Here is a 61643-nt window from a genome sequence, read left to right as displayed (position 1 = left end):
CCAAGAGCAGATGTCTTATTATTATATTTTGTATGGGTAATCATCCAGGCCGTATAGACCTCACCAAATAGGGGGAGTTACAGAGATTAAAGTGCTAAGAATGGTAGTACTTAAAACACAACCTCGTTAAAATAGGTAGCAGACCACATGTCTTATTATTATAATTTTTCAGGGTAATCTGGCAGGCCATATAGAACTCCCCCGATAGGGGGGGGGGGGAACAGGGATTAAAGTGCTATGAAAAGTACTAATTGACACAAGCTAGTTGGGTCCAAGAACGCATGTTTGATTATTAGAATTTATTAGGGTAATTATATATCTAACAAATCTATCTATTTCTCTTCTATCGATTCTATCTAACTATCAATCTATGTATATCTATCTATCCTATCTATCACTATCAATCTATCTTCTGTCCGGGATGTTTTGAGACAGCCACTTTGGGAATGTTAGTTGATTTAGACCCATTATGGCTTAAAAGCAGACTCTGCATCAACTATGTAATTTTCCATGGGATCCCCCTCCAGCATGCAACAGTCCAGGTGTTAGTACCCTTGAAACAACTTTTCCATCACTATTGTGGCCAGAAAGAGTCCTTGTAGGTTTTAAAGTTCGCCTGCCTATAAAATTCAATGGTGGTTCGCGCGTTCGCGAACAATACCGGAAGTTCGAGTCTGCGGTTCGCGAACCAAAAATTTTAGGTTCGCGACATCACTATTCACCATCAACATTGCGTGCAGAAGCAAGCACAGCCTCCCAGACACTGTTCAGAGAGGTATACTGTTTTCCCTCCTTGTAAATCTCACATTTGATGATGGACCACAGGTTCTCAATGGGGTTCAGATCAGGTGAACAAGGAGGCCATGTCATTAGATTTTCTTCTTTTATACCCTTTCTTGCCAGCCACGCTGTGGAGTACTTGGACGCGTGTGATGGAGCATTTTCCTGCATGAAAATCATGTTTTTCTTGAAGGATGCAGACTTCTTCCTCTACCACTGCTTGAAGAAGGTGTCTTCCAGAAACTGGCAGTAGGACTGGGAGTTGAGCTTGACTCCATCCTCAACCCGAAAAGGTCCCACAAGCTCATCTTTGACGATACCAGCCCAAACCAGTACTCCACCTCCACCTTGCTGGCGTCTGAGTTGGACTTGAGCTCTCTGCCCTTTACCAATCCAGCCACGGGCCCATCCATCTGGCCCATCAAGACTCACTCTCATTTCATCAGTCCATAAAACCTTAGAAAAATCAGTCTTGAGATATTTCTTGGCCCAGTCTTGACGTTTCAGCTTGTGTGTATTGTTCAGTGGTGGTCGTCTTTCAGCCTTTCTTACCTTGGCCATGTCTCTGAGTATTGCACACCTTGTGCTTTTGGGCACTCCAGTGATGTTGCAGCTCTGAAATATGGCCAAACTGGTGGCAAGTGGCATCTTGGCAGCTGCACGCTTGACTTTTCTCAGTTCATGGGCAGTTATTTTGCGCCTTGGTTTTTCCACACGCTTCTTGCGACCCTGTTGACTATTTTGAATGAAACGCTTGATTGTTCGATGATCACGCTTCAGAAGCTTTGCAATTTTAAGAGTGCTGCATCCCTCTGCAAGATATCTCACTATTTTTGACTTTTCTGAGCCTGTCAAGTCCTTCTTTTGACCCATTTTACCAAAGGAAAGGAAGTTGCCTAATAATTATGCACACCTGATATAGGGTGTTGATGTCATTAGACCACACCCCTTCTCATTACAGAGATGCACATCACCTAATATGCTTAATTGGTAGTAGGCTTTCAAGCCTATACCGCTTGGAGTAAGACAACATGCATAAAGAGGATGATGTGGTCAAAATACTAATTTGCCTAATAATTCTGCACTCCCTGTATATATATATATATATATATTAAGCATATATAGATAGCTATCTAGATATCTCTCTCTCTCTCTCTCTCTCTCTCTCTCTCTAAATATATGTACATATATATATATTTTTTTTTTTAATTAATTTATTTTTTTAAAATTTGTTTTCATCAGAAAGAATAAAGATTACATGCACTGATGCTGCAGATACATTACTCACCAATAATATATAACCTGTATCTAATGTATACATATAACTTTATATTTTCACAGATCGCAGGCATCCAAGAGAAAGAATCCCCCGGTACATGAGGCTGGTTTGTATGGCAATGCCAAGGAGCAACCGCTTCTCACCCCCATTGCCAGTGCACCTCCTTGCGGGTGGTCAGGATTCAGGGACAGAAGAGGATGTCCCTGATATCCAAGGTAATTTTTAATTCTCATACTATGTTGTTATTATTTAACTTTACAATTTGTTTCTTTTTCAAAGTTCGACAGGGTGCATGTTGAAGGGACACTAAACACAAACATTTTCTTTCATGATTAAGATAGAGATTATAATATTCCAAAAGCTTACAATTTTGTTATAATATTCAATGTACTTCATTCTATATATATCCTTTGTTGAAGTTATAACAATGTATATGTGTGAGACAATTATACAAGGCCTCTATGATCCTTAAAAAAATCTGCAACTACGGAGAATATCTAGATATGCTTTTCATCAAAGTATAATAGAAGAATGAGACAATTTATTAAAAAAAAAGGTATAAAGATTGAAAACATTATAGTCTCTTTATAAAAGCTGATAGAAAAATTGTGGTGTGCTTGTCCATTTTATGTATTTATTTTAAAATATAATTTATAGAGGACATTTTTAATAGTTTTTAATGAAATATTGGTTGTATAATATTGGAGTTGTCATCGATCATACTAACATTTGTTCATTATTGTGCTTCATCTCTGACAGACGACCAAGTACCGGGGGATTATCACGAACCGGCTTTGTCACCGCCAGGATTTCAAGAGGAGGTGGCAAGAGTGCAATGTAAGTAAAAAGAATATGTTTTACAAATTGTATCTTGATAAAGAATTTATCTAACATATGTTCTTTTGGTATTCGTTTTATAGATCAAGATCAGGGCACCCAAACTGGGTCCTTCATGGAGGAAATTTTTCGAGAGCTAGCCAAGAGCTGGATATTGTGTCCAGGGCTGTGCGGGCCCTGCAGGAGGCCATGAATCAAATGTAATTGTTATTGCTATTTTTTACTTGTTTTTGATATTTTTCTGAAAAATATATATTAAAATTTATTAAGTTTATCTTTTTTTAGGTTTAATAATTATCTATTTAATCTTAATTATTGTGTTGCTGTATTCATTTAAATATTTATTTCAAGTGTCCAACTGCTCTGATGAGGCGGACAGGAATCTCAAGAATTCAAAACGATCGAGTACGATCGGGTTCATTGGCCAATTGTCCTCAAGTCTGCAGGGGGCGGCGTTGAGAATACAGATAGCATTTTGCTCTCCGCTTTCAGCGAGGTCTGTCAGACCTGATGCTTACTGTCGGATCAGGTCCGGAAGATATTTGTTAAATCAGAATCATTATATGATTGGCTTTCACATGTGCATTGCTATTTAAATTAGAAAAGTTTATCTGAGGATTAAAGTGAAAATGAACATCAATTTTATTGTTCATGCTTCAGATAGAGCATACAATTTAAATAAACTTTGTAAGATAGTCCCATTCTCAAATTGTCATCAGTCTATTTGTATCTGTATTTTAAATCAAACATTTCAATTTAATCAAAACATGAGTTGACCTTGCTGATTAAACATCACCAATGAAATAGTGCTTTTCCATGGGTGTTCAATTGAATTTATCTTGATCCTCAGCCTAGATGCATTATTTTTAAAATAAAGATAACAAAATAAATAATTAAAATGGTTAATAGTAGTAATTTTGAAAATGGATTTCAATTGAATGTTCAATCAGAATTCTGAAAGTACCTAAAATGTGCTTAGTGTTCCTTTAGTAAAAGTTAAAGGTTTGTATTGTCGCTTGAAATTATATTCTATGATATTGGTGTCCCATGAATTAATAACAAATATATGTAAAAATTACATTAAAAAAAAAGATATATACATAAATAAATCTATCATATTATTTACAATTACATAGATCAATATGTACATACATACATACAGATAGAGATATCAAGGAATATATATATATATATATATATATATATATATATATATATATATATATATATATATATATATACTGTATATATATATATATATATATATATATATATATATATATATATATATATATATATATATATATATATATATGTTTGATGCTGCAAGACAATGAAACATATAACCTAAAAAGTCAATTACAAACTATTAAATAAAAAAAAACTTTAAAAAAAAAAGCAAATATATTATTGATCTACATTTAATGCATTATTAGATATAAATATAAAAAAAGTGCTTTGAATGGATTATGCTCCAAATTTGTCTCTCTTTAAAAATCAGGGATTACGTATTTTGTGCACAGTTTTGCACCTAACTTGTCTCAATAATAAATATACAAAGACAAGAAAAGAACTACATAACAGGCTCAATTAGCAGCTAGCTCCAACTATTGTAAATTAAATATTTTATCTCCTATCCCTTTCAAATAGTGATAGATCTCAAATAAATACATATACTCTGATTATGTTATATTTGCAACTTCTATGTGTCTGTATATACATAGTAAAATATGTACAGTATATACAATTTTGAAGAAAAAATTTTCCCTCTACATTTTGCTAACATTATGTCGCTACTTGCTATCTTTAAAATTCGATTTAAAAAATAAAAAATGACATCTATATACAATAATGTACTGACAAGGTATGTGCTATGTTCGTGGACTGTACTGCAATGATATAAATAAAGTTGGGAAAAGCCCGAATAGCTGCAACATCGATGACTGTTAGTTAACACCAGTCCAATCCTCTTTGCACATTTTTTTTAATAATTATGGAGAGTGTATTAAGGTCCGCGGCAGCGATGTATGGCGAGCGTATTGATGCCCGCGAATGCACCATAGTTGACGCTTTGATAAATAGAGGCCATAGTCTCACTTGATAGAACAAGATGTGTCTCAGAAACTTTGCAGATATATGTATTGGGTACTTGTAAAGCGCGGCTAATCACCCGTAAGGATCTCAAGGCACTGCTCATTTTATAAACCTCGGAAGGATGAAAGGCTGAGTGGACCTCGCCGGTGATCGAACCTGCCACCCTTGGGTTGCTACAGAACTCAGCCACAGTGCCTTAGCATGCTGAGCTATCTGTCACAATGTATCCTTCCTGGTAAAATATTTTATAAATAAATAAATAGTATTGCCCTTTGAAGTATCTTATCTCATGGCTGAGTATCGCTATTTTAAAACTGATACAGTTGTTTTGTTTTTATTTTACTTTTTTCAATGCTTTCTTTAGTGCATATGTTTGCGTTTTCTGCATTTCTTTTTCCATTTTTATTTGAAGTTAATGGTTGCAAGATAAAGTGTTTCACAATTTATGGAATTGACAAAGTAAGGTCACTGAGATATTTCTGCAAATTTTTTCCATTAAATATTATGTTAATGAATATGTTTATTTAATCTAGGTCACTGTTGTTGTTTTTTTACAATAAATACATATATAAATACACCTTATAACAAATCTAGGCCTCTCCACAATTATGATGATAGGAGGCCTGAAATAAATAATGATGCATCTATGACAAAATGAGTCCTGCAATAAATAAATACACAAATGCAAGTGGTTTCCAGACCATGACACTGGCCTATATACATGTATGACAAAATGAGTCCTGCAATAAATAAATACATAAATGCCAGTGGTTTCCAGACCATGACACCAGCCTCTATACATGTATGACAGAATGAGGCCTGGAATCAACAAATGCATACATACCAGTGGTTTCCAGACCTTGGCACAATTATACCTCTATAAATGCATGACAGAAGGAGTCCTGGGAGGAATAAATATATACATGCCAATGATTTCCAGACCCTGACATGGGCCTCTTTGCATTTATGACAGAATGAGGCTTTCAATAAATAAATACATACATGCCAGTGGTTTCCAGACCATGACATGGGCCTCTATGCATCTATGACAGAATGAGGCCTGGAATAAACAATTTCATGCATGCCAGTGGTTTCCAGACCTTGACACAATTATGCCTCTATAAATGCATGACAGAAGGACTCCTGGGATGAATAAATGTATACATGCCAATGATTTCCAGACCTTGACATGGGCCTCTATGCATCTATGACATAATGAGGCCTACACTAAATAAATACCCCAAGAGGTTCTTATACAACCCAGCCAAGACCAACTCACAATTAGGACTCATGGATAAGAAAAGGAGGTAGGCATTAAATTCTTTGAGAGATTCCTAAAACTTGATACTATTAGGTCTCTCCACATATAAGATGGTAGATGTCCAGCAATAAATAAATGCACTCTGGAGTTTTCTAGTCTCTTTAGACATATTTTGGAAGGTGACATTCAATAAATAAATACACATCAGATCTTCCCAGACCTCACCCACGAATTAAGTATCTCCAAACATATATTGCAATAAATTATTTATAACAGAGATTCCCAAATCCCAACACGAATAGACCTTTCCTCAGATGTAGGGGCCTATTTATTATTGTGCTAGCGGACATGATCAAATATTGCGGATCATGTCCACTGCACAACGATAAATGCAGACAGTATATGCTCTCAGCATTTATCATTGCACCAGCAGTTCTTGTGAACTGCTGGTGCAATACCACCCCCTGCAGATTCATGGCTAATCGGCCGCTAGCAGGGGGTGTCAATCAACCTGATCGTATTCAATCGGGTTGATTTCTGGCGATGTCTCTCCGCTGCCTCAGAGCAGGCGAACAGGTTATGGAGCAGCAGTCTTTAAACACGGGGCATCAAGCTTCATACGGAGCTTGATAAATATGCCCCATGATGTATAGTGTCCTGTAATTATTAAATATTTGTAACTATTTATTACATTTATATGATAATTTCTTATCATAAAACAGATCAGATCTCTTTCATGTTACAAATCTAAATAAAAAGAAAACTACTGCATTTAAAGGAACAACAAAGTGTAAACATTTGTGTTTAACCTCTTTGTGTGGCTAAATGACAAACTTTGGAGAACTTCTGGTTCTGAACAGGAGACAGCTAGTGAGCTCATTTCCATTGGCAGTTGCCCAACCTCGCCAATCACCGGCTTTGTTTTGCTTACCAGATGCAGAGCTCATGGCTCAGAGTGGATCTTTAAGTATATGTTTAACCCTTGCCAGGGTTAAATAAATTAAGCTTGATTACAAGTGGTATGCTATTTTGCGCTCCCACTTGAGCTTAAACATCGCTAGAAGTAATATTTTTGCACGTACGGGTTAGCACACGTTTTAAAGTTGAAAGTACAAGTTTTGTGTGCAAGTGAAACCTGACGCGCTAGCTTTAGGACTTCGGATATCGAAACCGTACTAACACATTCACCCCATAGACTTCAATGGAGAAAAAAACTAACACTTATAAATTGCACGCTAACCCGACAGCAATATGTTATTTTATTGTAAATACATATATATATCTCGAGCCTCTGATGAAGCGCATGTGCGCATGCGCAAAATGCGTCAGGTGTCATTTGTCTATCTACCTGATACTTGGCAACTTTGCTGAATAAATTACAAGCGTACAAGTTTGTTGACTCCGGTTTTTGCTACCTTTCCTTCTGGAAATCCTTTGAGATATATATATATATATATATATATATATATATATATATATATATATATATAAACTGTATACTGTATATGTATGTACCTATACCAGTCTATATATATATATATACCTGTATATATGTATGTATGTATTCCTATAGATATATAGGTATAGATATCTATTTTACATCAGAAATATATATTTAATAATAAAAAAATAAAAAAATTCTATGTGAAGAACAAAGGAATGTAAAATATGCGTAACACACATTTGATTGTGCTCAAGTGAACGCGTGTACTTTCAACTTGTAATACGCATGCAAATTAATGTTAATGTAGCCAATAGAATTGGAGCCTCAATAGTGAAAAATGGTTCCCTTTAAGAATTTAAGCAATAGAATATCAGATATGCAAATTAATAATGTGGATACTGCTTAGCATTGAACAGGTAGGGAAAGTTTGTGTTATAAAACTTTTTTTATTAATTCATTAAATAAATACATAATAAATTGGCTTGTATTAAAGAAACTACATATACTGACTACACATTACATAATAATAATGTTCATATTCTATAGCAAAATACCGGCATTTCGTGATCTCATATTTCTTTGTCTACCTGTTACCTTAAACCATGGGAAAGGAGGTCTGCAATGAATTTGTAGAAAAGCTCATGTTTAAAGTCTTTCTAATCCCATTGCACAAAATGCTTCAATTCTTAAAGCATATTATACATTATTTTTAAAAAAAACAAAAAACAGAGAAACATTTTTGTTATGTAAACATGGAAAAAGGTGCTGACAAAGTTGTTCTGACTTAAAGCAAAATAAGTTTGTAAAAAATATAAAATAAATACATTTCAGAAGATGTAAAAGAGATTAATATTTAGGTTTGCAAAGGATTAGTGTTATAATTCCCAAATCTACTGGAACTCCTTGTACTAGTGATATTGTATATCAGATTATTTTTCTTGTGTATTATATTTCAATGCATAGTTTTACAATATGGTGCACTTGAGCCTTTGGGTAAATAGTGTAACAAACAAACTTAAATGAATTATATAATTTACTTAAATATCTTCAAGATAATCCGTTTAGAAGATTTGTATAAATAACCCCACAGTGATATATGAAATGGATTTTTGAAGTTTCTACAAAGGAATCATGGATATAACATTAACTGGAACCCTTCTATTAACTGTGCTGATCTCTTGTCTATTGATATACTCAACATGGAATAAAATGTATAGGAAACGTAATCTACCCCCAGGGCCAACACCAATTCCTTTGATTGGAAACCTACTGCAAATTAAGATGGGTGAGATGGTAAAGTCTTTAATGCAGGTCAGAAATTCTCTTATTATTTCTTAGATGAGGATGTTACTTAAAAGAATATGGGGCAAATCATTGTATTTCAGGAAAGTCCAAAATAAAAAATGGTTTCTTGTAAATTGGGTCTACCTTTTTTAAAAAAAGATAGATAATCCCTTTATTACCCATTCCCCAGTTTTGCATAACCAATATGGTTATAGTTATACACTTTTACCTCTGTGATAACCTTGTAACTAAGCCTCTGCAAACTGCCCCCTTATTTCAATTCTTTTGACAGACTTGTATTTTAGCCAATCAGTGCTCACTCCTAGGTAACTTCACGTGCATGAGCTCAATGTTATCTATATGAAACACATGAACTAACTCCCTCTAGTGGTGAAAAACTATCAAAATGCATTCAGATTAGAGGCAGCCTTCAAGGTCTAAAAAATTAGCATATGAACCTCCTAGGTTTAGCTTTCAACTAGAAATACCAAGAGAACAAAGCAAAATTGATGAGAAAAGTAAATTGGAAAGTTGTTTAAAATGCGTCAGGTGATGCAAGAGGAGGGTCAGAGGTATTTCTCTTTCTTACTGAAAGTACTGCAAATTCCAGGTCTGTAACTGATTTAATTGTATTTTATCTGTATACGGAATAAATGCTATGTTTTATTTGTACTTTTGAAGACTTTGGACTTTATGTATATGAGTCAGTACTTGTCTCCAACTTATGCACGATTAAGTATTTTTATACGATTCACCATATGAGGATTTGTCACCGCTAACACCACTAACAAGTCTTTATCGTCTTTATCGTTTGGGGTTTACAGCGGTATTTTAACCCTTTGTGTTCCTTTTAATTTACATGCCCTATTTGAATCATGAAAGTTTATTTTGGACTTAACTGTCCCTTTAAGATCAGTATATACAAACATATTTTTAAAAAATAATTACATGAAAATGTCTGTCAAGAAACCGATTTTATTTATATTTTATATGAAATAATAAGATGATACATTATTGAGAAGATCCTAATTAATTTTAAGAGGGCAGACAATATTATATGTATGAAATAACCTAAGAAGTCTAGAAATTTACTGTAGAAGAATCCAAAGCTACTTCCTTATAACAAAATATTTATTGTAGAGATGTCCTTTGAACGTCTTTGGTGATCAGTTTTTGTAGAGGTAAATCATTTATTGTAGAAAGTTCCCACAAACGTATATGAGGAATACAATTTTCTCTGGGGAGAGGATTTTTTTTCTTGTAAAGTGGTGCCATGAAAGTTTTTGGGGACAAGTCATTTTTTGTAGTTGTGACCAGTTATTTCTTGTATAGAAATGCATGAAAGTCTATAAGGATACGTAACTTGTTTTAAAGAGTCCTATGAATTTAATGAGGGGAAAAATATTCTTGTAGAAGGGTCCCATGAAAAAGTAAGTGGAGTATTATTTCTTGTGATGGAGTCCACTGAGAGTTTATTTAGCAATAAAATCATGTAGAGGAGTGATCTTCTTATATTTCTCTAAACTTACATTCCCTGTTACATGAAACTAAGTAAAGGATTTCTCATTCACCCTTTGAATACAAAAAAGGTCTAAGGGCTTTATGTACTAAGCAGTGAAAGCTGCTCTGTAGCCCTTACGGGGCAGGTTCCCATATGCAAGCCTGCTTCCCGCAAAGTAAGAAGCAGCGGTCAATAAAGGGTAAATCACTAAGCGCTCGCTCACTCTCTGTGATTGACAATCCCTTCTCTCACATGATTAGTCACGTATTACACGCTCACTTGAGCATGTAATGATACTATAGACAGATCCTGTTTCATCCACTGCCCGTATGTAGCAAAGGTGAGCGAACAACTTCTCGAGTTGAGAAGCTTGTCCCCTCGTACCTTCGTACATGGGGGCCAAATTCATACCAGTTTCTCAGTTTCTCTTATCATATTGTAGAAAATACCTCATTTCTAAACATACAGTATATGCAGTATAGATAAGCATACACTATTTAACAAAAAAGGTTGATTTTCATAAGAGTTTATAGAAAAAATTATTTCTTGTAGATGTGTCATAGGAAATTATATAAGGAATACAATTTCTTATAGAGGGGTCCATTCAACATCTGGGGGGAACTCATTTATTTTCAATAATATTTTCAAGAATCCAATAAAAATACTATAGGAATAAGCAATTTTCATTAGAGGAATCTTCATATAAAAGACTCTATGAAAGCCTGTATTTTATTCTAGAGGTATTTTTTGAGGTTGACAAATACTTTCTTTTTTTAGGTTTCCATAAATGCCTATGTTTTATTTCTTGGCTTTAACAAACCTATAAAAACAAATATATATTTTATCAAACAAATTATTTGTTTGTGATTTAGATTACAACCATTTATCCTGGGGCCAGACGTATTGCAGGTGAACAATATAAGAACAAATGTGCTCAAATAATATATCATTTCAGCTAAAGTGAAGCTGTGAGGGTGCATTTTTACTTTCTTTATTGTATAGCAAGAAATGTACAGCTCTTCCTATATTATAAAATAAATTCTAATAAAACATGTAAAACAATTATATTTTATAGATTGCTTTCATATTTGTTTCCTCTTAACACATCACAAGAGACTTGGAGGCCGGTTTATTAAGATGTGGGCGGATATCGCTAAATGCTGACAGCATACACTGTCGGCATTTATCATTGCACAAGCATTCCTTGTGAAATGCTTGGGCAATGCTGCCCCCTGGCACATTTGGGGCCAATCGGCCGCTAGCAGGGAGAGTCAATCATACTGATCGTATCTGATCGTGATGAATGCTGTCTGCCGCCTCAGAGGTGGCGAACGAGTTATGGAGCAGTGGTCTTAAGACTGCTGCTTCTTAATTTATGTTTCCAGCCATCTGGAAACTATGGGGGTAGATTGTAGCATCCGCTGCTTGTAAAATCTACCCTTGAGGTCCAGAGTTTTAAAAGCCTGGCCAACTTCAAATTTTTCATAAATCATAATTTTTTAATAATTAAATGTACATGAATGAACTGTAATTGATACACCATTAATGGTTTCTCTTTTCTCTGGGTTCTTTATATAGCTTGCTGACAAGTATGGCTCTGTTTACACAGTATACTTTGGATCACGCCCTGTAGTTGTTATTAGTGGCTACCAGGCTGTGAAAGAAGCTTTAGTTGATCAAGGAGAGGAGTTCAGTGGGAGAGGAAACTTGCCATCAGTGGACAAAATTTTTAAAGGTTTTGGTAAGAAAAATTCTGATGTTTCTTACTTGTAATTCAGGTAGGAAGACAGCACACCTTGCATATGGGGCACGGGAAGGGGTTTGCCAAATCCCAGTAATGCTTCAAAATTCACACAATTTCTAGTCTCCAAAAGTTTTCTTAAAATACCTTTATTTTGCAACTGGGTCCATAGGAGCAAACAAACGAACAACGTTTCAGGCCTGCAATAGGCCCTTAGTCATGACTAAGGACCTATTGCAGGCCTGAAACTTTTTAGGCTGGAAATTGTGTGAATTTTGAGTTTGATTATGCAACATACACATTCAGGCTATATTTTGTAATACAATATGAAAGTCAAAGCCCAGTATTCAATAATGAAAATTAGAAGCATAAAGGAACTGTAAGAGGTAAATATTATCCTCTTACAGTTCCAAATTTGCACTAATTGTGTGTATCACTCATCATTGTAAGGGAAACTCTAGGTTAATGCATAAATATGGCAAATTATAGATAATTTGCCAATCACAATCCAGAAACTTTATTTTTAGTATCTATGTCCCAAACAAATGGTCCCTTAAAGACCAACTTAGGCCTCGCTTCCATTGAGTCGTAATTCAGTTTGCGTGCACTCGCAAACCGTTAAATATGCTGTCGAAAGCAATAGCGTTTAACGACTGTTTCCAATGGCGCGTTATACCTCAATATCGGCTGCCGGACTTCGGCTGCCGAAAAGATTTTCGCGTCCCATAGAAAGTAATAGAAGCCGTTAATCGATAAATTATACCAGGTTTCCATTGAAAGCGCTAACCGTTAATACACTGTCGGAGGCTGTCGATACATTGAGAAATATTACCCCCAGCTCAACTAGGTGTAAAGGAGGAAAAAAGAGCTTTTTGAGGCCTGTTTCTCATTGAAATAGCAAATCACAAAAATATTATGAGTGTTTCAATGTACAAATAACATTATATATGCTACATTTATTGGTCCTATGTATAGGAATATTTGCACCCATGTTGTCATAGAAATTTCAATATGTATGTGCATATAAAAATATATGCAAGCACCACAATTATGGAACGACCTCCCGCACACTTTCAAACCTTCCCCATGCCTAATATCCTTTAAGAGATCCCTCTCTACATATCTCAAAACAGAATGCACCTGTCATTGTTGATTATATATTTCCTACCGGTTCTATGTTAAATTTTTGTGCATATATGGTGTATTATTATTTTTTTTTATTTTATTGTACCCATTGTATCAATGCAATGTTTTGTGGACCCAGGACATACTTGAAAACCATAGAAATCTCAATGTATCTTTCCTGGTAAAATATTTTAAAAATAAATAAAATATCTACCTATTCAAAATGAAACCTTTGCCCAGGGATGCTATATATAATCTCAATACATATAGAAAAATAATTCAAAGGAAATAAGTTGTTTATCATGAAGATGAGTTTTATTATTACAGATTTACCCTCATTCAAATGTAATTTTCAATGTGAAAATCATATTTATTCAATACAAAACGATGACACATTAAAGTTATAATGTGTCATAGTACTAATATTTATAAAATATATGTAATGTCATGTCTGCTAAAGCAGATAATACATTTGCAATATTTAGACTATTAACCAAAATACATAAGTGCTTAATATTACATACTTCAAGAGATATGAAGTATTGTCTTTAACATGGAGTTATTGAAACATTTTAAAAGTGCATTGTGCATTGGTCCCAGGGAGAGTCTGTGTCTGTTCATATGATGTCAATTAAAATGTATTAATCACCTCTATATCATGGCAATCACATATATGTTGTATATACATCAGTGCATAAATATCCTAAAGATACATTTATCTAATTATTCTAAATATTGAATAATAATCTTGACAAAAAGGAGTGCATTAGTCATGATAGGTATTAGTCATGATAGGTATATATTTCAGATATTACATTCCACATAGGACTATAAGAATGAATGCAAGGTATTTGGCCATATCAACAGGAAGGAGTATTTACTTTTCAACTCTTCTATAACTGTATAACCCTTATTAGCTTCATCTGAAGGAGCAAACAACATATGCTTGTGGAATATAAATCATAACATTTACACATGTCACGTTGACTTATGTTAGATAGCATATACTGTATAAATTTCAGACACGTATCCCCAAGTATTCTTAAACGGCATAATATGATATCCTCAATAAAAGGACACATAAATTTATCAACAATGTACACCTGCATATTAATTGACATCATGTGAAATAAAAATGAATAAAGCTGTTAATTTTTAGCAGATAAACAGCTATTAGAATAATATTAAGATATATGTTCAAATTTGGATTAGAAAAATGGATGCATATTTATGAGATGAAAATCGCACTTAAAAAAGTGCTTTAGTGCAAAAATTAGATATGATATATCTTGGGTTGAAAAAAAAGAATATTAATTAATTCTTGCGGCGGGATTTTGCCTTTGGAGGAGAGGTACTTAGGGGGGCAGTGTGGCGTCTTGTGCGACGCCCACCAGCTGAATGTGAGGCTAATAACCGCGATTCAGGGTCCTGCAGGGAGATGACAGAGGATGCAAGGGAGGATGGAGTTTGGGGCCTATCCGCGAGCCTCTCCACTGCCTCTGCCAGGCGGACGAGTGAGGCATTATGGATGTCCATTTGGCTCTGTATCCTTCTCAAATCCTGCTGCTGTTGGAGCCTGGACAGCCTAAGCTCTCTATGTATGAGCCTCAGTAGATCATCCTGCTGGGACTGTGCCGGACCCTGTTGTACATTTGGTGTCTCAGGAACTAATAATTGGCTGGTTCCAGGGCTGTCTCTCCGTATTGGTGACTGTGAGGTTGTCTGTGATGGCACTGTTGGCAATACATTGGTGGGTGCAGTGGGTGGTGGTGTGGATTCCTGTTGTGCCATAGGAGTGGGAGGCATATAGTACAGATGATGCAGATCTGTATGCTGCTGTGGTGGGTGCATCATCTGCTGCTGAGGATAATGATGTCGTGGGGGGTGCATCATCTGCTGCTGAGGAGGATGTTGTGGGGGGTGCATCATCTGCTGCTGAGGAGGATGTTGTGGGGGGTGCATCATCTGCTGCTGAGGAGGATGTTGTGGGGGGTGCATCATCTGCTGCGGTGGGTGCAGCTGTGGGGGCTGTGCCATTTGTTGCTGCGAAGTATGCATGAACTGCCATTGTTGAGGAGGATGAGTCTGCTGGGGTTCAGAACCCAAAACATGAAATGTTGTCTCCGAAGTAGATGGAGAAGGGCATGATACATCCTCCACCTCATATGCCCTAGGCTGCTGCATATCATCTTCTAAGAGGCTGATATAGGAGGTAGTGTCACCATAGATATCCTCATCCTCCTCAGTGAATGTAGGAACATCCTGCTGTGGTGTTGGTGCAGCTTCATACTCCTCCTGTTCGGAACCTACAAATAAATATACGGTATGTTTACATTATCTATCTAATAGAATATATTACTTTGTAGCATAACAATACAGACTATTATATTCCATATTTATGTGTATATATGTACACACACACACATACACACACACACACACACACATACACACACACACACACACACACATACACACATACATACATACATACACATACACACACACACACATACATACATATAGTGTGTTTGGGATAAAATCAAAGCATATATGACCATAACTGAGGAATCTTTATAGACTGTGTCTTAAAGGAACATTGTTAAAGGGACACTGTACCCAAATATTTTCTTTTGTTCAGATAGAGCATGCAATTTTATTCAACTTTCGGATTTACTCCTATTTTCAAATGTTCTTTATTCTCTTGGTATCTTTATTTGAAATGCAAGAATGTAAGTTTAGATGGTGGCCCATTTTTGGTGAACAACCTAGGTTGTCCTTGCTGATTGGTGGATAAATGCATCCACCAATCAAAAACTGCTGTCCAGAGTTCTGAACCTAGAAAAAAAGCTTACATGTCTTATTTTTCATGTAAAGATAGCAAGAGAATGAAGAGAAATTCATAATAGGAGTAAATTAGAAAGTTGCTTAAAATTGCATGCTGTATCTGAATCACAAAATAAATATTTTGGGTACAGTGTCCCTTTAAGGACAATGACACATGATTTATATGAAATGCTTAATATTCTTGGATATTATATTATCAATATTCTTGCTTGTCGGAGCAGATATACAATACAGAGTGCTTGCTGAACATATTAAATACAACTATGTAAATTTAGATTCATAGCTAAACACAGATGGGTATTTATGATATACAACATATATACATCACATATATGGTTATATTTAATATTGAATATTCACCTTCATACACCTCTTCAGGTGGCACAGAGGTGTCCATTGTCCCCTTACATCCGTAAACAGATTCATCCGAGATGACATTGGACAGCATCTCCTCCCATGACCTTAGGTGTATCCTCTTGCTAGGACCACCACCTGTCCCACGTGCATATTTGGCCTGCTGTGCCAGCTTAGCTTTGGTTTCCCTCCTGCAGTCATGATAGCGGTGTTTAATGCTGGCAGTAGAACGATTACGTCCTAAGCAGCTGACTGCCACTCGAATCTCCTCCCACAGCTTATTCCGGACAGCCGGCCTCAGGTTAGGGTTCTCCAGCTGAGCTGCCCTCTCCAAGTATGCCTCAACAAGAGCCTCCTTTTCCTCCTCAGAGTACCTCTCCTCTCTTAGCCTGCCCTTCACACCTGAAGGGCCAGCAGACACAGACTCTCCCTCCTGTGACTGGGGACCAGCCCTCTCTACCTCCTCTGTCCCTGCAGGCTGTGACAGGCTACCACCAGCCCCACCCCCAGTTGCCACAGTCTGCCCCACTTTCCCTTTTCTTTTTGTGCCTAGCTGAGGCTGACTCCTCCTCACTCCTCCCACCTCCATTCCTCTTCCACCCTCTCTCCTTCCCTCCTCTGCCAGGGTTTGAGGAAGGACAAATCCTCCACCCAAACCTCGGCCCCTATTCCTGCCCATACTACTCCCTACTTCCCCCCTCCCCCTCCCTCTATCCACCCTCACCACTGCCCTCCCCCTAGCCACCCCCTTCCCAACTCCACTAGGCCTATCCATCCCTTTCTCCTTCCTCCCTAACTCTAACCTAACACTAAAGTCCCTAGCTTACCTAACTACACTAATTCACCTAACTAAACCCTAAATTAAATAGCCCCAAAACTAACTACCTAACCTATCTAGACCCTAACTATCTCTATTCTATATCCCTCAAAATAAAAATAAAATGTGGGGGTGAAAATAAACAAAGGGATGTAAATGAAAAAGGAAAAACTAAGGAGGATTAGAACAAAATTATAGAAAAATAATAAGGGATGCAAATTAAGAAAGGGGTGAGCTATATAGTCAAATGAAACAAAAAATATGGGATGTTAAAAAAAAAAAAAAATAGGATGGGCAAAATGTATATATAAAAAAACAAGTTATATAGTGAGGAAGGGAAGGGTAGTCAAAGGGGGGATGGGAAGTGGAATAAGGGGATTAATGAAAGGAGTAATAAAGGAAGATGGGGATATGGGGGTTAATGAAAAAAAAAATGTGAATGTGTTTGTATCAAATAAAAGTGTGTATGTGTGTGTGTGTGTATTTGTGTGTATAAACTAATGTGTGTTAATTAACTAATGTATGGATGTGTGTGTGTGTGTTCCTAATATTATATGAGGCCTACAATAAGAATATATGGAAATCAAATATCAAACTCTCCACTAACTCTCAAACAACTCTCAAAAACCCAAAACTCCTACCAACGCAACTAGCTCCCGTGTCTTTCTCTCTAGAGGCGATCACAGGTAAAGAGCGCAGGCGCAAACCGTTATTCTTATAGACAGAGGTCGGGTTACCATGGCAATGCACTTGTTATGGCGCGCTTTTCGACAAATCCGACATCGGTTGGCAACGCAAACTTACGTACGGCCGAAAAGAGCGACTGCGCGCAACACGCTAATCTTTTCAATGGAAACCTGGTACTAAAATGGAGCCGTAAATTACCTTTAGCTGTCGTCCGCTTCGGTAGCTTACGGCTCCATTTTTAACGACTCAATGGAAGCGAGCTCATAGTTGGATGCCCTTTGCAAATATACTGTTTTAATATCTTATGTTTAGTATAAAGGAGTAAGGGCAATTTTTGTTGTTTTAGGTGTTGTTTTTAGCAATGGAGAACGCTGGAAGCAGCTTCGTCGTTTCTCGCTTACAACCCTGAGGAATTTTGGGATGGGAAAAAGGAGCATCGAAGAAAGGATCCAAGAAGAAGCACAGTTTCTGGTAGAAGAGCTAAGAACATATAAACGTATGTACATGTTCTACATTGAATATTTTAATATTCGAAAAAATTCTAGTGAAAAAAAAAAGTTTTAGTTGGTTTTACTGTGGAGAAGACTAATAGAAATTTTATAAAAAGTACATTTTTTTTAAATACCTTTTTTTTCTTTAAATATTCAATCTGCTTTGGATTTGGTAGCTGTTGGGATGTCTCAATTAGTTAATTGGTTATTAGTGGTGCTTGTTAAATCCTTGGGTAATAAGGTTCAAAGCCCCACCTGGCCAACTCAGAAATGTTTCATTCTAGGGGGTCCATTTATTAAGCATGCTGCTTCGAAGCCCCATCGTTTCAGCTCCGTCTGAAACGGAAGTTAAGAAGCAGCGGTCGTAAGACTGCTGCTCCTTAACTTCTCTGCCACCTTTTAGGTGTAGGACTGAAATCATCCCAAACTGATTAGATCAGGATGATTGACGGCCCCTACTCAATGAGCAGGGGCGGCATTGCACAAGCATTTAATCAGAAATGCTTGTGCAATGTTAAATGCCGACAGTGTATGCTGTCTGCATTAGGCGAGGTCGAGTGGACATGATTCGCTACAGCAAATGATGCCCGCTTGACCTTTGTTAAATCTACCCCTATGTTTGATAAATTGCCTATCCATATTTATGTCAAATTTTGTTAAATCTAGAGGGGCATGAGAATATTAATATTAAAATACAACCTCCCTTTAAATAGGATGGCAAAGAAACTGAGTTATATATTTGTTTGTTTTTTGGGCGGGGGGTTTAAACACTTTTAAGGTTAAGAAACCACTCTGTTTTATCTCTTATATCAAGAAGATCCTATTGAACCGAGAAACATCCTCTCACAAGCTGTCTCTAATGTTATCTGCTCTGTGGTATTTGGAAAGAGATTTAAATATGAAGATGTGGAGTTTTTGAAGATTCTCAACATGTTCAATGAGACATTTCAACTTATGAACACCACTTGGGGCCAGGTAAAGAGATTTTTTTAAGAATATGGTTAACATCTACATTATCAGTCAATTAGTGATATGATCTATCATTCATTAAAATGTCCAATTTTGAAAATATTAATGGAATAGAAAAGTTAAAATTAAACTTTCATGATTCAGAGCATGTAATTTAAGTATTTTTTTCAATTTACTTCTATCATCAAATGTGCTTTGTTCTATTGGTATCCTTTGTTAAAGAGTAAATTTAAATAGTCTCATAGAATCTCAGGAGCATGCACGTTTCGTTAATACTCTAATACGCAGCAGTGTTCTCAACATTGTTTGAGGCAGTGTTATACAATGTTGCAAACGCTACTGCCAGAGAGTACTAAATATACATAAATGCTTCTGATCTAGTTTGAGACTATGGCCTCTAGTTATCAAGCCGTCAACCTCAAATATGCTGGAATTCCGCAGCGTATTTGTGGCGAGGCTGATTCGCCTTAGTTATCAAGCCCTTTACACTGGCAAAAGTAGAATTTTGTGACGTAAGCTTCGATCCGCCGGACTCAGTCCGACACAGATCGATTCTTACGTCACTCCAGATGTTCCGCACACAAGTTCGGCACAATCTGACTACTTTTGCTAGTTATCAAAAAACTAGCAGGTACGCTCGTCACTTTGCCCCTCTAGCGTACCTGGTTTTCAAACCGCCGCCCTGGAGGCGGCGGATCCCATAGGAATCAATGGGAGTCTGACCATAGCGAAAGCTCATGTTCGCTGCTGCCAGATATCCCATTGATTCCTATGGGAGCTGTCTACACCTAACACCCTAACTTGTACCCCGAGTCTAAACACCCCTAATCTGTCCCCCCCTACACCGCCGCAACTAAATAAATGTATTACCCCCAAAACCGCCGCTCCCGGAGCCCACCGCAAGCTACATTATACATATTAACCCCTAATCTGTCCCCCCTTACACCGTCGCAACTAAATAAAGTTATTAACCGCTAAACCGCCGCTCCCGGAAACCGTCGCAACTATAATAAATGTATTAACCCCTAAACCGCCGCTCCCGGAGCCCACCGCCACCTACATTATACCTAGTAACCCCTATCCTGCCCCCCCTATACCGTCGCCACCTATAATAAATTTATTAACCCCTATCCTGCCGATCCCAGACCCCGACACAACTAAATAAATTGTTTAACCCCTAAATCGCCGCTCCCGGACCCCGCCGCCACCTATATTAAACTTATTAACCCCTATCCTGCCCCCCCTACACCGTCGCCACCTATAATAAATTTATTAACCCCTAAGTCTAACCCTAACCCTAACACCCCCCTAACTTAAATATTAATTAAATACATCTAAATAAATTTAACTCTTATTAAATTAATTATTCCTATTTAAAACTAAATACTTACCTTTAAAATAAACCCTAATATAGCTATAATATAAATAATAATTTTATTGTAGCTATCTTAGGATTTATTTTTATTTTACAGGCAAATTTCAATTTATTTTAACTAGGTACAATAGCTATTAAATAGTTATTAACTATTTAATAGCTACCTAGTTAAAATAAAGAGAAATTAACCTGTAAAATAAAAACTAACGTAAGTTACAATTACACCTGACACTACACTATACTTAAATAAATTATTCCTATTTAAAACTAAATACTTACCTGTAAAATAAACCCTAAGATAGCTACAATGTAATTAATAATTACATTTTAGCTATTTTAGGATTTATATTTATTTTACAGGTAACTTTGTATTTATTTTAGCTAGTTAGAATAGTTATTAAATAGTTATGAACTATTTAATAACTACCTAGCTAAAAGAAATACAAAATTACCTGTAAAATAAATCCTAACCTAAGTTACAATTAAACCTAACACTACACTATCATTAAATTATTTAAATAAATTACCTACAAATAACCACAATTAAATACAATTAAATAAACTAACTAAAGTACAAAAAAAAAGCTAAGTTACAAAAAATAAAAAATATAAATTACAAACATTTCAAAAATATTACAACAATTTTAAGCTATTTACACCTAATCTAAGCCCCCTAATAAAATAACAAAGCCCCCCAAAATAAAAAAATGCCCTACCCTATTCTACATTAAAATGTTACCAGCTCTATTACCTTACCAGCCCTTAAAAGGGTCTTTTGCGGGGCATGCCCCAAAGAAAACAGCTCTTTTGCCTGTAAAATAAAAATACAACCCCCCCAACATTACAACCCACCACCTTCATACCCCTAATCTAACCCAAACCCCCCTTAAATAAACCTAACACTACCCCCCTGAAGATCATCCTATCTTTAGCCGTCTTCAGCCAGCCGACTACCGATGGAACAGAAGAGGAGATCTGGAGCGGCAGAAGTCATCATCCAAGGGGCGCTGAAGAAGTCTTCCATCCGATTGAAGTCATCATCCAGGCGGCGTCTTCAATCTTCATCCATCCGGAGCGGAGCCATCCTCAGACGAGCCTACGCAGAGCCATCTTCTTCCACCGACGACTGAACGACGAATGACGGTTCCTTTAAGTGACGTCATCCAAGATGGCGTCCCTCGAATTCCAATTGGCTGATAGGATGCTATCAGCCAATCGGAATTAAGGTAGGAAAAATCTGATTGGCTGATCCAATCAGCCAATCAGATTGAGCTCGCATTCTACTAGGTAACTATTTAATAGCTACCTAGTTAAAATAAAGAGAAATTAACCTGTAAAATAAAAACTAACCTTCAATTACACCTAACACTACACTATACTTAAATAAATTATTCCTATTTAAAACTAAATACTTACCTGTAAAATAAACCCTAAGATAGCTACAATGTAATTAATAATTACATTGTAGCTATTTTAGGATTTATGTTTATTTTACAGGTAACTTTGTATTTATTTTAGCTAGTTAGAATAGTTATTAAATAGTTATGAACTATTTAATAACTACCTAGCTAAAAGAAATACAAAATTACCAGTAAAATAAATCCTAACCTAAGTTACAATTAAACCTAACACTACACTATCATTAAATTAATTAAATAAATTACCTACAAATAACTACAGAATTAAATACAATTAAATAAACTAACTAAAGTACAAAAAAAAAAGCCAAGTTACAAAAAATAAAAAAAATAAGTTACAAACATTTCAAAAATATTACAACAATGATAAATAAATTTAACTCTTATTAAATTAATTATTCCTATTTATATTGTAGCTATATTAGGGTTTATTTTAAAGGTAATTATTTAGTTTTAAATAGGAATAATTAATTTAATAAGAGTTACATTTATTTAGATGTATTTAATTAATATTTAAGTTAGGGGGGTGTTAGGGTTAGGGTTAGACTTAGGTTTAGGGGTTAATAATTTTATTATAGTGGCGGCGGTGTAGGGAGGGGCAGGATAGGGGTTAATAAATTTATTATAGGTGGTGACGGTGTAGGGTGGGCAGGATAGGGGTTAAAACGTTTAATATAGGTGGCGGCGGGGTCCGGGAGCGGCGGTTTAGGGGTTTAACAATTTATTTAGTTGCGGCGGGGTCCGGGATCGGCAGGATAGGGGTTAATAAATTTATTATAGGTGGCGGCGGTATAGGGGGGGCAGGATAGGGGTTACTAGGTATAATGTAAGTGGCGGTGGGCTCCGGGAGCGGCGGTTTAGGGGTTAATACATTTATTATAGTTGCGGCGGTGTCCGGGAGCGGCGGTTTAGGGGTTAATAACTTTATTTAGTTGCGGGGGGCTCCGGGGGCGCTGGTATAGGGGGTAGAAAAGTGTAGTTAGTGTGGGTGCTTAGTGACAGCTTGTCAATAAAGCTGTCAAATAGCCGAAGAGCAGCGAGATCGGATGAGTGATAACTATCACAGTCCGCTGCTCATCGCCCCGTACTTAGTGCGTGGCTTTTTGACAGATTTATTGATAACTTTGGCGAGATTTTTCAGGTCCGCGGAGGCGATGGTAGACGAGCTTAGGAGGGCGTATTGGGCCGGCGAAGGCAGGTAAGTAGACACGTTGATAACTAGAGGCCTATAGATTAAAGGGACAGACAACACCAGAATTTTTGTTGTTTAAAAAGATAATCGCTTTATTGCACTTTCCCCAGTTTTGCATAACCAACATTGTTATATTAATACACTTTTTACTTCTGTGACTAACTTGTACCTAAGCTTCTTCTGACTGCCCCTAATCACATGACTTTTAGTTATTATCTATTAACTTGCATTTTAGTCAATTAGTGCAGTGTCTGCCACTAGCCACAGGTGTGATAACAATGTTATCTATATGGCTCATATGAGCTAGCTCTCCCCTCCTGTGAAAAGCAAATAAAAAAGAGGCTGCCTTCAAGGGCTTAGAAATTATCATATGAGCCTTCCTAGGTTTACTTTCAACTAGAATACTAAGAGAACAAAGCAAAATTGTTGATAAAAGTAAATTGGAAAGTTGTTTAAAATGACATGCCCTATTTAAAAAATGAAAGTTTTTTTTTGGACTTGACTGTTCCTTTTAGGGCCAGATTACAAGTGGAGTAGTATTTAGCGCATAAGCAAGAGCTCTAATTGTGCTAGAAGTAAACTTTTCGCGCATGTCAGGTTGCGCTGGTATTACAAGTTGAAAGTAAAAAGTTATCGCTCTCGGGCACCAAAAAACGAATTTAGGATATTGCATGCGCAATAACTTATTCCCCCATAGAAGTCAATCCAGCAAAAAAAGTTGAAAAAAAACCCGAATACTCCACTCTTGCGCAAACCTGATAGCATATTCTCATGCGTGCTAACCCACAAAGAAAATATGAATATTTCACATTCCAATGTTCTGCAGATAGCAGACTTTGTTCTTTTTATTCATAAATACATATTTCTATATCTGTGAAGATGGTATTTTGAAACAATATTTATCTATACCTGTATGAGTGTGTGTATATATACTGTATATATATATATATATATATATATATATATATATATATATATATATATATATATATATATATATATATATATATATATAAATATATATATATATGTAAAACAAAGAGTAACATGGGAACAAAGAACATTTGATAACCAACCAACTACGCGTTTCTCTGCAGATTTCTTTAACAATGATTTTTAATTTCTATGTATTTAACCCTTTCAAAATAGCTCAATAAATAATTAGAAGTTCTGCTGTTCCCCTACAGATGAGTATAAATTGTATCTGCTAAGATGTTTGTGATGATGGTCAAAGTACAACCTGATCTCCCTATGGTGAAACAGAAATATTATCTAGGTCCAGTTCAAGGGAATATTATTCCATCATTTTAGTTCCAAATGCTTTTGTTAGTGATTTGTTTCAATTCAAATTTATAATTTATACTATTCAATTACTTATTTCCTTTTTGCAGCTTCAAGATATAATTCCAATGATTATGAATCACATACCAGGTCCTCATCAGAAAATAAATGATTTATTAAAAGTACTGCTACAATTTATAGGAAAGAGAGTCAAGAAGAATCAAGAAACATTGGACCCAAATTCTCCAAGAGACTATATTGATTGTTTCATCATTAAAATGCAACAGGTGACTTAAACTTAGATATTTATTTTGTCTAGATGTACATTTTATGAGTGCGGTAAATTAAATGCATAGTAAACACCCTCTTGTCTTGCTATTGAATAACATATCGGTAAAGTCTAAACGTTTTTTTAAATAAATTAGTATCTTGTTTGCTGAAATTGTTTTTCAATAGTCTAACTCCAACCACCATTTTCCTTATTTAAGGAACCAATCAGGGCTTGAGTCTGCAGAAAACAAGGCTAGACAAAGTCATAATGTTAGTATAATGTGAACTGTTTTACAGTTCTTAACTGTTAAAGGGACATTAAACACTAAAGAAATGCTAGATAGAATGATGCATTCTAAGAAAAGATTAGTCTGAGAATAACACGTAGATGTATTTTTTAAAGTTACATTAGCTGTTTAAATATTGACAAAATAAGTGTAAAGTTTTAGTGTCTATAAAGCAATGGGAGCTGCCATGTTGTAACTTAGGTTACCTTCTCTGCTGTGGCCAATTTTTATATATATTGCACTCGTGAAAGTGCAATTTTGTGCTCCTCTAGTAATCTAGGTCTATATGTCCTATCTGTTGCTACCTAGAATATTTTACAGTGTCAAAAAAAGAAAGAAAAGCAATGAGAGAGAAAAATATAATAATATCTAACTTATATACAAAACCTTCAGCAAGAATAAATAGTATCTGATTGCTACTTAGAAGAATTTTTCTGCCTATGATGTATTTCTGCTGTTATGTTCTTTTGCTTATTTTAATACATTTTTCCCCCTCCTGGGGGTTTTCGCTTCAACAAAATGTTCCCCCTCCTTGGAGTATTTTAACTCATGTCTGTGATTGTGGTCTTTACTCTGTTAAGGTAGTTTAGCTGCTAAACAAAGAGGCTAGGGCATTTAAAGGGAAATGAAACCCCCAAAAATTATTTTATTATTCCGATAGAGAATGCAATTTTAAAAAAAGTTCCAATTTACTTTTATGATCTAATTTGCATATTTTTCTTGGAATCCTGTGCTGAAAAGAATACCTAGGTAGGCACTGTAGCTGGGTGCTAGCTGCTTATTGGTGGCTGGCTGCACATATATGCCTCTTGTCATTGGCTTACTGATGTACAGAGTGAGCTACCAGTAGTGCATTGTGCTTCCTCAATAAAAGATACCAAGAGAATGAGGCAAAATGTGTAATAGAAATAAATAGCAAAGTTGTTTAAAAATGTATAATCTATCTGAATCATAAAAGTTTCATATTTCTTTAATCCCTTATGACAATTTCAAACGTGTGCAAAATCTTCAGCAAGGATACACTTTATTTTTTAAATTGATTTATTATTTATATTATTTTTATTTTAGTTACTTATTTATTGGTAGTTTGCGTAAAATATTTAGGTGCTCCGTTATATAATTAGTACTTTGACACAGCTATTTCAGTTTTTATTTATATCTTCTTACTTTCTATTGTCGCTTTTTTTTAAAATTTTATTATGAACTATAGGCTAGATTATAAGTGGTGCGCAATATTGCGCTTACGCGAGTGCAATATTTGAGCTCCACTCATTATTACAAGCACATTGCCTGTAAGCCAAGTGCTCATGAGAGTGCGCTTATATAGACTCCAATAGGAGCCTTGTTTTCATCCCGGCAGCCGGCAGCAAACCCCCTAGCGCAGTGCAGGGGGCAATTTGCGCATCGTTGGGAAGCAATAAATAAATATATATGTATATGAATATATACATATATATTTATGTGTTTATATGTGTGAATACACTTCAACTATAGTAAGTCAATAACATGAAATACAAAACAATTCTACATCTTGAATAAGGACAGAATACAATAGAACAGGACTTTTGTATCCTTTTTGTTATACTTTATTTATTTGATCTTTGTCCCAGAATTCGTTTTTATGCAATGATTTTAGTTGTCATTTGTATATTATCTATTCTTATTTATTTTTGTTTCAACACTTTATCACAAAGATTTTATATATCTGTACCACCTCCTGGACTTTGCACCTAGGCTTGTCTAGGTAAACTGCTTGAGTCACTGGATGTAACGCTAACGTTCTGAGAGTGCATGGTGAGCAGTCAGAGCTGGGAGTTTTGCTAGTGTCAAGGAATGTGTAACCCATTCCGGTTTTTGGCTGCAGTCCATCTCCATGTTTTTAAATAAATATGTGTGTGTGTATAGAAAGAGAGACAATGTTAGAGATATAGTTATTAAAAATTAATTTGAGAAGTTGTCCGATCGCCTTTGCAACATATGAACAGCAGATGAACAGGATCTGCTGCCCGTATGTATCATTACACACTTAAGTGAGAGTGTAATGCCCACCCCTTCTCTCTTGCGACCAATCACGTGAGAGAAGGGACTGTCAATCACCAAGAACCAGTGAGCTCTCTGTGATTTTCCCTCATCACCTCAGAGGTGGAATAGAGTGTAAGAAACAGCGATCTAATGACTGCTGCTTCTTACATTGCGGGAAGCATGCGCATATATGCTAATCTGCCCCACAAGGGCTCCGGTGCAGTGTTTGCTGTTTCATGGAATACATGGAGCCCATAGAGTTATACTGTGTTAAAATACCTACCTATTGTTGTGCCAGCAGATCCAGAACAAAAAATAATAATTTGCTTTCCTTTTTTTCTTCTCAAGTGGCAAATATATGGCAAGTTAATTAACACTCTTATATACAGGATGTTCTCATGTCTGTAACTTAGTATACAAGCTCTCATATTATGGGCATAAGCTGCTTTGGAGCCCTTGTGGGGCAGGTTCGCACATGCAAGTCTGCTTTCAGCAAAGTAATAAGCCGAGGTCATCAGACCATTGCCTCTTACGCTCTCTGCCACTGGAGAGAAATCCCCCCAAACTCACTCATTCTGGATGATTGACAGGCCCTTCTCTCACTTGATTGGTTGCGTGAGGGAAGGGGGCAGCATTACGCACTCACTTGAGTGTGTAATGGTATATATGAGCAATGGACATACGCCATGAAGCTGTGCGGACAGGTTCTCAAGTTGAGAACCTTGTCCTCAAGCCTTTTGATACATCTGGCCCTATATCTGGTGTACATACAACGAGAGACTGTCAAAGAACAGCGATAGCATGCTTGAGATTGCTTGTCCCCCTGCTGATGTAAAAACAAGATTAGTACATTTTAGATACATGTTTGGCAATTCCTTTGTATCGATGGCATAAAAGAACAAACACCCTGTTTTCTAAGATCATTGTTTTGTTTCTTGCTGATTAAAAATATAAGAGAAACGGAATTACATTTGTGTGCTGTGGCTGTGTCTGCATACACAATAGCAAGCTAAGTATTGTATAATAAAGAATAACTGTTAGTATTGTTTTTCTTTAAAGGGACACTAAACATAATTTTTTTCTTTCATGATTCAGATAAAGCAGCAATTTTAAGCAACTTTCTAATTTACTCCTTTTATCAATTTTTCTTCGTTCTCTTACTATCTTTATTTAAAAAGCAGGAATGTGATGCATAGGAGCCGGCCCATTTTTGGTTGAGAACCTGGGTTATGCCTGCTTATTGGTGGGTAAATGTCAGCCTCCAATAAGCAAGCGCTATCCATGGTGCTGAACCTAAGATGCGCTGGCTGCTAAGATTTACATTCCTGCTTTTAAAATAAAGATAGCAAGAGAACGAAGAAAAATTGATAATAAAAGAAAATTAATTAGAAAGTTGCTTAAAATGTCATGCTCTATCTGAATCAAAAAAGAAAAAAATGTGGGTTCAGTGTCCCTTTAATGTTTAAAGTGTCATTAAAGTCAAAATTAAACTTTTATGGTTTACATATTGAATATAATTTGAAACAATTTTCCAATTTAAAGACTGAAGAGTAAATCTGGGCATTTAGAAGCTCAGGGGCGGGGACATTTTTTTAGCACTCTATTGCAACAATGTTTGCAACAATGAATGTTATACTTTGTTGCAAATACTACTGCCATAAAATGCTATAGACATGTGCACAACTTCCTATTTTTTTATTTTATATTTATTGTGTAATTTTGTCACAGTTGTGTCCTCAGCTTAACAATAACCTATATCATGTTTTACTTTTATTTTTCAGGAGAACCAAAACCCAATTTCAGAATTCAGTATTGAGAACTTGTTATTTACTGTTCTAAATTTGTTCTTTGCCGGCACCGAGACTGTCAGCTCAACCCTAAAACAAGGATTTCTCATTCTTCTGAAGTATCCAGAAATCCAAAGTAAAGTATCATAATTTACTGTGCCTTTTCTGTACTTGAGAGAAAAATATCAAGTCAATAGAATCTCTTAGATAATGTTTGTTAGTTGGCTGCAAAATATAAATAGTTTGGGAAAAAGTGATGATGTCGATTTCTATATTGGCAAATTAATGTCTTAATTTAAATTCTTATTTCCTCCCATATAAGTTTAAAAATATTTTGTAATCATTTTTTTAATTACAAAAAAAGTGCAATTTTTGCTGCTGATATTGGGCTTTTAATCCTGGACCCTGGTTCTGCAGCCTCAATGTCACCCACTTACCCACATCAGACCTCAGATTAGATGCTGGTCCTGCATCCTCAATGTCACCCACTTACCCACACAGACCTCAGATCAGATGCTGGTCTTGCAACCTCTCTGTTACCCACTTACCCACACAGACCTGAGATCAGATACTGTCCTGTAGCCTCTATGTCACCCATTTACCCACACAGACCTCAGATCAGATGCTGTCCTGTAGCCTCTATGTCACCCATTTACCCACACAGACCTGAGATCAGATACTGTCCTGTAGCCTCTATGTCACCCATTTATCCACACAGACCTGAGATCAGATACTGTCCTGTAGCCTCTATGTCAGCCATTTACCCACAAAGACCTCAGATCAGATACTGTCCTGCAGCCTCCATATCCCCCACTAACCCACACAGACCTCAGATCAGATGCTGGTCCAGCAGTCTCTCTGTCATCCATTTACCCACATAAGACCTCAGATTAGATGCTGGTCCTGCAGCATCTCTGTCATCCATTTACCCACATAAGACCTCAGATCAGATCCTGGTCTTGCAGCCTCTCTGTTACCCACTTACCCACACAGACCTCAGATCAGATGCTGGTCCAGCAGCCTCTCTGTCATCCATTTACCCACATTAGACCTGAGATCAGATACTGTCCTGCAGCCTCCATGTCCCCCACTTACCCACACATACCTCAGATCAGATGCTGGTCCAGCAGTCTCTCTGTCATCCATTTACCCACATAAGACCTCAGATCAGATGCTGGTCCTGCAGCCTCTCTGTCACTCATGTCCCTACATCAGACGAAGGCCTTTAAACTCCTCTGTCCCCTATTAACCCACATCAGACCTCAGATCCAGTTCAGGAAGTCCCTTTATAAGCCTTATACCCACTTCTGACAGCAGGTCAGATCTGAGAGATAGTACAATGATCATCCAAAGAAAACAAATCAGTAACTGACAAAACATAATCACCTAAACTACTCATCACTTGTTTTTTTTGTTTTTTTTATAATAGACAAGTTGCACAAAGAAATTGACAGTGTGATTGGACGAAACCGAAGCCCAAATATTGAAGACCGGAGCAAGATGCCGTATATGGATGCTGTGATCCATGAGATCCAGAGATTTAGTGACATTATTCCTTTAAATGTACCACACACTGTTATTAAGGACACTAACTTCAGAGGCTATACAATACCCAAGGTGCCATTCCCCATTCCTTCATTAAATATATCTATATCTATATATCTATATTATGGATAGACTGTGATAATCTCAATTAATATAGTACAATATTATACTTTACATTAAAATAATTGGTTTACATTGTTACAGTCTAGTGATTTAACCTAAGGTAGTTAATCGTCTTCACAGTTTTGCATAAGCAGAGAAAAAGTTTGAATTCATTAGAGCATGCCATTTTTGCACTACCAGCCCGCAAGTCTATATGTTTAACCCCCTGGGAAGGAATTTGGGAGTAGTAATAGATAACAAGCTAAAGATGGGTGCACAATGCAGGGCATATAAATCCCTGGTAAGACCTCACCTTGAGTATGGAGTGCAGTTCTGGTGACCGATTTAAAAAAAAAAAGACATTGCAGACTTATAAAACATTTAGAGAAGGGCCACAAAGCTAATAAGGGGAATGGAGAATTTAAGCTTTGAGGAGAGGCTAGCCAAACTGGGTCTGTTTTATCTAGAAAAGAGGCGCTTGAGATGTGACATGATTACTTTATTTAAATATATTCAAGGCCCATATACAGAGATGGCAGAAGCTCTGTTTATTCTAGGAAAATTGTTTGTGACAAGAGGTCGAGGTCACAATTTAAGGCTGGAGGAAAAGGGATTTAATCTCCATCAACATAAACGCTTTTTCACTGTAAGAGCAATAAAATTGTGGAACTCATTACCTAAGGAGGTAGTAAATGCTAATACCTTAGATACATTTAAAAATGGTTTAGCTACATTTCTGTCTAGAAACAAAATTCAGGGATATGATTGATTGGGGTAACCTTTTTTATGGGATTAATTTGAGTTTAACTGGAGCTTTTATTGTAACTATATTAGATTTGTATAGGTTACATTTTTTTTAATCGCATCTACTTATGTTACTATGTAAGTATAGAGTCACCGAAAACTGGCTGATGCATTTTAGTTTCAAGCTGTATTCATAGCCTTTTTCATCTATAAAATGATAAAATGGGATCCATGATGGAATTAACCAAATGGACAAATAAGAAACATGATTTTGTAAAATGTAAGAGAGATACTAGTCCATTTACTTTTCTTTTGCTGTATTCCTTAAATCTAGGGTACTGATGTCTACCCCCTGCTCTGCACTGTTCATAGAGATCCAAAACAATTCTCAACACCATATAAATTCAATCCTGGTCACTTTCTGGATGGCACCGGTTGCTTTAAGAAAAGTGATGCATTCATGCCATTTTCCATAGGTAAAATCTATACTGTTTTAATGAGAATGCATAATTCAAGGCTTTTTGAAATTTATATACAGGTAGCCCTCAGTTTACGCTGGGGTTAGGTTCCAGGAGGAATGGTTGTAAATCAAAACCGTTGTAAATTGAAACCCAGTTTATAATGTAAGTCAATGGGAAGTGAGGGAGTTAGGTTCTAGGCCCCTCTCAAAATTGTCATAAGTAACACCTAATACATTATTTTTAAAGGTTTGAAATGAAGACTTTAAATGCTAAACAGCATTATAAACCTAATAATATAGATTGTATCATCATCAAACTAAGTTTAATGAACAAAAACATCTGCTAAACATTACCTAATAAAATAATTACACAACAGATTACATCATCATCAAACTAAGTTTAATGAACAAAAACGTTTTTTTACTTGCCATCAGTTCTCTGCATTGTTAGCATGTTAGATAATATTGGTTCTGCACCTATTCTATGCATTTCAATCTGCAGTGATTAAGCAGTTAGGCACCCTCACCTCAAGCTGCTGGACAGGAAGATAATAGAGAAGTGCCTGCTAGAACATGTTGCTCGATAGCTCTGGTCTGATCTGTGATCAATTTCAGGCTGTTAAACTAGCTTAACTTTGCTGAAACACAAGCGGACAGCTCCACCTACTGGCTATTTTAATTAGTGCACTGATTTTTAATGCATTTCAATAGCAGTTCCATGACTGAAAAAAAAGGTTGTTCTGAAATGGCGCAAATTGAACCGACGTAAACCGAGGGCCACCGGTATATATATATATATATATATATATATATATACTCCTTGCTCAGTGTACTTAGAGAAATGTAGCTACACCTCACTGACGAGGCCCAATGAAGGCCGAAACGATCGTCTGGGGTTGCTTAGTTTCTTGATCAGAGAGGAATTGCCTGGTATTTCGGCGCTGGACTGACCATAATAGGCGGGATCAGACTGATATACTACAGGAAAGTTCTACTCCGTGAAAAGCATTACTGGGCTAAAAAGATGCACCCAGGTGGTAAATCGCCATAGAACAGGCTAACAATGTTATTGAGCCAGTTGTTCGTTCCTGTGAGTGCACTTCTCTCTCTCTCTCTCTCTCTCTCTTAACATATATTTCCACTCTAGCTTTCTTTTACATGTCACAATATATGATCAGTCTGTCTCTCCTGACCAGGATCTCAAAGAAATTTGGGAGAACTGAGAATTAAAAACAGAATCTGAGTGTTATTAATAAAATAAGTATTGGATTAGGCTTCTACATTACTAAGATTCATTTTTTTAAAGGCACATGAAACATTTTTCTCTCATCATTCAGATGGAGCATACAATTTTAATCAACTTTATAATTTAATTTTATTATCAACATTTTTAAAATGATATTAATCAAATGATATTAAAGGGACAATATACTGTAAAATTGTTTTTCTCTGTTTGTGTTTCCAATTACTTTTTTTACCAACTGCAGAGTATAAATTGTATTAGAATTTGCCTTTTAGGTTTATTTGTGTATATGAAATAATTAACTTTGACCAAGATTACAAGTTGTGCGCCAAACCGGGTACGTAAATAACGCAAAAAAATGAGCTGTACAAAACCCAAGGCCTGACTTGAGGTGCTCGTGCACGTTTTCCCCCATAGACATCAATGGAGAGAAAGTGTTAGAAAAAAACTAACAACTGCGATTGCGGAATGGTGATCGCCATAACGCAATCCCCATTAATGTCTATGGGGAAAAGAAAGTTATGTTAAAACCTAACACCCTAACACAAACCCCAAGTCTAAATACCCCCCCCCCCCATTGCCAACACTAAATAAACCTATTAACCCTTAAACTGGCAGCCCCCCACATCGCTACTACTATAATAAACCTATAAACCTCTAAACCGCCGGCCCCCACATCGCTACTAATAAAATAAAACTATTAACCCCTAAATTGCCGACCCCTCACATCGCTACTAATAAAATAAACCTATTAACCCCTAAACCACCATCTCCCACAACAAAATAAACCTAATTAAACTATTAAACCCTAAACCACCACCCCCCACAACGCAAATAACTAATGTAATCACTAAGCCCCTCTAACCTAACACCCCCTAAATTAACCCCAATTACATAAATACATAGCTTAGGTTTTTTTAGTGTTAATTTTTTTTATTTTGGGGGTTTGGGGATTGTAGGGCAATGCCCTACAAAAGACCCTTTTAAGAGCTATGGGTAGCTTAGTGTTAGATTAGGGGGTGTTTTTATTTTTGGGGGCTTTTTTATTTTTATAGGGGTATTAGATTAGGTTTAATTTTTTTTATTTTTGATAATTTGGTTTATATTTTTGTGTAATTTTAGACATTTATTTTTTGTAATTTTAGATTTATTTATTTAATTTTAGCTTTTTTTTAAGTAATGTTAGGATTTTTTATTTTTATTTTAACTTAGTATTTATTTATTTTATATACTTGAGGTTAATTTAGGGGGTGTTAGGTTAGGGGGCTTAGTGATTAAATTAGTTATTTGCATTGTGGGGATGGCGGTTTAGGGGTTAATAGTTTAATTAGGTTTATTGTGTTGTGGGGGGTGGTGATATAGGGGTTAATAGGTTTATTTTATTAGTAGCGATGTGAGGGGTCTGCGATTTGGGGGTTAATAGTTTTATTTAATTAGTAGTGATGTGGGGCCGGCGGTTTAGGGGTTTATAGGTTTATTATAGTAGTAGCGATTTGGGGGACCGCCGGTTTAAGGGTTAATAGGTTTATTTAGTGTTGGCGATGTGGAGGGGCAGCAGATTAGGGATATTTAGACTAGGGGTTTATGTTAGAGTGTTAGGTTAATAGTGTAATTAGGTTTATTGCGTTGTGGTGGATGGTGGTTTAGGGGTTAATAATTTTAGTTTAGTAGTAGCGATGTGGGGGCCGACGGTTTAGGGGTTAATAGGTTTATTTCAGTAGTAGTGATGTTGGGGGCCGGCAGTTAAGGGTTAATAGTTTTTTTTAAGTGTTGGCGATGTGGGGGGTTGGTAGTTTAGTGGTTAATAGGTTTAATATAGTATTTGCGATGCGTGGGTTGGCGGTTTAGGGGTTTATAGGTAGTTTATGGGTGTTAGTGTACTTTGTAACATTTTAGTTATGAGTTTTGTGAAACATTTTTGTTTTGCAAAATCCATACCTACTGGTCTCAGATAGTGGAATGCATTGTGGCGGTATAGACTATAACGCTAGCGTTATAGCTGGACCGCATAACCTGTAATACAGGAGCAATGAAAATCCCGCACTCAGAAGTAATTTTTTGCGTGCGAAATGGAGATTTGCGTAAAGGCTAAAATGCTTGCGGTATAACTGTACTGCCGCAACTTGTAATACGGGAGACCTGCATATTCCGTGCTCAATAGACAATTTTTCAACGGTATAGCCGTACCGCAAAACTTGTAGTTTTGCTGTTTGTGTTTTTGAAGCCACAACCTAAAAAAAGTGTTGAGCTTGTAGGTATAATCAGATCTCATTACTTTATCCCATTGTGTACATATACATACAGGGAGTGCAGAATTATTAGGCAAGTTGTATTTTTGAGGATTAATTTTATTATTGAACAACAACCATGTTCTCAATGAACCCAAAAAACTCATTAATATCAAAGCTGAATATTTTTGGAAGTAGTTTTTAGTTTGTTTTTAGTTTTAGCTATTTTAGGGGGATATCTGTGTGTGCAGGTGACTATTATTGTGCATAATTATTAGGCAACTTAACAAAAACCAAATATATACCCATTTCAATTATTTATTTTTACCAGTGAAACCAATATAACATCTCAACATTCACAAATATACATTTCTGACATTCAAAAACAAAACAAAAACAAATCAGTGACCAATATAGCCACCTTTCTTTGCAAGGACACTCAAAAGCCTGCCATCCATGGATTCTGTCAGTGTTTTGATCTGTTCACCATCAACATTGCATGCAGCAGCAACCACAGCCTCCCAGACACTGTTCAGAGAGGTGTACTGTTTTCCCTCCTTGTAAATCTCACATTTGATGATGGACCACAGGTTCTCAATGGGGTTCAGATCAGGTGAACAAGGAGGCCATGTCATTAGATTTTCTTCTTTTATAACCTTTCTTGCCAGCCACGCTGTGGAGTACTTGGACGCGTGTGATGGAGCATTGTCCTGCATGAAAATCATGTTTTTCTTGAAGGATGCAGACTTCTTCCTGTACCACTGCTTGAAGAAGGTGTCTTCCAGAAACTGGCAGTAGGACTGGGAGTTGAGCTTGACTCCATCCTCAACCCGAAAAGGCCCCACAAGCTCATCTTTGATGATACCAGCCCAAACCAGTACTCCACCTCCACCTTGCTGGCGTCTGAGTCGGACTGGAGCTCTCTGCCCTTTACCAATCCAGCCACGGGCCCATCCATCTGGCCCATCAAGACTCACTCTCATTTCATCAGTCCATAAAACCTTAGAAAAATCAGTCTTGAGATATTTCTTGGCCCAGTCTTGACGTTTCAGCTTGTGTGTCTTGTTCAGTGGTGGTCGTCTTTCAGCCTTTCTTACCTTGGCCATGTCTCTGAGTATTGCACACCTTGTGCTTTTGGGCACTCCAGTGATGTTGCAGCTCTGAAATATGGCCAAACTGGTGGCAAGTGGCATCTTGGCAGCTGCACGCATGACTTTTCTCAGTTCATGGGCAGTTATTTTGCGCCTTGGTTTTTCCACACGCTTCTTGCGACCCTGTTGACTATTTTGAATGAAACGCTTGATTGTTCGATGATCACGCTTCAGAAGCTTTGCAATTTTAAGAGTGCTGCATCCCTCTGCAAGATATCTCACTATTTTTGACTTTTCTGAGCCTATCAAGTCCTTCTTTTGACCCATTTTGCCAAAGGAAAGGAAGTTGCCTAATAATTATGCACACCTGATATAGGGTGTTGATGTCATTAGACCACACCCCTTCTCATTACAGAGATGCACATCACCTAATATGCTTAATTGGTAGTAGGCTTTCGAGCCTATACAGCTTGGAGTAAGACAACATGCATAAAGAGGATGATGTGGTCAAAATACTCATTTGCCTAATAATTCTGCACTCCCTGTACTTATTTATCTTATATCTGTCCATAAACCAAAGACCAATACTTAGAGAGAACATTGGAAAATTATAATTTTATTACCTTAATCTCTTCTATACCCCACTGGGAGTGTAATTTCTTCTGCTGGCTGTGTTTACACAGCTTATCTATCTTGGACCTAAGGCCAGAAAATTTCAGAATAGGTGAGGATTTAAAATGCCAATATAAGGGTAAAGGAAATACTTGTAAACAACTTAATACATTCCAGTGGGTAAAGTGAATCATTGGGAACAAATTAAACGGGAAAACTGTCCCTTTAAGAGAACAAAAAAAATTAGATAAGAGCAAATTGGAAAATTGTTTAAATTGCATGCCCTATCTGGTTCATAAAATAAATATCTTGGGTTTAATTTTCATTTAATGACATTGGAAGTCTAAATTAGACTTTCATTATTCAGATAGAGCCTTCATTTTTAAAATACTTCCTTATATTTATTTTATAAAAATGACTTTTTTTTGTTGGTCCCATAGACCAGTGATTTTTAACCTTTTTTTGCCGTGGCACACTTTTTTACATTAAAAAATCCTGTGGCACACCACCATCCCAAAATTTAAAAAAAAATCACACATTGTAGCCTAATACAGCATATATATATATACACATACACACAAACACACACATACTATATGTATTGTGCTGTTATGCCATGCCTCCTACAAACTACCCCTGCACTGGGAGTAAAAAACAAGCAAAGTTTAAAAAATATGTCACACTGTTGTCAGTTTGCCGTGGCACACCTGAGGATCTCTCACGGCACACTAGTGTGCCACGGCACACTGGTTGAAAAACACTGCCATAGACTTCCCAACTGTCCCAATTGCTACAGGACAATCCTGGATTCTTAGCTGTGTTCCACTGAGACAGCCATATTGTCTAAATTGTATGATTTCCTCTGCTGTTTTAATGGACTATACTGACCATGCCCACTGACCACCAGGCACTCCAACAGACTATCCAGATATGCCCACTGACCACACAGACATGCCCACTATCCACTTGCAACATCACCCCGCTTGTCATGTTTCAGAGATACAGCCATAAATGTTGGGAGTTTTACTCACATGAAAGCATACTGAGCACTATTTCATGCCATGAAGTGTTCAAAACACCTACCCAAGTATCTATTCAACAAAGAATACTACAGGGATTAAGTTAATTTGATAAAATAAGCAAATTGGAAACTTTTTTAAAAATTGTATTCTCTGTCTGAATCACAAAAGAAAATGTTTGGGTTTCATATCCCTTTAATAATAAAAATGTAAATAGTTCTATTTATTTCCTCTTTCCAGCATAGTACAGTAGAAATGTTGTCCAAATATGAATGATTAACCTATCAAAAAAGAGAAAGTTCCCCTTGCAATAATTTTATAATGATCTATCAATGTATTTCTAATGTTATATAACCACATGAGAAATTATCTGATAAAATTGAAAACCTAATCGAAAGTTATTATTCTAACAATTCATTCTTTATCTGGTTGTAAATATTAAGATTTGGACAACCAGCAAGAATGAGACTTTATGTAGACAACCATGATTTATATTGAGTCTTACTGATTTAGTGATTTCAATTGTAATTTAAATTATGTGATTAAAAGGGACAGTCAACTCCAAAATTTCTATTGTTTATAAAGATCGATAATCCCTTTATTACACATTCCCTGATTTTGCACAACCAACATGTTTATATTTATATACGGCTAGATCACGAGTTTGGCGTTAGGGTAAAAAAAGCAGCGTTAAGGGGTCCTAACGCTGCTTTTTACCGCCCACTGGTATTACGAGTCTGGCAGGTACAGGTGTACCGCTCAATTTTCTTCCGTGACTCGAGGCTATCGCAAATCCCCTTACGTCAATTGCGTAACCTATCTTTTTAATGGGATTTGCCTAACGCTGGTATAACGAGTCTTGGAAGAAGTGAGCGGTACAGCCTCTACCTCCAAGACTCCTACCGCATTTAAAAGTCAGTAGTTTTATGGGCTAACGCCGGAACATAAAGCTCTTAACTAAAGTGCTAAAAAGTACACTAACACCCATAAACTACCTATTAACCCCTAAACCGAGGCCCCCCACATCGCAAACACTACAATAATTTTTTTTAACCCCTAATCTGCCGACTGGACATCGCCGCCACCTACATTATACCTATGAACCCCTAATCTGCTGCCCCTAACTTCGCCAACACCTACATTATATTTATTAACCCCTAATCTGCCCCCCCCAACGTCGCCGCCACCTACCTACCATTATTAACCCCTAATCTGCTGACCGGACATCGCCGCCACTTTAATAAATGTATTAACCCCTAAACCGCCGCACTCCCACCTCGCAAACACTAGTTAAATTTTATTAACCCCTAATCTGCCGTCCCTAACATCGCCGACACCTATCTACATTTATTAACCCCTAATCTGCCGACCCCAACGTCGCCGCTTCTATAATAAATTTATTAACCCCTAAACCTAAGTTTAACCCTAAGTCTAACCCCCCCTAACTTAAATATAATTTAAATTAAACAAAATAAATTTACTACAATTAAATAGATTATTCCTATTTAAAACTAAATACTTACCGATAAAATAAACCCTAAGATAGCTACAATATAACTAATAATTACATTGTAGCTAGCTTAGGATTTATATTTATTTTACAGGCAACTTTGTATTTATTTTAACTAGGTAGAATAGTTATTAAATAGTTATTAACTATTTAATAACTACCTAGATAAAATAAGTACAAAATTACCTGTAAAATAAATCCTAACCTAAGTTACAATTACACCTAACACCACACTATCATTAAACTAATTACCTAAACTACCTACAATTAATTACAATTAAATAAAATAAACTAAATTACGAAAAAAACAAACACTAAATTCCAGAAAATAAAAAAAGAATTAAAAGAATTTTAAACTAATTACACCTAATCTAATCCCCCTAATAAAGTAAAAATCCCCTCAAAATAATAAAATTCCCTACCCTATACTAAATTACAAATAGCCCTTAAAAGGGCCTTTTGCGGGGCATTGCCCCAAAGTAATCAGCTCTTTTACCTGAAAAAAAAATACAATCCCCCCCAACATTACAATCCACCACCCACACACCCCTACTCTAAAACCCACCCAATCCCCCCTTAAAAAAAAACCCTGAACGCTAACCCCCTGAAGATCACCCTACCTTGAGCCGTCTTCACCCAGCCAGGCACAAGTGGTCCTCCAGAGGGTCCGAAGTCTTCATCCGATCGGGGCAGAAGACGTCCTCCAGACAGCAGAAATCTTCATCCAGACGGCATCTTCTATCTTCATCCTTCCGGAGCAGAGCGGGTCCATCTTCAATCCAGCCGATGCGGAGCATCCTCTTCAAACAAAGTCCTAACGAAGAATGAAGGTCCCTTTAAATGACATCATCCAAGATGGTGTCCCTTGAATTAAGGTAGCAAAATCCTATTGGCTGATGCAATCAGCCAATAGGATTGACCTCGCATTCTATTGGCTGTTCCAATTATTATTTTTGGGGGCTTTTTTTATTTTATTAGGTGGATTAGATTAGGTGTAATTAGTTTAAAATTCTTGTAATTCTTTTTTTATTTTCTGTAATTTAGTGTTTGTTTTTTTCGTAATTTAGTTTATTTAATTTAATTGTAATTAATTGTAGGTAGTTTAGGTAATTAGTTTAATGATAGTGTAGTGTTAGGTGTAATTGTAACTTAGGTTAGTATTTATTTTACAGGTAATTTTGTACTTATTTTATCTAGGTAGTTATTACATAGTTAATAACTATTTAATAACTATTGTACCTAGTTAAAATAAATACAAAGTTGCCTGTAAAATAAAAATAAACCCTAAGCTAGCTACAATGTAACTATTAGTTATATTATAGCTAGCTTAGGGTTTATTTTATTGGTAAGTATTTAGTTTTAAATAGGATTAATTTATTTAATTATGTTAAATTAATTTTGTTTAATTTAAAATATATTTAAGTTAGGGGGGGTTAGGGTTAGGCTTAGGTTTACAGGTTAATAAATTTATTATAGTTGCAGCGATGTTGGGGGGGCAGATTAGGGGTTAATAAATATAATGTAGGTGTCGGCGATGTTAGGGGCAGCAGATTAGGGGTTCATTAGTATAATGTAGGTGGCGGCGGTGTCCGGAGCGGCAGATTAGGGGTTAATAATTATAATGCAGGTCTCAGCGATGTCGAGGGAGACAGATTAGGGGTTAATAAGTGGAAGATTAGGGGTGTTTAGACTCGGGGTTCATGTTAGGGTGTTAGGTGCAGACGAAAATTTTCTTTCCCCATAGGAAACAATGGGGCTGCGTTAGGAGCTGAATGCTGCTTTTTTGCAGGTGTTAGTAGGTTTTTTTTCACCCAGCTCAGACCCATTGTTTCCTATGGGGAAATTGTGCACGAGCACGTTTAGCCAGCTTACCGCTACCGTAAGCAACGCTGGTATCGAGGTGAGATGTGGAGCTAAATTTTGCTCAACGCTCACTTTTCTGAGGCTAACGCCGGCTTGCAGAAAACTTGTAATACCAGCGTTGTTTAAAGGGAGCGGTAAGAAAAAAAGGCTCGTTAGCACCGCACAGCCTTACCGACAAAACTCATGATCTAGGCGATAATGTTTACCTCTGTGATTAACTTATATCTAAGCCTCTTCTGACTGCCCCCTGATCACATGACTTTTTATTTATTATCTATTGACTTGTATTTTAGCCAATTAGTGCAGTGTCTGCCACAATCCTCGGGCGTAATCACAATGTTATCTATATGGTTTATATGGACTAGCTCTCCCCTGTTGTGAAAAGCAAATAAAAAGCATGTGATAAAAGGCTGTCTATAGTGGCTGAGAAACAGGCAGAAATGTAGAGGTTTAAATGTTATAAAGTTTATTAATATATCAATGTTGGTTGTGCAAAGCTGGGGAATGGGTAGTAAACGTGATATCTATCTTTTTAAATGCTAATAATTTTGGTGTTGACTGTCCCTTTAAATCAAATCCACAATGGCTCATAGCAAAGGAGACTATGACCATGGATTTCAGCGGAAATTTCAAGATGTATGTCCTGAACAGCTCTTGATTTGCAAAACGTTGTGACCTGTGCTAACAAAAAGACAGTGTTAAATGAGTTTCACACATTTTTTTTCTACACAGTGCATAGTTACTGATATATACTATGAGTTTAATGTCCCTTTAATATTGTTTTCTATTATTCCAGGTAAGCGGATTTGTCTGGGCGAGGGCTTGGCGCGCATGGAACTCTTTTTGTTCCTTACCAGTATCCTACAGAACTTCAAACTGACATCACAGACACACTTTACAGAAGATGACATTGCCCCTAAAATGACTGGATTTGCAAATGTCCCCATAAATTATCAGCTCTCATTTTTGCCCCATTAAAGGGACATTGCCCACTAGATTTTACTTTCCATAAATGTTTTGTAGAAGATCCATTTATATAGCCCATCTGGATGTGTTTTTGTAAAAATGTATAGTTTTGCTTATTTTTAAATAACATTGTGCTGATTTTCAGACTCCTAACCAAGCCCCAAAGTTTTAGATGTATACTGATGTATACAGAGTTCAGATTGCTGCTATTTGTATAATGGGTCTTTTCATATGCAGGGGAGGGGTTTGTTCTGCTCTCAGCCCCTTTCAGTTGGTGTCCCAGGCTAATTTTATCAACAGTGCTAAACTGGGAGCTTCTAAGTAAGTTTTTAAAAGGTTTTATATTGGATTTTTAGATCAGTATCTGTGCATATTCTTCTTTATAGTATTGTCTATTACATGCAGTATAAAATTGATGTATAGTGTCCCTTTAAAGCTTTATCTTATTGCAAAGTCTATGTTTTGTTTTAACAATATCTTTATTTCAATTATCTTATCTGAACAATTGTTTCTGATAGTTTGAGCCTACAATGCCATTGTTTCTCAACATATAATTGATAAATTGAGTTCAGCTTATATCCCAATATCTACATATGCTTCTATTGCAGATAACATGATTTTGGTCTCTTGATTCTAGCTGCTACTGTTCTCCTGTGTAATGATTTGCATAATGTGGCAAACAACATATAAACAATAACATTTCTAAGGAATTGGAACTTCCATTTGAAATTCTATGGCTCATGTTGTTTATATAATTTGCCATCTTTAAAGGGACATTAAAGGGACAGTCAACACCAGAATTGTTGTTGTTTTAAAAGATAGATAATCCCTTAATTACTAATTCCCCAGTTTTGCATAACCAACACAGTTATAATTATACACGTTTTACCTCTGTAATTACCTTGTATCTAAGCCTCAGCAGACTTCCCCCCTTATTTCAGTTCTTTTGACAGACTTGCATTTTAGCCAATCAGAGCTGTCTCCATGGTAAATTCACGTGCATGAGCTCAATGTTATCTATATGAAACATGTGAACTAATGCCCTCTAGTGGTGAAAAACTACCAAAATGCATTTAGATTAGAGGTGGCCTTCAAGGTCTAAGAAATTAGCATATGAACCTCCTAGGTTTAGCTTTAAACTAAGAATACCAAGAAAACAAAGCAAAATTGGTTCTAAAAGTAAATTGGAAAGTTGTTTAAAATTACATGCCCTATTTGAAACATGAAAGGTTTTTTTTTTACTTGACTGTCCCTTTAAACACTAAATAAATGCTAGATAGAATAATGCATTCTAAGAAAAGATTAGTCTGAGAATAACATGTAGATGTATTTTTTAAAGTTTCATTAGCTGTTGAAATATTAACAAAATAAGTTCAAAGTTTTAGTGTCTATAAAACAATGGTAGCTGCCATGTTGTAACTTAGGTTACCTTCACTGCTGTGGCCAATTAGAGACAGTTATAAATAGGTCACTAGAGTGTGCAGCCAATGGCTGTGTGGAATATAACAGTGTTCAGCACTTCCATTTCTAACAGGAGGTGAAAAGCTCACAATTTCAGAATGGAATTACAGGAAAAGGGGACAAAATAAATAATGAAAGTATACTGCAGAGTGGTTTTTATATACACAGTTTATCATTTTATATTTCCATCTCAAAGTGTTTAATGTCCCTTTAATAACTTGTTTGAAAGATGTTTAATATTAAATCAGTTAACCAATTTCTTGCAGAGATCTATTCAAAGAGAAACAAAAAACATAATAGAAGACTGCTGCTCCATAACCCTGTCTGCCTGCTCTTATGAGGTGGACAGAGATCACCACAATTCAACCCGATCGAGTACGATCGGGTTGATTGACACCCCCCTGCTGGCGGACGATTGGCCGCCAGTCTGCAGTGGGCGGCTTTGCACCAGCAGCTTACAAGAGCTGCTGGTGCAATGCTGAATACGGAGAGTGTATTGCTCTCCGCATTCAACAATATCTGTCAGACCTGATCCGCACTGTCGGATCAGGTCCAACAGACATTTGATAAATAGGCCTCTTTATCTGAATCATGGAAGGACATTTTTGGGTTTCATGGTTAGGAGGAAAAAGATATTCTTGAAAAGTTGTTAGGTGTAAAAGAGAAACTTTTTCTTATACACGGGTCACTCAAAACTGCAATGAAATAAACCACGTATTGCAGATAGATCACATGAATGCTTAGTGGAACAATAAATATTCTACAGAGCTAAAATGAACTGTTAGAAACAGAGAAGGAATCCCATGATAATCTCCTTGCAGAGAAGATCCTTGATCTTTTATGGAGCTTGTGGGCTGCTAGTCAGGAGGTCCTCAAGGCTGGGTTGGCCTAGAAGGATACCAGGAGATTTCCCAGTGGGTTGCAGCAATTTAAAGGGGTGATTAATGGAGGCAATGGGGTTTTAGAGTGCATATAGCAACATTCTGGAACTTTTTTTTTTAATACAAAAGAATATAATATCATTTTGAAACAAAATATTTGGGGATAGAGTATCCCAGTAATCCTCTTTAAGAAAAATAGGGTGTGCGCATTATACTGAGTGAACGGAAAATAGGGCTGGTCTCCAAATTTTCCAGGGTTACTTTTTATTCCCAGTCTGGCCCTGGAGGTCCTACAAACCCATAAAAAGATAATTGATTTCTTGTAGAAATATTCAGCAAACCATTAGGAAGATCACATCTTTGCTATGCACAGGCTTCATGAACATTGAGGAATATAATACATTTCTCGTAGAGAGAAAGCATGAATATTTAGGAAAAAAACAATGTCTACAACTGAATCAATTATGGATTAATACTACAAATTTAAAGAAGGCAAACCATTCTTTGCAAAGAGTTCATGTGAATATTGTTGGTAAAATGATTTCTTGTACAATGTCCCCATGCATATTGAGAAAGGGAAACCATGGCTTTCAGCAAATGTGATGTAATTTCCCTCTCCTGAGATCCAGAATGTGTTTCATTGTTCAGCATTGGGAGCAGAACCTCTCAATGGTCCGCTATACCATCTATATAAGCTATATAAAACTGTGTTTTACTTTATTCTAATGCATCAATGTCCATCTATGACATAACTGTAATGTTCTATCCATTACAACTTGGTCAAAATAAAAAAATAAAAAAACCCTACTAAGCTCAATTTCCAATGGCTGTAAAGATTCCCATTGTTTTTAAATATCTTGCATGGAATATCTTTTCCAGTTGTAGATTATGATAAATCTTTGAGATTATTCAGATGCTGTTACAGAATGTAGAAATAATTGACTATTTACTAAAGCCATTTCTGTATAAATAAAAAATGTGTGTTTCTTTTGATTTATGACCTGGGTATGTTCTTCAGAATGAGCACTCAGGGAAATGTGTTAGAGATCAGAGTTAGCATTGTGGAGGTACAAGTTGGGTAGTGAGCCTGTGGCAGATAGGAGTATATAAATAAAAAGTTTGTTTATTTTGATTCATAACCTTGGAGATGGTTTGCTCTTCGGAATGGGTACTGAGGGTAATGTGTTTGGGGTTGCAGCTAGCATTGTGGTGCTGCAAGTTGCGTAGTGAGGGCTGTTAGGAATATTTGCACTTGGATGTCAGATAAGTTTAGGTTAAATAATATATAAATAACAAAACATACCCATGCACACAGCTATTATAAATAAAATAATCTATAAACAAGAAGGTGTAGCAGAGTGGCGTAGCAAAATGGTGAGAGAGCTCTGAAGCTCGGATGACTCTAGCCCGGTATAAAAGTCAGTAAATTGCAAGTGCCTCCAAACATAAGAGGCCATCAAAGTGAAAAGTGGGGACCCTACAGTATCAGCCGAGCGCTGCAGTTAAAAACACAAAGAACCACGGCCTGCACGGCCCCACGTGGACCTAGTGCATAAATGGATCTGACACAAAAATACAACTCCCAAAAGTTCATCCAGGACAACAACTCGGTAAATGGATTCTGGATCCACACTGAGGAGGAACCCAGCTAATCAGGATTGCTGTAAATGGGGGCTTTACTTTTTATTAATTATTTTTTTTGAACGTCCAATTTTTTATTAAGTGCTTAGACAATACAGAAACATGTTGCAAAGTAAACAATATTTTAGCAGTTTACAATATGTCAAAGTTTTTCAATTATATGGTAAAATGGGAATGGGGGGCTAAAAACGGGAGGGGGAAGGGAATAGTTCAATATATATACCATAAAAACCAGAAAAAATGGCACTGAATTATAAGCTCAAGATATGTATCATTAGAATAGGGGGGTGAAATACAGGAATGTGTTTGTATTGGTTGCCAATGCCTAGCACAACATTATATTTAATATTATAATAAGGTTTGTTCCCACGCAAAAATGTATAATCAGGAATTATCTGAATATGGTGTCATTATATTGTTTATTTTTAGTGGAGGGGATTGGCAATATTAAAGTAAATATTAAAATTATTCAGGAGAAAGTGTAAGATTAAATTCTTGATGCCATTGGGTGAGGGAGTGTATTTTATCAGACTTCCAATTCCTAGCTATGAGGAGTTTAACACTGTTGCTTAGGATATTAAATAGTTGTATTTTTTGGAGTAGTTTTTTTGGGGCTTTATTAAAAAGCCATAAACACGGATCAAGTGGGGTGGGGGTTTCAATGATTTTACTAAACTCATGTGAGATGTCAGACCAGATGGTGGACAGTTTGGGGCATTGCCGCCACCAGATGTGGGCCATGTGGCCTTCATAAGAGCCACATCTCCAGCACTGGGCAGTAGTAAGATGGAATAATTTTTTACATCAAGCTGGTGTGAGGTACCATCTTTGTAGTATTTTAAGGTTGAGTTCCAGGTATTTGCATGATATGGATGATTTCTTGATGTTAGAGAATATATGTAATGAGTCAGTGTATGAGATATCAATGCCTAGTTCAGAATTGCATCTGTCAATATAGTATGGGGTATGGCCATGCGGTTGTTGAAATAAGATAGAGTATGTTAGAGAAAGAGCATGTCTGGTAAGGGGGGGTATGGTACAGATTGATTCAAAGGTTGTTCGATCTTAGCATATTTTTACTCTGAGGATGTGTTGATATGCAAGAATAGAATTGTCTATAGAATAGCCAATTTTGTTTAAATGTGGGATTCTGCGGAAACTAAGTCATCTGGGGTATTGAATTTTTGTTCATTTCCCAGGTGTAGGATCATTAGGGATCTGTATAGTGGGTTGAGAGATTTTGGGGCTATATTAGGCCAGGCTTAAATTCAAGGTTGTGGGTCAGGGGAGTCAGAGGAGATATCTTAGAGGAAATGTTTGGATATTCAATTAAAATCCTGTCCCAAGTGTTAAAGGTCTCTCTTATGACTTGAGTGGTGTTTGTGAGCATTTTGTCTCTGTCTCTGGGAGACCAGCAGAGGGTAGCTAAGTGGGGTGTTTGGGCTAGTTCATATTCAAGCTGTATCCATGTTTTATTGGGAAGATTTGAGAACCAGTCAATGATACGTTGAAGAAATATTGCTTGTCTATATCGGTGTAAATCAGGAACACCCAGACCACCCATATTTATTGGTAGTAGCATGATCTTTTTGATGATCCTTGGTCTGGTATTCCTCCACATAAAGTCTAGTAATTTTGTTTGCAGGGAGTTAATGAAGATGGTCAGGAGTGGAATGGGGAGAGTTTGGAATAAATATAAAGGTCTTGGGAGAATGTTTATCTTAATGAGGATGATTCTGCCTAACCATAAGATTTGTTTTCTCATCTATGAGGACAGGTCTGAGATTATGGTTGATAATAAAGGTTTATAATTGAGGTCAAAAAGGTTGTCAGGATTCGGGGCTAGGTGTATCCCTAAATATTTCAGAGAGTGTTGTTGCCATCTGAACGGGCAAATTTGCTTGACTTATTGTTCTTCTGAGGGAGGTAGATTGACATTTAGGATCTCTGATTTATTTTTATTGATTAGTAAGTTGGACATATGTCCGAATTCCTTGAGTAAGGGGGTTAGTAATGCAAAATAGGATATCGTCTTCATCAGCTTATGGTGTATGTTTGTTAATTTTATTCCTGTGATGTCAGGGTGAGTTAAGATTTTTTGGGCATGGACTTCGATCGCTCAGGCAAATAAGAGGGGGGATAAAGGACAACCTTGTCTGGTACCGTTTGAAATATTAAAGGGGGTTGACAGGAAGCCATTTACACTGACTTAGGCAGTTGGGGAAGAGTACATCGCAAAACCTTTGTATATAAAATTGTTATTTAAGCCCATTTTGTGAAGAACTGCTTACAAGAACTGCCAACCGACACGGTCAAAAGCTTTTTCCGCATCGGTTGACAGAAGCAGAAGGGGAATCTTATGATTTATCGCTAATTCAGTTAATTGGATTGCTCGGACTGTGTTGTCTTTGGCTTCCCTAGAGGGGACAAATCCAACTCGGTCACCTTTAATGAGAGATGGGAATACTGTGTTCAGGCAGGTTGCCAGAATTTTTTGCATAAATTTTGAGGGAAATTGGTCTATAGTTTTCTACGTGGAGGGGATCTTTTCCTGGTTTAGGAATGATGGAGATATGGGCTTCTAAAGTTTGTGTCAGAAAGGGGTTTGTGCTGGATATTGAATTAAAAAGTGTAAAGATATGTGGGGAGAGGAGATCTATGTGGTTTTTTTATAATAATAGTTAGTAAAGCCATCCGGGCCTAGAGCTTTGTCTGTTGGGAGTTCTTTAATAGTCTTGCAAATTTTGATAACTGTAAATTGGCTGTTAAGGTATTTTTGTTGTTCCTGTGTAATTTTGGGAAGATTAAAAGGGTGATTTTGATCCTCATAGTCAACAGAATTTATTAGGAAAGGAGGTTTTGGAAGGTTATATAGTTTTTCATAGTAAGATCGGAACGTGTCTGCGATTGTTGCAGTTGAGTTGTGTATAGTGTTTTTGGGTGATTTGAGGGAGAGGATGTATGACCTATTATTTTCCGTTTTAGTTTACGGGAAAAGACTTTACTGCATATATTGTCTCCTTCATAGAAGGTTTGCCGAAGTCTAAAGACTAGTCTCTTAAACTCTCTATCTAATAGTTGGTTGGTGGTGTTTGTTTCTGATTGTAAGTCTGTTATTAGAGTTTTGTTTGCGGGGTCTAGTTTTAGTTGTGCTTCCAGGTCGTTAATCCTGTTAAGTGAGTTATGTAATTAGGATCTCTGTTGTTTGAGGAAGTGGGCTTGCATGCTTATAAGTAGACATGTGCATGGCGAAAAAATTTGGTTCGGTTCGGATCTTTTCGAATTTCGGTTCGGAGCGATTCGAATTCGGAAAAATTTGAATCAATTTGGTTATGATTTTTTTCGGATTCATTCAGATTCGAATAAATTCGGTTCGGATTTGTTTCGAGTTCGGTTGGATTCGGTTGGATTCGGTTGGGTTCGGAAATTTGGAATTTTGGTAAGTGTTAGGTGGGATATTAGACTAGTATTATCATATTATGTACTAAATTCGTCTGAATTTGGTTCGGTTCGGAATTTCGGTAAGTGTTAGGTGGGATTAGACTTATACTGTACAATACTAGTGTAATCCATGGCCATCCGAATTTACAGAATAAATCTGAAGTAATTCGGATTTATTCGGTAAATTCGGCAGTATTTTAATTCAGAAATTCGGTTCGATCCGAATAGCCGAATTTTCTGAATCTATCTGAAACGAATCGCACATATCTACTTATAAGCTCTCCTCTGATAGTTCCTTTATGTGCTTCCCAAACTGTGAGGAAATGGGGGATGGAATCAATGTTCATAGAAAAAAAAATATTTTAGAGATTTCTCTGTGCGCTCACTATATTGTGGATGGTCTAGGAGTTCTTCATTGAGTCTCCATGTGTATGTAGTTGGGGGGGGGAGGCCAATTTATTATGCAAGAGACTATCGATTGGTCAGTCCATGACATGGGTATGTTTGAGGTTTGATGTACTAGAGCTAAGCAATTGACATCCATTAAAAGGTAGGCGATTCAGGAAAAACGTGAATGGGTTGGGAGAAAAAAGTGTATTCTCTGGATTCATAAATAATGTACTGTGAGACCCCTGATATGTCATCAACTTTGTTAATCACTGTGAAGAGTAGATGATGTGTGGTTAGATGGGGATCTAGAGATATATTGAGGTCTCCACCTATTATTAGTATACCCTTTGTGACTTCTAGGATTTTTTTAGTGAGGTAGGCAAAAAATTGTCTTGGTTAGACTAATGTGATAGTTAAGTTGTAAAGTTTACCTACTAGGATTTAATATCTGCCTTCATTGTCCTTCTAAGTATTGAAAGTGTGAAAAGAGATTTATTTTTTAATAAGGATACAGACTCCATTCGTCTTATTGTGGTTGGAAGCATAAAATGCTTAGCCAAATTTATAAAGGAAAGTTTTGGGTTCTTTACCTTTTATTAAATGTGATTCCTGTATTAAAAAAAAAGGTCACTTTTTTATTCAGAGGGTCATTAATCGCTATATTTCTTTTTTCGGACTGTTTAGACCTTTAGAGTTAACTGTGATGATGTTTAATATTTTCTTATTTGATTGAGGCTTATGAAATGTTTAGAGTAAGGTAGTGTCCTGATAGTGACAAAAAAGAGAGTTGTGAGTGATATACGTAGCTAGTGCTAGGTGTAGATGCAATGGATTGTTGCAGATCAGAGTTAGGTATAGGTGTAGGGGAATTAGAGTGCCAAATGGTTATATTGGTGGTGGGGGGGGGGAATCAAACAACAATAACAGTAAATAATAAACAAGGAAAGACAGCGCCTCATAGTGCAGATAAGTTTCGTAAGCTGAGATCACAGGAACAACAAACAGTTGAAAGTATACTCACAAGAGTACTGGCACTCTTATGTAAAGAAGTGCGAATGGGCAGACTGACATTCAGCAGCAGTCAGTACGCTGAAACAGGTGACATCCAAAACGTCAAGAGCACAGCCGTGGACTCTCCTCCGCAACAGCCAGAGGATCTTCTGAATCAGCACTGTGTTTGAAAGTGCAGCTCCCACTGCGTGCAGCTTCCACTGTGTATTGGGAATTCAAAGCGATATCCATATAGAAATGGCTATAGTTTAAAATAACCCCATGAATAAACAATAGGGTATATTGAGATAAAAAGCCAAATGACAAAGCTTGATAATAAGAACAATGAACAATTTATTAAAATAGCTAAGACGCGTTTCTCGGCCGCAAGCTCCTGGCCGTTTCATCAGATTAAAGTGCCAGTACTCTTGTGAGTATACTTTCAACTGTTTGTTGTTCCTGTGATCTCAGCTTACGAAACTTATCTGCACTATGAGGCGCTGTTTTTCCTTGTTTATTTTTTAGATATACTGACTGATCACGTAGTTTAAAGACTAGCAGCCTTCAGTATTAACTCGTCATTATTACACCAGAGTTTCCATTTACCATTTGCAACACCACTTACAACTATCTTTTTGGACTCCCTACGAAAAGCAAGATAAACTTTTTTATTTATTAATATGTTTATTTTACAATATGTTTAGTTATATACTGTGAGTGCCTATATTGCAAGTTTTAGCCAAGTTCTGGTTTTCCAACAACTCTTTCATTTTTCATTTCACATTTTCTTACTATCTACACCGATTTTTTATTTATTATATGGTTTTTTATTGGGTTTGTTACTATTTTTTCTATTTGTTGGTTACAGCGATCTAATAGCTATATTGTTCTATTACAATTTCAATACCAATTGGGGTTTTATCTGGCGCACTCTATCACTATACATCCATATAGCTTTTCCAATAACAGTAAATAACTAAATTAGGGTTATGGTCAATGACCATGAAGTACATTGAAACTTTAAACATTTCAATCGAAGGTCCAACAACTTATGGTACCTTGTATAAAAACCGTAAGCATAACAGTGGAAACAGGAAAAATAGGAAGAAACAAACATACTGTAAATATTAACAGTTAAACATTGGAGGAAGTTCGGTGCAATTCAAGGTTGTAGTCATTATGGCTCTGTTCAAATATCTAAAAAGAGAAATAAGTGGAAGATTATTCAGGGTGTAGGTCACTGTCTTGAGTTCAAACGAGTACTGAAGACTTGGGGAACAGTTGAAAAGTCAATAAACAAAAAAAAAAGGAAAAAGGAAAATTCAATCAAAAGTTGAAGGCTTTTCGGACTAGGCAGAGACTATGGAACTCTGCCAAAAAGGCAATGCAGAGGATAAACTACTTATCCCTTACCACACAAAAGAAGGGGGGGGCGGAGGAGACACTAGTAACAGTGCCCCCCCCCCCCACTCCCAGTTTACATGACAAACATATGAACAATTTCAACTGTGACCAACAGCAAACAATTAACAATCACATATATACTTCATGGTAGGGTACCAGGAGGGAAGAGGGAAGGAAGAAAGGTTGGGGGGGTATGGGGGAAAGGTAAGGTAAACATGGGAACCAGTATACTGACCTAGACCAAGTATAGCACATTACAGACAGTGTTATAACTGCAAGTGGGGTGCTAGGAGGGGAGGAGGAGGGAGAGGGGTAGGGGGAGATGTGGAACAAGGGTAAGGTATACAGGTAGACACAAAGATTGACTGAGGTTGGGTTAGTGTTGCCACTACAGGGGTGAGACGCGCTCACCCGCCATGTTTTAGTTGTGAGGACAGGCGTGGTCCTGGGATGGGGAGAAGGAAGAAAAGGACAACAAACTGGAAAATTGGAAGGTACATGATATTTAAGGGAGCTACATGACTAAGGGAGTGCCAGCAGTCACCAACAAAATTAAAGGTGAGACCTAAAGGGCAGGGAAACAGCTTACAAATAAAAGTGACAGTGCTATTGTGTCTCTGGATTTATCTATAAAAATATTCTTGGGCCTTGTCGCTCTGTGAATGCAATCAATTCTACTGTCTTCCCCACTGGGGGACCCAGGATAGCTTGGAATAGAGACTGGGTGAATTTTTCAAGTTCTTGTGGGTTGACAGTCACAGGGATGCCCCTGATCCTCACGTTGTTCTGCCGGGAGCAGCCTTCTAAGTCGGCCAGTTTGGCCTCTAAGGATGAAACCTAATTAGCAAGGTTTTGAGTGTAGCTGACCCAATTCGTATGATCTACCAGCAAGTGCTCTTGCTTCGTCTCAATAATATCTGTACATTCATTAATGGAAGAGATATCCTTAAGTAGGTCATCAAAAGATCTTTTAGGCTTGTCAAATCTCTTTGCAAATAACTGGCTCTGCCAGTCCAGCAGTTGTTTCATGGACTCCATAGTAATTGCATCCACCAGGGAATCGCGAGGGAGGAGAGTGTCTGGAGCTGGGTCTCATTCTGGAGGATTAGGAGAGAGAGATATATCATCATCATCAGATAATCCCGGATTAAGATCTCTGAGAGGCTGGAAGTGATCCATAACAGTTTTTTTGGAGGACATGCTGTGTTTTTGTTTCCTCCTTGCTTGCTGCGACATTATTGTATGAGTAAGATGTACTGGCCTTTGGCACTTTATATCAGGAAATTATAATGTAGAAGATATACACAGCACATCAGTGTCGGTCACCAAAAGCATACACTGGCAGGGGAGGGAACAGCAGCTCTTTAGTCTGCCATATTGTACCCAAGCAGATTTAGGAGTGAAAATGAAAAGTCCCAAGGAGACCCCAGGTAGCTTATAAGTGTCAGAATAGGGCAAAGAGACCTAAATAGTAGAGGTGAGGCGTAGACCTCAGACTAACACCTTTCCCTAATTTTAGGGGCTTGTTACAATTACTCTACGGGTCTCCCCTCACTTCAGGCAGAGAGGTATGCAAAGAGTTTATTAGAACCTGAAGGGAGGCAGATAGTGGCACTAGATGTTCTCTGTTCAAGGTGTTCTGTGACTAATTTACAATGAGCATTCCTGATCTTGAAACAGCCAGTTACTTTCTCACACTAAAATCCCTGCTTCACTCCTTTAAACATTGTAATTATAAGCGGTTTTATTAGCAGTTTTGTATTGTGTGATGTTTATGCTGCTGCGGATATTTTAAGGATTCCAAATAAGCACTACCTAATAGAAAGTTCACTTGTTACAAGCTTTACAAGCACACAATTTAAATGACTCCTCTACTTGCCTTCTGAGGAGATATTAATGCAGAACTATGCTGCATAGTAAATATGAAAAATGGCATTTTGCGAGGACAGACTTCCAGTGGGTGGGACTCACGGCAGCAGAGCGAGAATATGCCGCGCGGACTAAGGAAAAGCTAATCCCCCAGTTCTAAGCCATTGGCTGCTATTGGAGTCGGGCGTATGAGCCACAAGCCAGCTTGGAGCACCATCAAAGACCGGTGCCAGTGCTGAGAAGCACACGCTGAAAGTCTGGGTGAATAATACAAATAAGAGGTGACATTCTCTGTTTACTGGCTGGGGTTACTGTTTTACGGTTTACTGGCTGGGGTTAATGAAGCGCTAGAGAGTACGCTATCCTGTATAAAACAAGGCTGTCAAGGATAAGACTAGCTGTGCTAGCAGCAAAGGAAAAGGAGTTTGCAAGGGTTAAGTCTGGTGGCATAATTTGCACAAAGTGTATGTGGAAGTATGACTGTTCTCATAGACCCCAGTGAAGCTGCACACTTTATAAGAGCATACTAATAAACCCTCCCTTAAAGTCTGTTGTAAAAATTCTCCAGGGTATTCTGCTGGCACGGCATGAAAATACACTAACAAACTGAACTGAGGTAGCGCTGCCCGGAACCCTAAAGGTTTCAGTATTACAGTATAGTACTCAGCTTTTACAAAAGTCCCAGTGAAGAGGCTTACACTTATTTAACAGTGGCCATTTTTCTTTCTCTCCCTACCCTTCTGATGCCTATATATATCCTGTAAGGAACTTTAAACTACAGAACATTCTGCACAATGGCTAAGCAAGGAAAGTAAAAACAAGAAGTGAGGAATACAGGAAAAGTTTATAAGAGCTGTGTGTGTGACTTTTATAGGAACTTTCCTAATTGAGACTGTGAAATTGGCTGTGCATAGAACCAATACCAGGAAAGCTAAAAAGATAAAAGTCTCAATAATTGCTGGAATTTTCCTCACTAAAGAAGAAGAACTCCCACAAGCTGGACACTTAAATTACTCAGTTTCTAAATCTGGGAGCACTAGGACCTAATTATATAAGTTTAAAACCACCTGTGGATCTGATAGCACCCAGTGAAAAAACTGGCCATAGGCCTATCTGATGCAGGAAGCTATACTAAATGTTTTGGATAAACAAGATCTTGCAGTTACACCCAAGATAGAGAGCACATATTATCGGAAAAATGTTTTCTAGTTTAAAAAGTTTTTTGCAGTAAAATTTCCTAGCTAAGTTATATACTATGTATAGAATTATATTTGTATGTTGATGTTAATGATTAATATCTTGAACAGTGTCCCATACACAACTGTTGTTTGGTAATAGATTTAAACGAAAAGATTCGGGCCCTAAAAAAAAAAAAAAAAAAAAAAGATAGAAAAAAGATAGAAAAAAGGAAAGAAAGAATTTTTTTTTTTTTTCTCCAGAGTGGTGCAAAGAAGCTGATTAGTCTATATGGGTTACTTTATCCTAAACTGAGCATATATTTTTTAACTAAAGGCCTAATCCTGATTGCTAAGTAAGCTTGTTACATAGAAACAAGATAAACAAGTTCTAGACCGGACTCACTACAGTTTACTAATTTTTAGGCCTAGCCTTTAAGATAACTCGGCTCTGAATAGATAGAAGAACTGCAATAATTGTATACATATTTTTTTCTTTTTTTGCCATTAACTTGGTCCCCCTATAAGGGTTTATTACATTGCAAATCTATTTCAGAGGTTTTACTGAGCGTGTTACTTAATTTTCATATAAATTGCTATGATGATTTCATGTATCATTTTAAGATAGCCTAAATCTATGAAAAAGTCATACAGAGGCTGATAAATATTGTTTTTTATCCTGTGCTTAGATTTTTAGGCCAAACACTGATGGTAATGTGACTGTGATATTTGTCCATAAGAAATCAAGGGCCTAGATTATAAAGAGCTTAGGTTAGCTACTAGCAAATTTGCCTACTTGTCTATTAAAACATGGTGCGCAAAAACTACAAGACTCCCCCTCCACTATAATAGTGTGTTCACTCTTTTTTCTCTTTTTCTTTTTTTCTCACTTTCCTCTCGAGGAACTGCAAATCACTTATCACTAATAGACACAGAGATTCATCACTACAGCCACACTGGTCAGAAGGTTGTCTACTGACCTTCAAATAGCTTTCAACCCTACCCTCTTTTTTCCCCCTCTTTGGGGTATTCTTCCCTCTCCTTTTTCACTGTCCCACTTTTTTTTAATAAATATTCACTTTTTTTTTTCTTTTTTTTTCCTCACATACACAGATAACTCTCACTTAAAGGGAGTAGATTAATATAAATGGACAGATTTGTCCATAATTTAAAAGATAAATCACCAATCACTATGGCAGCCAAAAATAGAGAGAGAAATAGGAATAAAAATGCTAATGATCAAACACAAGAAAGCGCCGAAGCCTGAACGCAACGCATGTTAATATAGATGCCCAATTACTAATAAATCAGATATCAGCCCTAATGATGCCCCAGTTTGACACATTAAGATTAGAACTTTCAGTAGTTTCAAATGAAGTAAAACAATTTAATCAGAGGTTAGGAGAAGCAGAAAATCGAATCTCTGATTTAGAGGATCAATTGAGTATTAAAAGTAACATAATTGAGACACTCTCAGGGCAAATCACAAAATTACAAGAGAGTTGACACAGCAGAAGACAGATCGAGAAGGAACAATTTAAGATTCATAGGCATATCAGAAAAATTTTCAAACTCAGACCTAGAAGCACTAATTATAAAGGAAATTCCAAAACGGCTAGGAATACTAAGGGAAGGCTCAGAAATTATAGTTGAAAGAGTACATAGATTAGGTTCCAATAAACAGCTGGTAACAGAAGATCGTCCAAATAGGTCTTTCTCCAGACCTGTAATAGCTAAATTTTTAAATTATAAAGATAAACTAGAAATCTTAAAACACTATAAAAAAACTCTCAGAACCGCTAATGCTGGATGATAGGAAGATCCTTATCTTTCAGGATTTTTCTTTGGAAACTTCCAACAAAAGGAAAGTAATGTCCAAGCTGTGTTCACAGTTTATCCAAAAAGGATTACAAGCGTTTGTAATCTATCCTGCTGTCTTAAAGATAGGGGATAAGGAAGGTTTTAAATCTTTCCAGAATAGTGAAGAAGCTATGCAGTATCTTGCTAAAAGATCATGAAAGTTATGATGACATATAGACGGTGCTAAATGACTTTTATTCCCCTTTTTCTTTTCTTTTTTTCTTTTTTTTTCTTTTTTTTTCTTCTCCTTCCCCTTTTCTTCTTTTTCCTCAGTCTTCTCTATATATATATATATATATATATATAGTTCTAATAACAGTAATGGGAGTAACCAAGGTGGATATACCAACAATAAAATTTTTTAGAATAACAATATGGCTATTGGTTTAAAACAGCTAATTGATTTTACATCATGGAATGTTGGGGGGAATTGTATCTCCGATTAAAAGAAAGACAATCATTAAACACCTTAAAAAATGTAACACTGATATTGCACTATTGCAAGAGGTCAGATTATCTGCAGCGGAAATAGCTAAATTAAAAACTAATTGGGTAAAAGAAATTGTAGCCACACCATGCACAGAAAGGAAAAAAGGAGTCGCTATTTTGCTGGGCAAAAATTTGAACTATAAAATTTTAGAGGTCAAACTAGATGAAAATGCTCACTTTCTTATACTGCAAATAGAAATTAGGAAGAATATATATACTATATGCAATGTATATGGTCCGAATAATTTAGATATGGACTTCTGGGGGAAACTCCAGGCATTATTGCTGAACTATGTAGAGACAAATTTAATAATAGCCGGAGATTTCAATTTAACGCCTAAATTTCCAATAGACAGGAAAAGCACAAAAGGCAGAGAGAAGGACTATAGAATAGCCAAGGAAATGAGAATTTTACATACATTCAAAAAAACACTTAAAGTATCTGATATTTGGCAAGTTCAGTACCCAGATGTCAAAAGATTCACATGTCTATCTAAATCACTACTATCACTTTCTAGGATTGATTACTTTTTAGTAGCTGATTCCATTCTTAAAATAGAACCTAAGACTGATATAAAGGATTTTGCAATCTCTGATCACGCACCCATCACATTAGAATTTTCTGCAGTAGTTATAAAAGAAACTCCTTTTATTTCCCCAAATATGTGCTAAAAAACGCATCCTTTGTAGCCATGTTCTAAATTTAAACAGAGAATATGAAGATAGAATAGAAACTCTATGGGAAACAGCAAAAGCTGTATTAAGGGGAGAAATTGTAAGTTTTATGTCTAGATTTAGGGAAAAAAAAGAAAGGAAAGAGAAAAGCAACTTACTAACCAATTAACTAATATGTACAATAGATATCTTCAGTGTGGATCAAAGATTAATTGATTAAAATATACCCAGGCGAAACAGGAGAGAGATCTTTTCCAATTACGTGAAGTTACAAGAGAGGAACTCAAAAAAAAGGCAAAATATATGAAGTTTGGGAATAAAACAGGTAGCTATTTAGCTAGACTAGTGAAATCTGAGAAGAAAAATAGTATAATATCTGCATTAAGAGTAGAGGACAAACTTTTACATAATCCCATAGAGATTAATGAGATCTTTCATCACACATTCCAGAAATTTTACAGTGCACGTGAGGTAGATATCGCCAATAAGGATTTATTCTGGGAAACTATTGTAACCCCGAATTTGTCAGCAGAAGAAATTGAAAAAATTAACTCACCAATTTCAGAGGAGGAAGTAGAGGGTACAATAAATAAATCTAAATTAAACAAAGCCCCCGGACCAGACCAGCTCCCAGCCGAATTTGATAAAATATTAAATAAAGAAATTATACCACATTTGACTAGATTATTCAACTACTACTATGTAGAGAATGGTGCAATGTCAAAGAATTTTACTAGAGCTGTTACAATTATGATCTTTAAAAAAGGAAGGGATCCTGAGAGGGTAGACTCATACAGGCCCATCTCTCTACTTAATGTAGATTATAAGATTTTGGCTACTATAATAGCAGAAATATTAAAAAATATTATGGTTAATATTATACATCCCAATCAGGTGGGCTTCATGAATGGTAGAAGCTCTGTAGTAAATATTCAAAAAGCATGTATCATTATTGAATATTTTAAAGAATTATCGTATCAACATGAGAAACTCCATAAATCAAACCAGGACGCGGTTGTAATAGCTTTAGACGCTGAAAAAGCTTTTGATGCAGTGCTGTGGGACCATCTTTTTACGTCTCTGCTTAAATTTGGTTTCGCAGGACCATTCGTGAACTTTATCAAAACTATTTATAATAATCCGGCTTCTACAATCTCGGTGAATGGGATAGATTCTGCAGAAATAATACTGGAAAGAGGTACCAGACAAGGCTGCCCCCTATCTCCTTTTTTATTTAATTTATCAATTGAGTCGCTAGCGATTAAAATCCGCCAGGTGCTGCAAGGGGCCCTATGTAAAAATATAGAAGAAAAATTTGTATTATACGCGGACGATATACTGATTTTTATAAGAAATAGTAAGTACAATATCCCAAAATTAATGGAAATAATAGAACTATATAGCTCTTTCTCAGGTTACAAAGTAAACGTTAACAAATCAGAACTCTTATGGCTCAGCAATTATAAGGACTCGTATAAAAGCCCATTTAAAGTCGTTGATCAAATCACGTATCTAGGTATCAATCTAAGTAAGAATCCAAAATGTTGGCATGATTTAAACTTAACCCCAACTCTCCAGAAAATATATCTTCAGCTAAATGCCTGGAAACACTTACCATTAACTCTATCGGGAAAGATTGGTCTAGTTAAAATGATCATCTTCCCTAAGATCCTGTATAAACTACAGAATCTACCTCTCCTTCTAAAGAAGGCAGATATCACATTGTTTAATAAAAATATAACAGAATTTTTTTGGGGGGAAATAGAAGGAGACAAATCTCATTAAAAATACTATCATACGGACTTCCGGTGGGCGGAGCTAGCGACTGGCAGCAGGGAGTGAGAGCTCCGTGAACTTGGGGCTACAAACTTCTTTATTTTCGCTGCCAGTCGCCTTCCCACACATCAGCCTTGTGGGGTAAGAGTAAATCCCTACCGGCGGCATCCAGTGGAGGGTTTTTCAATCGCCCTCGCCCCCGGGAAAACATAATTGCGCAACACTGCGCAAAGCAATAGAAACTGCCGGGCGCCATATTGGATTGAGCCCACATGCATCAAGCCACGCACCGGAGCTCACTAGCGGGCCCGGAACAAACATCCCAAGCTCCCTTGATATCGGAGGTGCATTAGAGACTGAGTAACGGCCACAGCTGAGGAAACACCACAGAATCCCACAAGACTGCACCATACCGGAGTGGACCTCTGCCACTTGCACCGCACTACCTCACAAGCAGAGGGGTCATTGTTGCCCACGGATTAACACACCGGAGGAGATCTGGCAAGTAGAAAAGAGCCCTGCAGCATACAATCGTATTTAAAAGGAAAGCCAAGGGAAGGTGACACACTCAAGGTACTGGGATACAGGCTCACACCAAGGGAAGGCCCCAAATGACATCATAGGCTGGGCGAAAAACAGCACAATCACACAGACTGTTTGTATTCTTTTTATTTAATCTTCACACATTGGCCCATGCCACTTAAGCCTTAAATTTTTGAGTACCACAATATTAGAGTCCTTTACACATCATAAAAGCTGCAGCATACTTTCTCCAGGCCCTGCTGATGTGGCTACATCACGCTCTAAGAAGCTGCAAATTTCCTGCATGATTCAAACTGGGCCCTGATAAAAGCGCTTTTTTCATTTGACAAAGGATAAACAGGAGTGCTCCCTGCAAGCCTTTTACACATTCTCCCAGTGCTCCCTCATCCCTAATCAACAGTGACACCTAGTGGCATAATCACTTCATACTGTATTTCTAACTGAACTGTGCTGCTACATTATCAGAGTTTCCTACATCTCACATGAAGGTTGATAAGTACTTTAAACCCCTTAACAGCACAC

The 61643-nt window shown here is 36.8% G+C and overlaps 1 protein-coding gene across 1 annotated transcript; it reads left to right on the top strand.

Moving 5' to 3' along the window:
* The first annotated feature begins 8826 nt into the window (after positions 1–8826).
* On the top strand, positions 8827–45759 carry LOC128636470 (cytochrome P450 2C8-like). The gene is made up of 6 exons (XM_053689483.1): positions 8827–9006; positions 12059–12221; positions 18398–18547; positions 30573–30760; positions 31869–32010; positions 42357–45759. The coding sequence occupies exons 1-6, from the start codon at positions 8827–8829 to the stop codon at positions 42536–42538; spliced, it is 1005 nt and encodes a 334-aa protein (XP_053545458.1). The 3' UTR covers positions 42539–45759.
* Positions 45760–61643: the final 15884 nt, after the last annotated feature.

Source organism: Bombina bombina, chromosome 7 (assembly GCF_027579735.1).
Source record: "Bombina bombina isolate aBomBom1 chromosome 7, aBomBom1.pri, whole genome shotgun sequence".
Classification (NCBI taxonomy): domain Eukaryota; kingdom Metazoa; phylum Chordata; class Amphibia; order Anura; family Bombinatoridae; genus Bombina; species Bombina bombina.
This window is presented reverse-complemented; position numbering and strand designations above follow the sequence as displayed.

What these genes read in the sequence shown, in the direction of transcription:
- LOC128636470 (XM_053689483.1), top strand. Translation starts at nt 8,827, where the DNA reads ATGGATATAACATTAACTGGAACCCTTCTATTAACTGTGCTGATCTCT. An exon ending in TGGTAAAGTCTTTAATGCAG is followed by an intron (nt 9,007 to 12,058) that starts GTCAGAAATTCT and finishes TTCTTTATATAG; the next exon opens with CTTGCTGACAAGTATGGCTC. An exon ending in AGAGCTAAGAACATATAAAC is followed by an intron (nt 18,548 to 30,572) that starts GTATGTACATGT and finishes TTTTTATAATAG; the next exon opens with ACAAGTTGCACAAAGAAATT.